The 72,089-nt window shown below is 36.9% G+C and overlaps 1 protein-coding gene and 1 pseudogene across 1 annotated transcript; one reads left to right on the forward strand and one right to left on the reverse strand.

Moving 5' to 3' along the window:
• The first annotated feature begins 8,532 nt into the window (after window positions 1-8,532).
• On the forward strand, window positions 8,533-15,339 carry LOC143624439 (cysteine--tRNA ligase 2, cytoplasmic-like). The gene is made up of 8 exons (XM_077095096.1): window positions 8,533-8,713; window positions 9,824-10,243; window positions 10,992-11,047; window positions 12,202-12,372; window positions 12,983-13,390; window positions 14,000-14,218; window positions 14,406-14,522; window positions 15,007-15,339. The coding sequence occupies exons 1-8, from the start codon at window positions 8,533-8,535 to the stop codon at window positions 15,337-15,339; spliced, it is 1,905 nt and encodes a 634-aa protein (XP_076951211.1).
• Window positions 15,340-20,115: 4,776 nt separating this feature from the next.
• On the reverse strand, window positions 20,116-20,796 carry LOC143624413 (zinc finger protein GIS3 pseudogene; annotated as a pseudogene).
• Between the last annotated feature and the right edge of the window lie 51,293 nt (window positions 20,797-72,089).

A 72,089-nucleotide genomic window follows, 5' to 3' on the forward strand; every position in this document is an offset into this window, starting at 1 on the left:
GAGAATATATATATAGAGTGTCCTTCTATGGAGAATATAAATAGTAGGAGTAATAGTAATAGTTCTTTTAATAGATATTATGTGACGTTCCTCTTTTGGATATTTATACAAAGTTAAGATATGTATGTATGTAGATATGTGTATGTATTGTATGTCGCCTGATTAACTAGAAATCACTCAGCGTAGCTGACTTTTAGTATGCACGCAGGTGATTATGATTAAAGAGCTAGCATGAGGTTGGCACATGGCATGGATCGAACGGCTGGCATTTGAAGATGGAAGAAATGATGTTTTAATATAATGATTTATGTTATGGTTTTAAAGAAAAAATTAAATGTTTTGTAATAAACGGTTAAAGTTTTATATTCCGCGAAAGTTTTAATAAACTCTGATTTGTAGAATTGTGTTTATGAGTAAATCCGACGTTAAAGTGAGGCACCGGGAACGGGGCCTCACAATAGATCAAACTTCACTTCTAAACTCTGGGCGATTCCACTAAATGAGGCACTCGCCACAACATGTTGGGCTTTAGGGGGACGGTGTCCTTATTAGGGAACCCGCTAAGATCAAAATCGGGAAGTGAAGTACGTAAACGATCCATCGCACACCCATAATCAAAGTCCAAACCATTTAACAAAAATAACTTTTTATTATTATTAATTAATATAGAATATTTAATTATTACTATATATAAACAAGAAATTTGGTGCCGCACTTGGCGGCACCGTATTGTTCAATGAATTTTGTTTATTAGTTCAGTTATCATAATAAACGTAATGGAAACTGATCAAAAGTTATTTTTTTTCAGTTTCGGTATCATAACAGACCTGTAAAAAACCAATCGAGTTCGCGCAAACTCGCGACCTTATTTAAAGCCCATGATCGACAACACTCACTCGGGTTTTACCAATGCTCAAGTTTGCCGACACCCCCACCCCCTAGAAAAAATGAAAAAATAAATAAATAAAATTGGACGTTTGTCCACCTCAGTTTTTATATTTTTTTTCGTTTTTTAGTTCCAGTACCATAATGTACTTAATAAAAAACAACCAAATACGTGTCAAGTTACCAACTCAATGCTCGGGACCACAACGCTTGTGTTTTACCACCGATTGGGTTTGCCAACCAAATAAATATCGCCTTAAATATTTTGTTTTCTTATATGTTAATTTGCCGAATTAATTTTTGGGTTTTAACGCTCAAATTTTACGAATGATGTCTATATCGTAATGAATGCAGCCGATGTTGATCTATTCATGTCGACTCATCGTCGTAACGCTCGGGTTTTACCAACGTCTGTGTTTCAACGTTGAGGTTTGGCTAGCTTCTCGGCGCAACGCGCCGGGTAAAAAAACTAGTTTTGATATAATTTTGAAATGGCTATTATTATAAGTCATTATTGTTAACAAAAATAACTTTTTATTATTATTTATTAATATAGAATATTTAATTTTGATATAATTTTGAAATAACATTAATGTGGTACTAAAACCATCGAACATTAATGTACTATTGACCAAGTTTGAATATATTGTGTTATTGGTTATGAGTAAAAAATAATAATTTAATTAATTATGTTATAGTAAAAAGAGTTTAAATATTTATTACTTTACAAACTTGGTCAAAATTAACTAAATTAGTGTTAAGAAAGATATAAATGTGTGATACATGAATATAAGGATTTTAAAATTAATTTTAAAATATCAATCAATCAAAATAGAAAGTTATTTAACTTAATTCAATAAGATTCAAAAAATGATAGTCAAAGTTCTAGAAATTAGGAAAAAAAGTTTAAAATGTTTAACATTAATGCATTATTGACCAACTTATTGTCTTAACGATTATAATTAAAAGTTTAGTAGTTAACTGATTACGCTTTCAAATTACTAAAGTAACAATATTTAAAAAATTATTACTTTTCAAAGTTGGTCAAAATTATCTAAAATAGTGATAATAAAATAGAAATGTGTCATGGATGTAAAACAAGGAACTTGCTTTGAATTTTGAAATTATTAACTAAGAAAAGCAGTAATTTTTTTAAAGTTAATTAAATAAAATTCAAAAAATTACGTCTAAGTAAAATTTAGTGAAAATCTTGAAATCAAGAAAAAATGTTATAAACAAATGGGTTGTTAGTCTATTGACAAAGCCTTTAAATACTTTGGTTTGGAAGAATTTGAAAGGTCTCGAGTTAAAATTCCATAGACGACAAAAATTAAAATAAATTCGTTGTTTGAAAAAAAATGTTAAAAATGCTTAACACTAAATCACTAATTTTTTATTGACCAGGTTTGAATTTTATTTTATCGATTATGAATAAGAAAAACTAAATAAAGTGACAATAATTTAAATAATCATTACTCCGTATTACTTTACAAAGTTGGTCAAAAATATCTAAAATGGTGTTAAAAATTAGAAATATTTTTTAGAGATAAAATAAGGAATTTGTTTTGGATTTTGAAATTATCAATTAATTAAAATAGAAAATTATTTAAAGTTAACTGAATAAAATTCAGAAAATGACGTCGTGTCTAATGAAAATCTTGAAATTAAGAAAAATGTTTAACATTAGGGAAGTTATTATACAAATGAACTTTATAAACTATTCGAACAATCTATTTATTTTAGAAATTATTTATATCGAATGAATTCATAGGATATGTTGTTATGTATATTATTACATTTAGGGAAATTTAGGAAAATTAGATTTTAATAATGCAAACTTAATACAGTTGTGTCACACCCCAACCTAAGGCGGAAATGTCGGAGTGTGATCTGATTGTTACAGCTCACAAGGTTATTATTATGAAATTATAAAACGACAATATCTAATTAATTTATTTATTATCAAACAACATTCATATACAACAAAAATAAACTAAATTACAAATACAAAACCAACTATTCTTGTATATGTTTTATCCTAAAGTCATCTCTATGTGAGCTTCAGTTCGATAAGCAATCCAAATCTATAACCTGCAAATGCGTACAAAATATATGTTTGTCAACAACACATGTTGAGTGAGTATATCACCAGTTTTGACACAAACAAAAATGGTAATAATATATAATGATATAAGTGAATAAAAATAGGCAAAACTGTTATCTGTGAGTATAAACAATTAAACCATAGCACATACATAAACAATCAACCATAAAGAAAGGGCTAAACCGTTGCCATGCGAATGGGCATTGGTTACCAAAAATGAGGTGTCGGTGAAACCATTGCCAATGCGATCGGGCTCCGGCCACTACGACGGTCGTATGATCATACTATAATGAGATTATGTTGGACCTCTCCGAATGCGATTCAAGTAAGCAAATAGCAAGTAACATGCAATCATTCAATTGACACACAGCACAAAGATCACAGTTTGCGTTTGAGAAATAATAAGATAAATAATATGATAAATGGTACGCAAGTGTCCCCAAAACATTTGAAAACAAGTAAAATAGATAAGTGATTACTCACCTAATCGGATGAATGAAATACAAGTGTGAATGATGTGAGAAAGATAAATCCTTCGGGATGTATCGTTAAGAACTCCTAATTAAATAATATAATATTATGAATTACTTAATAATGAGATAACAAGTGTAATAAATTTCGGATTTCGATGTGATTTGAGTTATGATTGTGATTAGGGTTGTTATGGATCGAACGATTGATCTCTAATGTTATCATTATTGTAAAAACATTAATATTGTTTATCACTTAATCATAAGAAGCATTAACTTTATTATTTTTATAAAATCACCTTTAAACTAAAAGCAATAAACATATAATCGAGTTTATAAATAATTAGTTTAGATATAATTCAAGATATAATTAGATAATTTGAATACTTAAATAACTAATGTTAATGATAATAATGCATAACTAAATAGGTATAATATTGTGACACTCGTCAATTTCAGGTTAACTCCGTTAATTCAAACTCCGTCAATTCAAACTTAAGATCACTTGATCTATAACGCACATTTCATTACATTTAAACTAGGGTTTTAAATGACGCTTGACAATCACTACACATGTAGTCTTTCGGGATTGCACCGAAACGCAAACGAGTTGACGCAAACCATTGGTGAATAAACGACAAACATCCAAACAATAAGTATTTGAGAATTATGTGTTAGGTTTATGTGTTATTTGATATTCATATGTAAAACATTAACTCAAGATGCAAAAGTCTATGTTATGCTAGAAATTGATTAATTAGAAGCTTAAGGGGGTTAAGTGTAACATAATTATATATATAAACAACATATTAATAACCTAAACCCTAATCCCCTCTCTCCCTCCCCTCTCACCTGGCGGCAGCCCCCCTCCCCTCTCCTCTCTCGTCAACCGAGCCACAAGGCACACACACACACACGTATACAAGTCGGTTTCAAGCTTGATCGAAGAGTTAAGAAGCTAATTAGGTAATATAAACACCATATCTAATCCATTCTATCATTTAATTGTATGATTAAACCTGTAATCATAAACCCTAAGTGTTAAATATGTTGTTTGTTGATGATTTAGGGTTACATGCATGATTGTTAGTTCATAGGTTAATTGTTTATTGAGTTTTGATGAAAACTGATGCTGGACAGATTATTGAATTCGTGTTTGGACGGCTGTAACTCGATGTTAATGTTACGTTTTGATACGATTGTTGATTTTACAGTATACTAGGTCGAGTCTAGTTTCTGAAAAGTCCGAGTTTGTAATTTTTGGACATATAAAATTCTGTTTTTATTATTTTACAAAACTGTTGTGCAAGGCTGATTTGGGAGACCTGCTGTTAGGCTGTTTTGCGACTAAGATATCTCATAAACTACAAGACCAAATGGGTTGGTTCCACTTCTGGAAGAAAATACATTGAGTTAGGAACCTAACCCAATTGGTCTTGCATTAATTGGATTTTTCATTTATCGGGAATAACAAATAACATTCTTTTGCGCACGATTTTGACTTCTGTGAGTTTACTGTAATGTTTTGGTCTTTGTGAGAAATCTATGTGGAATAAAAATACAATAAAAATAGTTCTGAAAACCTAACTCATGTGTGCTTTTGTGACGAGTTTTGGTGAATTAATTGATATATTATGATCTGTTTAATAGAGTAATCTTTCAAGTAGAAATCTGTCTGGATAAAACTAGCTGCTGAACTATGTGAAAATACATGAAACGTGCTTGTTGTTAGATAATTGCTATGTTTTTTTGACTAAATTGCCCTTGTGGGGAATGATTGCTAGTAATGTACAATGTTAGTACTTGATACTTAAGTAGTTGTATACATATGTAACGTGTCACCAATGTGTTTGTCGAGTCACACATAATTCACAAACGAAACACGAAACGTATCTCATGCATAGGTATTATGTGCCGAGTCTAGAGACTCAATAATAGTTTCAACACTTAGAAAATCTCATTCTTGTTTTAGAGCGCTAGTGAGGATTTGCTGTGACGCGCATCTCTCAGTTGACTTGTTTTTGAATTCTTCGCAAACAGTGAGTTTCACGTTCCCCTTTTACTCTTTTAAACGCTTTTACTTGGGGAAGAATACATACTCCAAAACGCTTTAGATTTTGTTATTTAGTTATATATCACTTGTAAAGGCTAAGTGGCAAACGAAACAACTAAAGTCCTTCATAACATCGAACCATTTAGTATTGGATAATAGCGAGTCACTGTTGAGTAGTACTACTGGGCAAACCCCACCCAACGCTAAACTCGACTGGAGGTCGAGCGGGTGTAATCTTGGCTAACACATTTTCCATGGTCTGGATAGACATGGTGGCAAGGAAATTGATAAACAGTCAGCTTCGGTGTCGAACACTTAGTAATACTTGTTTATAAGCTAGCTACCTATAGATATATAATTGATTTAACATTATCTGGTAACGCAAACGCAAAACGCAAAACGTAAACGCAAACGCAAACGCTTTATTTATATAAACTTGTGAACTCACCAACCCCGTGTTGACACTTTTAGTATGTTATTCTCAGGTAGCCGAGGCGGGCGCGCGGTATAGGATCATGCATTACCTTGAACTCTATCGTTTTTGCAAACTTGTTTTTAAACTGTTACCAATTGGGTTTTAAGTCGTCCTGCGTGACGCAACACTTGGTTTATGATTTTACGCTTCCGCACTTATTTACACTTAAATGTTTTCGTGGTTTGAAAACTTTACTTATGATGTTTGATTATAACTAATGATTCCGATCCTGTTAGTTCACACCCTCTGACGGTAAAACTCCGTTAGTGGATTTTGAGGGTGTGACAGATTGGTATCAGAGCCATTGGTTATAGCGAACTAGAATTGCATGCATACTAGACTATAACCGCAACGACCCATTAGTTATGATCTTACGCACTGCATATAAGTATATAGATATGATATATATTTAGTTACTCATTTTCTTTATCTCTTAACCTCATTCATTCATACGCGCGTAACCCATACACAACTTATCCTATAAGGATGTCGACGCCATCGTCATCATCATCCGACCCGATGTCTCACGCCCCTAGAAAGGAACCGCATCTTCCCAACTCGTCACCACCCCGAGTAGTCCCGGCACTAGCAGCCCCCGCACCGAAGAGGTATCGCCCATCTGGAGACGTGTACGAGGACAATGGTCACTGGAGTTGGTACCCCGAATCTAGTCGAGCGGATCGTTTACTGTGTGCAAGTTCCACCGCTACCTCTCCCAGGTTGTCCTACATCCTTCAAAACGCTACCACCCCTGACACTCCCGATGGAGCGCACTTTCGCAGCCCTCGTTTCTTGTTTAGAGCGTGAGGTTGACATTATGCACTCGACTAGATCAAACGTGAGAGAGTTGAAAGAGAATGGAATCGATGTCCGAGAGAGAGAATTTCCTTCCTGACCGAAGCCATGAAGGAAGTTCAGGATGCTCATGTTCAGCAAATGGAGATAATGAACAAAATGCAAGCAGAGATGATAGATTTGCGTGACCAAATTTTTAGTGCAAGAGCCCTTGCAGCGACAGCTCTAGCCCGCTGCGACACACTAGGGGCGCAGATTGCCCCGGATGCAGAAGAACCTGAGGAAGATACTGAGGAGGATGCACACTCGGACGTGTTCTCAGGCGACGACATCTCAGGATGATAACACCTAGATGTCTGGAAGAAACGCTGGTCATGGTCGCGGTAACATTAACCTAACCGCAGCAGAACTCCAAACCCTATTGAATGACCATGCGGCAGCAGCTCTAGCCGCACATGTTCAGAATCAAGCCGGAGGTCCAGCTGGAACGTGTACTTTCAAGAACTACCTGGATTGCAAACCCACTTCGTTTAAGGGCACTGAGGAAGCCATAGGTTTCCTGTGTTGGGCTGAGAAGGCTGAGTCAGCTTTCGAGATGTGTAACTGTCCACCTGCCAGTAGGGTCAAATTTGCTGCTGGAACACTGGAAGATTCTGCTCTCACTTGGTGGAACTCCAATGTGCAAATTCTTGGATTGGAATTGGCGAACGCTATGAACTGGGAAGAGTTCAAGAATATGATGCGGGAAGAGTATTGTCCTAGAGAGGAAATCGCGAAGTTGGAATCTGAGTTTTGGTCGTTGAAAATGGTGGGTTCCGAGATTGAAGCCTACACCACCCGTTCCCACGAGCTAGCAGTAATGTGTCCACGGATGGTAGACCCGCCGAGTAAGAGAATCGAGATGTATATCGATGGGTTGGTACCACAAATTCAGGGTATGGTGACGTCTTCCAAACCGGCTACAATTCAACAAGCGATCCGGTTAGCTCACAAACTGACGGATCAGGCAGTGACACAAGGTGCGTTACCACCTAGAGGTTCAACCTCTAAAACCCGTGACAACCCGAGCACTGACAACAGCAACAACAACCTGAGTAATGGAAAGAGGAAATTTGACAACGCCAGGTCCTCATCATCAAACCCCCCACAGCAACAACACTACCGTAAGCCCGAACTCGTTCGGAACTTCAACAATTAGGGCTCCAACAATAACAACAACGGTGGCGGACAGGGTTCGAGCGGCTATGCTGGGAAACACCCGAAATGCAACAAATGCAACTATCACCATGCTGGGCCATGCGACCGTATCAAGTGTCTGAGATGCGGAAAAATGGGTCATCAGGCCAAGGAATGTAGGGGAGACCTAGCGGCAAGGGGTGCTCCTAAACAACCTACGGCGACTAAAGGGTGTTTCGAGTGTGGTCAAGAGGGTCATTTCAAGAAGGATTGCCCCAAACTAAAGCAGAATGAGAACAATGGAGGCAGCAGCGGTGGCGGAAGCAGTGGTAAAGGTAGAGCTTTCGTCATTGGGTCGGGCCAGGCCCGCAACGAACCTAATGTGGTTACTGGTAAGTTTACCGGTAAGCTGGTGTTAGTTTTTCGAACCGACGACTTTCGGTTTGCTGTTGTCTGCCGCTGCCAAAATCTGTTTCCAGCCACTACCTGCACTCGTTTTCTGGTTAAACACATTCTTATCTCAGAGTTACTGTACACAATCTGAAGATTACCATTTTCAGTTCGGTGTATTACTATGGGCGACAATAAATACACGTATACATTTACCAAGGAGGAGCATGATCTTATTCAACGGTTTCTTGCCTCGCAACTGCCTCATCCTCAAACTAACTCGGCACATCCAGGTAAATCTTCTAGTCTTGACTCATCATGGGTGATTGATTCTGGAGCCACACATCACATGTCTGGGAATCGGGGTATTTTCTCTAGTCTTCAAAATGTTTCCCATGCACCAGTACGTCTTGCCGATGGATCTTCATGTCCAGTTCTCGGCATAGGATCCATCAGTAACTCGGAAAACCTAAAACTGTCTTCTATCCTATTTGTTCCTAAATTTCCTACCAGTCTTTGTTCAGTGAGTCAGATTACCAAACAAAACAACTGTTTTGTGACCTTTTACCCAACTCACTGTGTTTTTCATGAACTAGGAACAAACCGGGTAATTGGTACTGGTTTTGAATCAGGAGGTCTCTATCGTATATCCCCGTTTTCGCATCCTATAGCAAACTTATGTGATTCCGCTATCAGGGAGGCTCACTGTCGGTTAGGTCATCCCTCTACAGCGGTTCTGAGGCAAATGCGACCAGATTTACCACTTTCGTCTTTTAATTTTCATTGTGAGTCGTGTCAACTTGGTAAACATACCAGGCGTCCCTATCCCCCTAGGGTGCCCAATCAAGTCAGTTCTTGTTTTGAACTGTTGTATTCTGATGTATGGGGTCCTTGCCCTATCAAATCTACGTTGGGTTTTGAATATTTTATTACCTTTATTGATGACTATTCTCGCACTACTTGGGTTTATTTGTTGAAATCTCGTAGTGAGGTATTTTTCATATTTCGAGAATTTAATGCTTATGTTCAAAACCAATTTAACACCACCATTAAAACTTTACGATCTAATAATGCTAAAGAATATTTTTCCACCGACTTTTCTTCATACTTAAAAACCAACGGCATTATTCATGAATCATCGTGTGCTTATACATCTCAACAAAATGGTGTGTCCGAACGCAAAAATCGTCACATATTGGATGTTGCTCGCACAATCATGATCCAATCACGTGTTCCTCATCGTTTTTGGGGAGATGTCGTTCTCACTGCCACATATCTAATTAACCGCATGCCCTCAACCATTCTTCATGGTAAAACACCGTTTTCTGTACTATTTCCCAACGATGATCCATTTCCTCTCGCACCTAAAGTATTTGGTTGTGTCGCCTATGTTCATGACCATCGTCCGAAAACCATCAAACTTGATCCCCGAGCCATTCGTTGTGTCTTTTTTGGTTACTCACGGGTTCAAAAAGGGTATCGATGCTATAGCCCATCACTTCACCGATACTTTACTAGTGCCGATGTCACTTTTCACGAGTCTCCTTACTTTCCCGAGTGTTCCACTCTTGTTTCTGACCCGTTTCCCGACCTCGATATACCCACATCTCCCTTCCTCCCCACCATTCCTGTGTCAATTCCCTCTACCGATCCAATTTCTGTTGATTCTGACCCACCGACAGAACCTCCGCCACTGCTTTTCACATATGCTAGGCGAGGTAAGGGTCAAATTTCAGAGACACTTGATTCACATTCAGGCCACAACCCCGAAATACCCTCAGATCCTCCGTCTGCATCCGAAAAATCTACACCTCTCACTGATACATCCTTACCCGATCCGACACCTTTACCAGAAGCTACCCCTACCCCTGATACACCCGTTTATGATCCTCCTGGTGCACCACTACCCGATATACCTATTTCTTTTCGCAAAGAACCCCGGAAATGCACTCGTTACCCAATTCAGGACTATGTTGCCTACACCCACCTATCTCCTGAATCTCATGCGTACACCACTACTCTTGATTCCTACCCGATTCCCAAAAATGTGACGAGCGCTGTCGCTCACCCAGGATGGCGAAAGGCTATGGAAGACGAAATTGGGGCTCTAAAGTCCAATCATACATGGGATCTTGAAACACTTCCTAAAGGGAAGCGTATTGTTGGTTGTCGTTGGGTGTTTACGGTTAAACTACACCCGGACGGCTCCTTATACCGCTTGAAGGCTCGGTTGGTCGCAAAAGGGTATTCTCAGGCATATGGCATTGATTATGATGAAACCTTCTCGCCAGTTGCTAAAATGCCATCTGTCCGTATTTGTATTGCTCTTGCTGCCATTAATCATTGGCCGCTCCACCAGCTTGATGTCAAGAACGCCTTTCTTAATGGTGTTCTTGAGGAGGAGGTATATATGGAGCAGCCACCAGGGTTCGTTGTTGAGGAGGAGGCCTCAAAAGTTTGCAGACTACGTCGTTCTCTATATGGTCTTAAACAGTCTCCCAGGGGCACGGTTTGGTCGATTCTCTAGTGTTATGGGACAGTTTAGGATGACCCGGAGTGCCTACGATCACTCTGTCTTCTTTAGACACCAGAAAGGAAAGAGGATTATGGTAGTTGTTTATGTGGATGACATTATAATCACAGGTGATGACGAGGTCGGGATCACCGAACTCAAACAGTTTCTTCAGTCTCAGTTTCAGGTCAGCGACTTAGGTCGATTGAGGTATTTCCTTGGCATAGAAGTTTCTCGCTCTCCACAAGGAATACTTCTCTCCCAACGAAAGTATGTCCTTTATATGTTGACTGAATGTGGCTTACTGGGTTGTAAACCTGTTGATACCCCAATGCTTCCTACAAAGAAACTCCTCCCAAAAGAAGGAGATCCAATGAAAGATCCTGAGCGATACAGACGGTTGGTTGGTAAGCTTAATTATTTAACCGTCACACGACCGGATATCTCCTTTACTGTTAGTGTTCTGAGCCAATTTATGGCTACGCCATACACCGGTCACTGGGATGCTGCCATTCGTGTCTTAAGATATCTTAAGACCTCACCTGGTTTGGGCATATTATACTCTGATCAGGGTCATTGTCGTGTGGGTGCCTTCACGGAAGAAGGGGATGGTCGGATATCAGGGTTCTCAGATGCAGATTGGGCAGGTTGTCCGATTTCTCGACGATCTACCACCGGATATTGTGTGTTTGTTGGAGGAAATCTTGTATCATGGAAGAGTAAGAAGCAACACACGGTTTCCCGGTCGAGTGCCGAATCGGAGCATAGAGCCATGGCAGATGTAACATCAGAGATGACATGGGTACGTCGTCTTCTCATAGAACTCGAGGTTGTTTCTAATGACTTGATGCGGTTATACTGTGATAGTCAATCAGCCATTCACATAGCCAAGAATCAAGTATTTCATGAGAGGACAAAACATATTGAGGTCGACTGCCACCTTATCAGAGATCGAGTAGTAGGCACACAAACTGATCCTCCATCTATTCAACCAGTTCATGTGAAGACAAATTTTCAGCTAGCAGACATTCTAACTAAACCGCTCCGGAAAGCTCAGATAGATTTTATTTGTAACAAGTTGGGCATGATTAACATCTATGCTCCAACTTGAGGAGGAGTGTTAGTTGTATTTAGTTATAATTAGGGTTTTAGCCCATGTAGTTGGTTAAAGCCCATGGGCCTTTTATGGGTTGAAAGCTAGGGTTTGTTTATGTATAAATAGATGTAGTTGTCTTTGTATTATTCACACCTTCAAGTAATAAACATTACTTTCATTACAACCATCTTATTCTTTACAGATTATACTACATTTTTACCTTATTTTTTGTTTGTTCTGTGTAGATTATTGACAACAATTGTGCTTACCCTGTTGATGGTGATGTTTATTTTTCCGTTGATAATTTTCCCAATTATGGGCGGCTATCAGGAAGAAAGCTTGAAGACAATCGAGCTGGTGAACGGATTGCTATTGATTCAAGAAAGAAAAATCCTGCTGATTTTGCTTTGTGGAAGGTGTGTTTTTTTTTAAACTTTATTGAATCATAAAGGTTACAAAACAGATATTTTATGAGTATTTGATAAAACTGTTTACAATAATAATCTACTGTTTGTAGGTTTGTAACGAATCGAACTCGTATGTTTAACTTTAATCGAACAAACAATGGGACATGAAATTGAACAAATGTGGTTTTTGAGTTTATGTTCATTCTTTAAGAAATGGAACGTGTTGTTTGTTTGCTAACAATATAAACAAGCAAGCATAAAAAATGTGTTGGGTTTAAAAAGTTAATAAATCTAGGCTGAATTATAGTGAGCTTACAAATTTAAATGAATAATGACGAATGTAAAGTAAAGAACTTAAACAAGCGTAAACTAACAAACTTAGATAGACATAAACGAATTAAATGAACGAACGTAAGCGAATGTAAGAAAACGTTCACCGGCATAGATGAACGAACGAGACATGTGTGCATGTACATTCGTGTAACTAAATGAACAAAAGATTTTTCATTAAATAAACAATTACTGATCGATTGAATGTTCGGTTCGTTTGCATGCCGTTTGACTCGTTTAAGTTTTCATTCATTTATGATAGTGACCCGTTGAATACTTTTCATTTCAGGCTGCAAAACCAGGGGAGATAAGTTGGGACAGCCCGTGGGGCCCAGGAAGGCCAGGCTGGCACATTGAGTGCAGTGCAATGAGTGTAACTTACTTAACCGAAAAATTTGATATTCATGGCGGTGGGATGGATTTAATATTTCCACATCATGAAAACGAAATCGCACAAAGCGGTGCCGCCTGCCCGAACAGCAATATTAATTACTGGATGCACAACGGTTTTGTAACCGCAAATGATGAAAAGATGTCAAAATCAGTTGGAAACTTTTTTACCATCCGCGAGGTCACAAAACTGTATCATCCACTTGCGTTAAGGCACTTTTTAATGGGCACACATTATCGATCACCAGTTAATTACTCGATTGCTCAAATTGAGATTTCTTCAGAAGCTGTTTATTACATTTATCAGGTAGCATTTAATTGATATTTTTAGTTAGAGAAAATTGCACAAATGGTCTATGTGGTTTGAGCATATTGCAAGTTTGGTTTCCTGATTTTAAAAATTGCGAATTTAGTCCAATGTTTCAAACATTTGTGAGAGGGTAACACGTTTTGTCTCCATCATTAATTAAAGTTAGTTTTATTAGATTAGTGATTTCATGTCTCCTAGTATTGTGAGGGAAATTTTGTTATATTATATTTGGAGTCATAATAAATTACTCTTTCAAACTCCATAACTCCTAACATCGACTTCATCATCTTTGATTACGAACTGGGCCTTCGATTTTGCGCTGATGGAAGGTGATGAAGTCTAGGAGTATTTTCTTAGGATTCCAAATTTGAAAGACACAATTATGCAAAGGCACATGACATTTCTTTTTCTTTTGGTAAAAACTAACTGGGATTAACGTTGGGAACTAAACGTGCAACTTTTTTACGAATGTTTGGACTAAGTTTGCAATTTTTGAAGTTAGCATATTAAACTTGCAATATCGTCAAACCATTTGTGCAATTTGTTCATTTAACTGTTTAGAAGATGTGTGTAGACAACATGATATGACATGTTTTTGCTTGGTAGACTTTGGAGGATTGTTCCAGTCCTATTTCACAATTTCAAGAAGAGATAAAAACTAGTGCGAAGAAGTTTCCGGTTACTGATGATGCTAAAAAGTGTGTGAAAAGTCTTAAAAGTCACTTTGAAGAAAAGTTGGCTGATGATTTACATACACCTACTATTCTGAATGCTGCTCTGCAAGATGCTTTGAGACTGATGAATAAAATCTTGACCATGCTCAAGGTCAGAATAGTAATTTTAATTTCTTGAACAAACCGGTTTAGAGCGGTTTTAGGCTTTAAACAGATATTTTTATGTTTTGACCCGTTTGGCCTGTTTTGTTTTTATGGTATGTTTTTTTTAGTTTTATCTTACAAAGGGTAAGATAACCCAGATTAACCCATATTATTTTATTTTGACTGATTTGCAGAAGAAGCTTCAAAAGCCACAGAAGTTGTCAAACGCGGAGTCTCTTATTGAGTTAGAGAAAGAAGTGAGAGACGTTTTGGATGTGTTAGGATTGCTTTCCAGTTCAACTTATTCCGAGGTTAGCAGCATAATATGCCCTCTATAATATATACACATATATATATATGTGTGTGTGTGTGTGTGTGTGTGCGTGTGTTGCATATAACGTTGTGTGATTATGTATAAAGCGGTGTGTGGTTATTCAACATATGCTGCGTTACTATGTATAAAATGTTGCATGGTTACTTACATATGTTGCTTGATACGTTGCCTAATTTTGTGCGTAATTGTTCATATACATTGTGTTATTATAGTACAATACACACACGCACACACTTATATATATGAATATGTGTGCGCGTGTGTGTATATGTATTGCTCAGACCCTACCATAGCATTGCTATTGGTGGGATATACTGAGTACGATGTGTGTGTATATGTATGTATATAGAAATACGTTTAATAGATGATCAATTTTAAGAAGTAAAGAACTACGAGAACTGTACAAGCACACATATCAATTATTGTAACTATGATATATAAGGCATTTACATATTTTACAGGTTTTGAATCAACTGAAAGAGAAAGCACTAAAAAGAGTATCGAATATACAGCAGCGTATCGAAGACCGAGCATTAGCAAGAAAGAACAAAGATTTCAAATTAGGTGATCAAATTAGGAGTGATTTGACTTTGAAAGGGATTGCATTAATGGATGTTGGCAATGAAACCATTTGGCGGCCATGTGTACCGGCTGAACCTGCCAAGTCAACAGATGATCAACTTCCAAACCCACCTGCCAAGTCAACAGGTGATCAACCGCAGGGCCCACCCGCCAAATCATCAGACGGTCAACTGCCAGAACTGTCCAGGTCAGCAGATGTTGCAAAAGCTTAGGTGCTTTTTGTTTTTCCTCAGAAGCACTTCTCCACCTCTTTTGTCTGCACTGAGAAGAGGGCGCGCAGACGTTGGGCTCTGCAGTGTGTTTGTTTTTTCGAAGACGTTTCATTAAAAAACGTCTGCGCGCCCTCTTCTCCCAGAAGTGTTGGTATTATTACTTCTTTAACCTCTTCTCCCAGACCGATCATCCTCCTCCTCCTAACCCTAACCACTCCTCCTCCTCTCCACTGCCGCCGTCCGCTCCACTCACCAAGCCGGCTACCTCCACACCGCCGGCCGCCGTCCGCTCCACTCACCAAGCCGGCATCTTCTTGAAGGTATGCTTTCTTTCTATTCTTTTCATTTTAGCTTAGATCCGATTGATTCAAACAACTTATTATTTATTCTTCTTTCTTTTACCTTTTGTTGGAGCAGCACAAATCATCATCTCATCTTCATAGAAGTTTCTTTTAATTCTACCTGGTAAGTAAGTTACATGGTTCATATTTTAATTTTAATGGTTGTGATGTTAATCATCTATGATCTATGTGCTTAATAACACCAAATTTTTCCGTGGTATGTTCGGTTGTTTGGTTAAGTTTGCTTAATTTGATTTATTAACAATGCTTAATTGATGCCCATCTCAGTCATCATCACCATCATATGCAGTTAACAGATTATGAAAATACATTTTTAGAGCTTCATTTTGAAGAATAGTCTGTTAATTAGACTCAACAATTTATGATTGATAATATTTGACATTTAGGCTTTTCAAGGGTTTCTTGCTTAGAGTTTGTTACTCATAAGAACTAATTACAGAAGGCTAGGGTTTGGGACACTTATGATGTTTGTTAAATTTGCAGTCTGCAGATGTTAAAAAACAAACAGTCTTCTTGTTGCAGACTGCAGAGTTTTGGTCCACCTCTTCTGCTACAGATGTTGGCAGATGTGGTTTCGCAGTCTTCTGACATTTTACCTCTGAAAAACAAACAGCACCTTAGTTATTTTGTCTTTTTGAGAATTCTAACTTATGTTGACTGTTAAGTAGAGAACCATGTGATACTTTTGTTGTGTTTAATATACATACACAAGTGGTGGACTTTATCATATACCTTTCATGTAATCGAGAGTTTTGAGACATTTATTTGATTAAAATCCTTTTTGTCTTGATTGTATATTTATACATAAATAATAACGAGTCTAAAATGCATAACACAAAAGCACTTTATAAGTAGAGAACCGCATAATGCATTGCTTTGATTGTAATGCATTAGGCGGTTGCACGCCATTTTATTTTTAACTTGTGTTGACGATGTTACCACTTTCAATATTGTTTGTTTCAATACCTGAACGACTCAAGGCTTGCCTGAAGGGTAACGTCATCACTACCTTCGACCTTGTTTTTCAATTGCTCATCACCACCACACTACTTTCACCCGGCCTACTCCAATTTGGATATTTTTCCGGCAATTAAACCATGAGAAATAATGCTTTTGTGCACAGTAAATTCCTAAACGTAAACGAGTTGGATTGTGAGAGCGGACCTTGGCACCTTGCCCATGGATAAATATGTATAAAATTACATTTAAACAAAGATGCCATTAAGTCGAAGTTGGTTTCTTGTTAACCCCTTTAAACATGTGTAACTTTTATTATTTACGATTTTGTTACCGTAACAAACTTGAGCATTGAAATAATGAGATCGTTCATTCACTTTCTATACATAGAACTCGTTACGTCCTAATACATATTGCTTTGTTTCGTCCTAATACATATTTCTTGGTACCAAACATCAGGTTCAAATCACGGCGATCATTAGAATTCACGAATTAGAGATGCTATAATATACTATTTCCCATTCTTTCCCATAACGTCTCATACCAGACCACCCCAGTCCACTAAAAAGGTTTAAGTATACAAACCTTTAGGGGGATGACACAATTATAAGTGTTTCAATCCCTATGGTAGAGATTTTTAGTTTGTATCCAACTGTTACGAACCGTGTTCGTTAATCAAATGGTCCAAAGAAAATAGACGGAAACCAGAATAGAATTCATAGATTTTTGGAAGAGACTTTGGTTAATCAAACCATAATATTTTCATTCATACCTTAGAAACAAATATGTTTAGCTTTTTATAGCCTTACAATTGGAAATAAACTACCCATGCACTAAAACACTAACCCACGACCTAACTACATGTAAATGCAAAACCAACAAGTAACTAATTAAAGAAACCAAAGTGAATTCGATTCCCATGTTCATCTTCCACTAAGGCACATAACAATCCAGTTACGGACTGAAACCAATGCAAGGTATGAGACTTGTCCCACATCGGTTGTATGGGCAATTGATGTGGGGTTTATAAACCAAATGAGTTCCCTCACCTATCAGATTAGTCTTTTGGGTTGAGTTCTTCTGTTTGGCTTGTAACATTGGTATCAGAGCCAACCTCGGAGTGGTGGCCCGCGGAGTGGTGGCCTAGAGTGAGCCAGCCGTGACCAACGAGGATTCGGAGTGGTGGCCCACGGAGTGGTGGCCTGGAGTGAGCCAGCCGTGACCAACGAGGACGTTGGCCCTTAAGGAGGGTGCATTGTTACGGACTGAAACCAATGCAAGGTATGAGACTTGTCCCACATCGGTTGTATGGGCAATTGATGTGGGGTTTATAAGCCAAATGGGTTCCCTCACCTATCAGACTAGTCTTTTGGGTTGAGTTCTTCTGTTTGGCTCGTAACATCTGATGTGGCTCCAACAATTAATCGTTGGCCAAAGAAAGAAGACGGGAATCTAGATTAGAAAATAGATATATACTTAGACTAATATTTCATAATTTCATTCATAATCCATGTTACGGTACAAACTAGGCTTTATATAGAGCCTTCAAGAAAATAACTAAACATGTAAATAACTACCCACTACTTAAAAGAAAACTACCTACTAATAATATTATTAAGCAAAAGTAAATGAAACAAATTAGATCGTGGCACACAACACCAACATCCATTTGGTCCGTCTCTTTAACCTATTGAAGACCACTTGTTTGCGAGAATGGGATTGTTCGGGCGTATGATTTTTCCAGCAATGGGTTCTCACTGTTTAAATACTAAAATAGTTTAAAAAAACATACAGTTTTAGCAATTTTTAAACAACCTTAATTATATTGTGTATGTACTTTTATTGTTTATCCTTATTTTGTTACCGAAAGGCAAACAAAGTATTTATATATTAATATGAGCTTAAAAGGTGATGTGAAAGATACAAAGTATTGTTGATATTTTGGATATGGGTATCCAAAATGATCATTTGAGAAGAAGAGAAGTCTTCTTAAAAATGGTAATTGAGTTCATACAAGCTTAATTGTATGTAACAAAATTTCAAACCCTTATTATTTATGTAATCAATTGACAATATGTTACCATTTGATGTAACAAGTAATAATGTATGCGGTGTCGGTATTCATGATGTGTTGAATGACGTTGAAATTTTATTGGGGAAATTTCGTATAAAACCCGGAAACCTGAGAGGCGTGATAGCACTTTCAGATCAAATTATTTCGGTGGTTCACCCGAATAATTTAATCGGATACAACTCAGAGAATTTTGAACAACTAGTATAATTTTGAGTGGATTGATTGAACCAGAAAAAAAAATTCTTATATTAATAATAAATATGACCAAAAACATGAACGAATCTCATATGGGGAAAAACTGCCAATGGCAGTTGAAAACGGTTTCCCAACCGTTTTTGTGAGGGAAAAATAATTTCGAAAGTAAACGTTAATTATTTAAAAATTCAAAATCTAATGAATTTTTAACATAACAATATTAACGAAAATAATTTTTTTCCAAGCTGACCTGGCAGCTCGACCCCAGCCAGGGGCGCTGCCCCTTGGACCCTGCCAGGGGCTGCCGCCCCTTGGACCCTGCTACCGGGGACGCTGCCCCCGGACCCCCGCCAATGGGGCGCTGCCCCCTTGGATCCCCTGTTCGGGATTCCAACCGAACACTCGGAATTATAATAACTCAAACAAGTGTGCCGCCCGCACCTCCTAACTTGTTTGATGTGTATTATAAATCCATTTGGTCACCAAATCAATCCCGATTACACTAAAATATCTAACAAATTTCACACAGAATCAAATGGAAAATGTAGACAGTAATAATGTATACAGTGTCGGTAATCATGATGTGTTGAATGACGTCAAAACCTCACATAGACTCAAATGTACAATACATATAAATTTTTTTAATTTGTTTATCAAATAACAGGAGTTACGATAGCGTAACAACCCGATGTATACATAAAGTTACCTCCAAGGGCCTTTGACCTAGTGGTTTCAACGACTCGGATAAAAGATTTTCCCTTATAAAGGTTGTGAGTTCAAGTCATGTGATTCTCGTGTAATTTAAGAGTTGATTTTTAGAGTGTGTTAATTTAAAAAAAAATATCAAAGTTACTAATTCAAGAAGAACAAAAAAACATTACGAAGTAGATTTAGACAAAAAGACATTTTTGTTTGTTAGTCTTCCTTTGTATTGTTACCATTTTTGACCCATGAGCTTTGAATTTAGTATTAGCCTTAAATAGATCATTTCAACAAAATAAAAAAAATTAATCAGAATTTACAAGATCCGAGAGGATGAAAATTCGACACGGCTTCTCTCAGCCGAGTTTACAGTGAAGCCTAATAGCTATGATCTTTCACATGCTAACCTAAAATCATGACCCGACCTGACCCGATTCAACTAAAACGGCCCAAGGATGTTGCATCCTTGCATAGTTGCATATAATCCGCTATAGACTCAGATGCAAATCAAGCCCAAATGTATCATCAAAGCTAGGCCCACCATCCCCTCTTGAAAACCTACTCAACAAAGGCCCATCTTCATGATGCAATCGGTTATTGGGCTGAGGCCCAATATTATTCAATGATGGTTCTCCTACACTGCTGGTGTAGGATAACGCCCCTGGTCCTCTCCCTCCATGTGACACGTGGAACCCCGGCGTGGCGTGTGGGACGTAGACCCACGTCGGGGACGCCACAGCCGAAGACGGTACAACTATAGGACCGGTTTGTGTAAGGAGATGCGGCGGTGGAGCAAAAGCGGAGATAATAGGGTTTCTACTATACGAAACGGCAGCGTTTCTAGTTGCTTGCATCTGAGCACGCTTTAAATGTTGACGTTCCTTTTTATGGGCGTTTTGATGACCACCTAACGCTTGTGAGTTAGCAAACTCCCTGCAACAGTATTGGCACTCGTATTTTCTACCCTCGGAGTCTGGTGATCCCGAGGGTGTTTTGGTGGAATCAACAACTTCTTCATGATCTTCACATACATTGAAGCCAAAGATCTTTAAATTAGTTGTGTTGTTTGTGGTTTTGGATTGATAGTGATCAATATCTGCCATGTTAAACATTTATATATAATAATATAAATATATAAACACTTGAAGACAAAGATATAGATTAGAAAAGGGTTTGATGTTTTAAGGAGAGAAAGAACATGAGATGTGTGTGTACTAGGAGAGGTGTTGCATGGAAGGTGGTATTTATAAGGTTTTTTTTTTTGTGATGGTTGCGGACATACCAAGAACAGAAAAAAAATATTGTGCAAATTTATGAAAAGGAACAAAAAACAAAAGTTGGTCCCACGTTAGATGCACTTGTCTCTCCCGAATTCACTTGTTTATCTTTTTTACTATATTATAATAATAACTAGTTTTAGAACAAAAGAAATATAAGTTAAATAATTAAATTTAAAAAAAAGACTATATTTTATTAAATAAAATGATTTTATAAGTTCAAATTATATTTCTAAATGGAATATTTATATGAACATGTGGTGTATTTCCATACAATTTTTTCATAATCATAAACAAGATGCACCTATTGTTTTTATAAGTTGTAATTATATATGTTTTTTTAATAAAATAGCAAATTTTACCTGATATCTATGAGGGTTCACCCACCCCAGTTACAACATTCCTTTCTATTGCGTCTAAATCTCTATTTTTGCTAATATTTCACTTCTTTCTATTTATGGTTCTTATAGAGCTACATTGCAATAAAACTTCTTTTTCTGCAACATTGCTTCTATGATCTTAGAAGCGCTGGCCGTCATGGCCCATACGAAAGTCAAAAGATTTCTAGCTCATAGTTTAATTGGAGATGTAGATTATATTCGTATTGGTTTCTCGTGTGGAACCATAGAAGGAATTCAATCACTATTAATTTGTATATTTATTTATGCATCAATGACGATAGATGTGTTCGCCATAATTTCAGCATTACGGCAAAGTTGTGTCAAATATATAGCGGATTTGGGCGCTCTAGCCAAAACGAATCCAATTTCAGCTGCTACCTTCTCCATTACTATGTTCTCCTACGCAGAAATACCCCCATTAGCCGGCTTTGGTAGCAAATTCTATTTGTTCTTCACCGCTAAAAGATGACAAGATGTTTTATTGTGAATAACATAAAAAAAATCAAGAATATTATATATAAAATTAGCATGAGTAAACACGTTTTTGTATTACAGTTTCTAAAGAAATAGATGAAAACTCCATAAAAGCAATGGGGGTTGAATGAATATGTAAGAATAAAATTAATACTAATTCATAATTTTTTCTTGTCTTTATCATCTTAGACCTACAAATATTGTTTATTGAATTCTACCACATTCATCTCCTACACTCAAAAACATATATAAATTGATTTAATAAAAAAGGTAGATATGATTTTATTATATATATATACTAGGTTAGCTACCCGTGTGCTATAATAAATAAAATTATTTAAATAATAACACAATTTAAATACGAAAAATATGTTCAAAAGATATAAAGATATATTATATTGAAGAATAAATTATAAATTACACAATATGAAAATAAAAGTTGTTAGAAAAATGATAAATCTCTAATTATATCTTTGTACACAATATTTGTAGTTTTATATGTAACTTTACTTTTTATATCAAACTTAGTAGTTTCACATCGTTTCTGTTTATAACTCTAGATAATGCAGCACATAACTGCCATGAGTTAAAATAAATTGTCTCAAAAACAAACTAACCTTCTATAATGATTAACATTAGCTTTTATTAATCTTCAATGCAAAATAAAAATAAAGTGAAAATTTCATACTTTGAAATTAATCATTTTATCTAAAGGTATATGATTTTTTTAAGAATAAAAGTGTGAGTTCCAATATTACTTTTGGATATGATTTCGGCTTTTATAACACGGTTATCATATTGTATTTAGACATATAGTTTAGTTTCATTACATAGACCAATTTTCTAATTAATATTATAAGCAACATTACTTCAACGTCGACTTTCATGACTAATCTATAACTTGACAACGATTTTGAGGTCATTTAAAACATCAGGAAATTAATACTTTCTTGTAACGTATCATTTTATGACTGATAGAACATGGATAGCGAACGCTTACTAATTTCTTGAACGACCTTATTTTCCGGTGCAAGTATAACTCGCTCACTAAAGAAATCTGTATTTTTATAATCCTCAATAATAGAAGAATACACAAAGTCAATTTATCATATGATTAATATTTTGCTAATGTCTAACATGTGTATTCCAAAGATAAGTTGTTTTATCCACCTAAAAAACCAAAACATATAGTCTAGTGTTCATATTTTTGTGGTTTTTTAAGATGATTAACTTAACATAAATAATGGGTTAATGAAATAGTTAATTAAAAAAGAAGTTGTAAATGACTCATTTTTTAAACCAACCCGTGGACCGAACTCATTTTAATCGTAAAATTATTTTGACTTGAACAATGTTTGATATTTTAACTGGTTAAAGAAACCTGCTTGTTTAAGTTAACATAAACACTAAGAATATATCAAAAGTGAATTTGTCTTTTCAGGGTTTGAAAGAAAAAAAGTCTTGTAATTTAGTAAATAATCACATATATTTAATAAGTTAAAGTTTATTGACATTTGATTTTAAATTTAATCTTGCCTCTTCATCCAATAATATCATTTTTATAAAACCTTAATTAATATAATATATTTAAAACCTTCATATTTGGAATCATTATTCAATATCAATGTGAAAATTGGTTATTTATAAAAAAACTTAATGTTAATAACTAATATATTTATATAAAACAAAATAACATATTTATGTTGGTATTAAATTGTTTAAATTAGGAAAAAATATATTACTAGAAAAATGAAAGATTAAAAAGTTAAAAATGAAATACAAACTTATTAATAAGAAAAAGAATTGTCAAAGATATTTAATATGAGAGACAGGAGGGAAAATTTTTGTAAGGTTTAATTTGGTGATGACATGTGTCACATAGTAAGTTTTATTTATTATATAGTACTAGGTTAGTTACCCGTGTGCTACACGGGTTAGAATAAGTAATTTTTTTTAAATAATAACATAATGTGAAATTCGAAAAAAATGTATCACATATATAAAGATATATTATACGGTATAAATATTACATATTACGCAATTTGAAAATAAAAAGTTGTTAGAAAATTCATAAATCATAAATTATTTCTTTTTTTCTATATCAAAACTTAGTTGTAAATGGCTACTTTTTTAAACCAACTCGTGGATCAAAATTCATTCTAATATTAAACTGTTTTGACATGAACAATGTTTGATATTTTAACCGGTTAAAGAAACCCACTCGTTTTGTATTGGTTACTTATAAAAATCTAATATTAATAACTAATACAATATATTTTATATTAAACAAATTAACATATTTATGATTGTATTAATTCTTTTAAATTAAGATGGAATTATTAAAAATTGAAAATGAAATATTAAAAAGAGAAATTTAATTAATATGAGAGAGGGGAGGGAAAATTTTGTAAGGATCAACATAGTGATGACATGTAGCATTTTGAAAGCTTTATTTATTAAATAGCATATATATATATATATATATATATATATATATATATATATATATATATATATATATTTAGGGTTGGTATCATTTAAGAACTCTAAAAAGATTAAGAACTCTTAGGAACCTTTAACAACCAAACAATTTTTTAATTTTTTTTATATATTAACATTATTTAAGAGTAGTTTTATCATATTTTATATAAAAAAAATTTGATTACATATATGAATCACAAGTTTACATATATGTAAAATTATGTACTAACAAATTTACATAGATGTAAAACAAAACATAGATATGTATAAAAACTAGTTTTCAAAAGTGTAATCCTAGATATACACTAGACGAGTGCCCGCGCGATGCAGCGGGTGTTTGAACTTGTTAATCACGTAACAAATATAAGTGTTTATGGTTCGGTTAAACCTTGAAATCGTTTAAACCGGTCATTGGTTTGACTTCTTTTTTCCTTTTCTTTTTTTACTTTCGGTTTGTTGGTCAATTTCAAAATTTTCAAAACGTAGTGAATGATTGGTTCGCGGTTTATACTGGCAACCGGCCATATGAAACCAGACTGTAAATGTTGAATGCATTTTAATGTTTTTTATTATTAATTATTAGATATGTTTTGTAATATATATTATATATAGTTAAAATTTAATTGAACATAATCTTTTTATTACAAATACTTGGCTATACAACTTCAAATTAATCTAATTGCAACATGATTCATTTTGTAATCTTTGTTGTTATTATATCACGTCCTAGATCTTCTATTAATATTTACCATTTATCATTTTTTATTTATGATCCTCTCAAGTATTATATTATGTTGGTGTTTAGTTAAAATTGATGGTGCATTTAAATTAATAATTATTTTAAACTAAATTTATTATTAAAGTTTAAACTATGAAACCAAACTGGAACCAGGCCGTTAGTAACGATTCGGTTTCAACTTTCAATGGTTGAGTTTGGTTTTGGACGACAAAAAAATAAGTATTAACGGTTGGACTCACAAGTTTAACTTAATAACCATCAAAACCGACACTGAACACCCCCTACGTAACATATTAATTTATTTAAAATGAAAAAAATTATAACAATATCATATCCAAATTAAATAGAATAAAATGTTCGTTTTAATGGTGTAATTTTTTTATAAAAATATTAACGTTTGAAAAGGCTATAGTCGTTTAAAAATCATGGGTAGGAAGTTAGTTTACAACTTAAATTAAAAAAATAATATGGTTAAAGATGAGGAACCAAATTTGTAAGTTGAATGGATTGTGTTTAAAAGACAAGTTTACCCTTACTAACACATATACCTCATGCTTTAATTGTTGTAAATTACTTAAAAATGAGTATCTTAATTTACCCTTGTTTGATGTATTATATATAGTATAGATAATGATAAAACTACTCTCAAAGAACATTAACATACAAAAAAATTTATAAAAAATGTTAGTTTTTAATGGTTCCTTCAAGTTCTTAAAATTGAACAGTTATGTAATGATACTCATCATATATATATATATAGGGAAATAATCAAGAGAGAACTAGTGAACTAATAATAAAGTATTTTTAATTTAATTAAAAAAATATTTTTAATTTTTTTTTCTTTCATCCTTCTTATATGTTGTTATTATTCACCACAAAAAAATTAAAAAAAAACTCGTTGTAATGTATATATGCAATACATCGACTTTTTCTTAATGCATATGTGCACTAGTGTGTATTTTTCGCATATGTGCAATACGTCGACTCTTTGTAATGCATATATAATAGTGTTGAATAGCATATATGCAATTGTTTGTATTGTATATATGCAATAGTGTTATATTATATATAAAAATAAAAAAAAATCGATATAATGCATATGTGCATTAGTGTTGTATTATATATGCGATATAGTGTGTATTGCATACAAGTATTAGTGTTGTATTGCATACAATTATTAGTGTTGTATTTGCATATATTTAATAGTGTGTATTGTATAATGCAATTGTGTTTAATTATATGCAATAAAACACTATTGTATATATGCAATAGGCATTAGTGAACATATGCACTACACCGACAAGTTGTTTTTTTTAGTATCGATATCATCTTATTAGAATGAGGAAAGGAAAAAAATTACAAATTTTTTTTTTTAAAATAGTTAAAAATAATTCTTTACTAGTTCTCTCTGGATCCCATCCCTATATATATATATATTCCTATTATATTGACATAAAATACATGCATAGTTTTAATCTTATAATTTAGGTAAATAGTTATTTGATTAAAAGATCGATTGATATGTTTTAATTACCCTGAAATACATGTGTTTTCATTAAATAGAAAAATAGTTTAAACGGGAAATTTAGGCTAATTATAAATCTCCAATTAACATGTGTCCCTAGTTATTTTCTTTTATCAGAACAAGTAGAGGTATATATGGTTTGAAAATTATAAAAAGAAATTTCAGAATTAGATTTTAAATTACAACTTTAAAAAATAGATGATATTATATACTATATTAATATCCAAATGTCGGTGCCGCAATTGAGTTGTTTACTTTTTAGGAAACAAGAGTTTGATAATTTATAGAATTACTTTTAGTGAATAAACCAAGTTAGTGCTTTTGCTTGATCCTTTGTTCTACCTTTGCTAGCTACTCTTATATTGCTTGGTATGGAGTTCGACTCCCCTTGGTTGCATGAACTTCCAATTTTTTTTTTTCACTTTACAGACTTATCTTTCAAGTATTCTTTTATTGTCATATTAATGTTTTTTTTCTTTCTTTTTTTCCACTTAATCGAGTCCCTTGGCTACAATGTGACATCCCACATCGGTTGGGAAGGAGAACTAAGCCTTCTTTATAAAGAGGTGGATACCTTCCCCATCATAACGCGTTTTGGGCGTTTAATGGTAGTGGATGAGAGGAGAACTCCACAGTTAAGCGTGCTCAGGTGGGAGAAGTATGAGGATGGGTGACCACCTGGGCAACCAAAAGCAAATCCGCGAGGCGATGGTGGTACGTCCCGGCCAAAGCGGACAATATTATGATGCGGTGGTAGCTGGGTTGTTACAAATGGTATCAGAGCCAGGGCCGGACCGGTGGTGCCAGCGAGGACGCTGGACCCTAAGGGGGGTGGATTGTGACATCCCACATCGGTTGGGAAGGAGAACTAAGCCTTCTTTATAAAGAGGTGGATACCTTCCCCATCATAACCCATTTTGGGCGCTTAATGGTAGTGGATGAGAGGAGAACTCCACAGTTAAGCGTGCTCAGGTGGGAGAAGTATGAGGATGGGTGACCACCTGGGCAACCAAAAGCAAATCCGTGAGGCGATGGTGGTACGTCCCGGCCAAAGCGGACAATATTATGATGCGGTGGTAGCTGGGCTGTTACATACAAGTTTTTTTTAGTTATTCTTTCAATGTGTTGTTTGATTGTGTATTATCGTCTAAGTGTTGTTTAATTGTTATATTAATGCTTCTTTCTCTTAATCAAGTCCCTTGATTACAAGTTTTTTTTTTTATGTTTTTATGTGTTGTTTGATTATCTATTTATGTATAAAAGTTGTTTTTTTGTTTGTTTAAAATATGATAATTATTTTTAGGTTTAGTTCCATATCTGTAACGAACCTAACTAATATCGAAAGAATTCATGCCAATTCGTCGTCGCAACGCCCGTGCTTTCTAAATCTGTTAACTTGACGAAATTAGTTTTTCGGTTTAGTTTTGGTACAGTACAAATGTAGCCTATACGACCCGAATTTTGGGTTCGACTCGCCACTACAATGTCCGTGTATTATCGACCGAATAAATGTCATTTCAAATATGTTGTTTTTTGTATCGAATGTTATACAAGTTTCAATACTATTTTGAGCGTCTATTAGTTATTTTTGTGCATAATGCATATATCGACACGAACCTAATCGATGGCAACCAAATTCGTGTCACTTTGATTATAAGTTATATGTGTCTGTATACTCTTAATTTTGGGCGTTTAGAAACTTAATTTTTATTTAGTCTTGATATTGTAACGTACTTAACAAATACCAACTAAATTCGTGTCACGGCGCCGAAATGCTGCGGATTTATGTTTTTTTTAATAGGTGTCGTAACTCGATAGAGCTTAAATTTTTGTCAACTTGCAGCCGCATTTTGCGAGTTTTACCATAAGTTATGCAACTGTCAATATTATTCTGTGTGTTTACTTTTTTGGGTGTATTATTGTTACTGTTACGAACTTAACCAACACAAACCGAATTCGCGTCATTGCACCACCGCAACGTGATGGGTTGTTACATAGTATAGTATAAAAGAGGATGTTGGTGCCACAAAGTTGTTATTTTTATGAACTTTGGTTTGGTATATTACTATATTAGATAGTTCACTTAGAAAACAACTTGACTTTTGACCCGTTGGTTGTGTGGGAATGTTCTTATATATAATGTGGTTTGCTATCCGGGTTTGACTCTTCTTGCAATAGAAAAGGTAGTTATTCTTTGTTCTATGTTTAAATAGCTTTTTTCACTAAGTTCAATTTGGTGGGACATGTGTGTCGTGTAAAGTTTTTTTTATTTTTTTGTTTTAGTTATGGCAACGTAGCGAACATGACGGAAACCGACCAAATTTGTTTAGACTCACCGCCTCAACGCCCAGGATCTACAGCGCTCGGGTATTGCAAAGCCCGAGTTTTACCGATCGACGCTACCCTCATAATGCACGTAACCAAAATCGACCGAATTCACGTATATTTACCGACTCAACGCCCGAAACTGACAACACTTGAGTTTTACCACCGTTCAAGTTTGCCCAGCGCAATGCGCCGGTATAACACTGGTAAATATTTAAAGTTAAATCTTTCTAGCACAATTCACCATTATTTTCAAAATGTCAACTACTCATTATATATAATTTAAAAGAGAGAAATTACACAACATTAATGAGTATTTCTTTAAAATTTTGATATGTGTATGCTATTGCTATATAAAAACTTAAGATTAATTATGTTTTAACATGATTTTTAGTTAATTGGCTAATGTTCTTTTTTATCTCTTTATATACAATATTATAAATCAATCAACAACCAAACTGTCTTGTTCCCTGTTACATCGTATGAACTTCCTTTATTATCCGTGTGCGCATATGTGTGTGTATGAAAAAATAGAGATGCAAAGGCTTCTTATCATATAAAAATATAAAAAATGATTCTGGGCCATCGATTTCATTTAAAACAAATAAACATTGGCATAATTTTTATTACAGAACCTAAATCACACACAATTTGCGTCTGTTCATTTATATTGTTTGATTAATTCTTTAGTTCGAGTAAACTTAAATGAATGAACATGAGTATGTCATCGTTCGTGTTCATTCGATTCATTTACATGCATAATACAATCTATTGTTTTCTACGAAAGTTAACATATAAGTGGAAAAATAATCAAATTTGTTTATCATTCACTCACGTACTTGTTACTTATTAATTTACTCTTTGAAATTGTAGCGTCAATATGTCAGTTTTGTGTTATTCATCATGTATAGCTACGGGGGAGTTACTGTGGATTCCCGAAGGCAAGCATGATTTTTTTTTACTTTTAAAATTCTGAATGTCTTGCAACAAATCACCGATGAAAATCTATAAAATTTATTTGTCTGTTCTCGCTATCAATGACCATTCGATAATCTTGACATTAGTATAAACTCGGTTTTCTAGTAGTATTCTCGTGATCCATTCCATGTCACCAACAAAAATAACAATGATGAAATGTGGAACAAATTAACACATAAAATTATTAGACCACGTGTAATCATAAAGCCTCACCCCTGGGTGTTACGCGTCACGTGGTGCCCAATCAGAGTTATGATTTTTTACAAAAAACAGGGTGTAGTCATAAAGTGTGACATCCCACATCGGTTGGGAAGGAGAACTAAGCCTTCTTTACAAAGAGGTGGATACCTTCCACATCATAACGCATTTTGGGCGCTTAATGGTAGTGGATGAGAGGAGAACTCCACAGTTAAGCGTGCTCAGGTGGGAGAAGTATGAGGATGGGTGACCACCTGGGCAACCAAAAGCAAATCCGTGAGGCGATGGTGGTACGTCCCGGCCAAAGCGGACAATATTATGATGCGGTGGTAGCTGAGCTGTTACAAATGGTATCAGAGCCAGGGCCGGACCGGTGGTGCCAGCGAGGACGCTGGACCCTAAGGTGGGTGGATTGTGACATCCCACATCGGTTAGGAAGGAGAACTAAGCCTTCTTTATAAAGAGGTGGATACCTTCCCCATCATAACGCGTTTTGGGCGCTTAATGGTAGTGGATGAGAGGAGAACTCCACAGTTAAGCGTGCTCAGGTGGGAGAAGTATGAGGATGAGTGACCACCTGGGAAACCAAAAGCAAATCCGTGAGGCGATGGTGGTACGTCCCGGCCAAAGCGGACAATACTATGATGCGGTGGTAGCTGAGCTGTTACATAAAGCCTCACATCTGGGCGTTATGCGCCACGTGGCGCATAAGGCTTTTACACTTTTGTTTTTTAAAATTTTTTTATTAAGAACAATCAAATAACAATAATATTTTATTAAATAAATATTACATTAAAATAAAAAAAACTACTCGTCGTCGTCGTCTTCATTGTTGCCATCGTTTTGATTCTCGTTTTTACCAGGCAAACGCCGATTCATCCAAAGATTTGGACCAAATCCACATTTAGTGTGTTATGTATCTCTCTTGACCGCACGGAATCCGAGTTTTCGAGTCTTTGCTCCATACTTGCTGGAGTCCGTGGTGGATCCGAGCCCGGTATGAAAGTTAGACATATTGCTCTTCCCTCGTCCTCGATGATCATGTTATGCATTATGATACACGCATACATAGCACATTTCATTCTTTCTAAAGACCATAGACGACAAGGATTTTTAACAAAATGCCATCATTGTTGAAGAACACCAAAACACCTCTCGATATCCTTTCTCGCAGACTCTTGCACTTCCTTAAAATGCTGTCTTTTTTCATCCAACGGGTCATTAAATGTTTTCACGATTATCGCATACTCTGGATATATTCCATCATTCAGATAGTATCCATTATGGTAGAAGTTATCGTTAGCCTAAAACGAAGTGACGGAAACGGTCCCGGATATGTAACTCTCCATCACAGGCGGCTGTTCTAAGACGGTTATGTCATTGTTGGAACCGGGAACACCAAAGAATGCCGACCAAATCCAAAGGTCATATGAAGCAATCACTTGAAGGCTGACCGTTGGTCCCTTTTAGTCACCTCGTGTGTATTGACATCGCCATGCAGTTGGACAATTAGTTCATTCCCAATGCATGAAATCTACACTCCCTATCACGCCGGGTAAACCTAGATAATGTGATCCATATAGTTTCAATATTCCTATATTTTACATAACTTTTATAAAATAATTGATTAAAGTAAACAAGTGATAGAATTATTTAAAAAAAATGAAACGTACCGTAACAAAAATACTCCAAGGTGTCTCGAGTTGTTTTATCGGCCATCTTTAAATACTCGTCGTTGATGTCGGCCGTGTCTCCGTAGGCGAGCACGCGTACGGCTGACGTAACCTTCTGAATAGCCGTGAATCCTAGTGTCCCTCGGTCGTCCAACTTTTGCTTAAAGTAATCAAGCTCACGCTCCAAATAATTGGTGATGCACATAAATAAACTTTTAGACATCCGAAAGCGACGCCCAAAGGTCTTCAGGTTCTTGTATCTCGGCGAGTCGCCGAAGTAATCCGCCATCAACCGGTTGTTGTCTTCGGTACGATCTCGTTCGATATATGTTCTTTTTGAAAAGAGGGGCGGAGGAGAGCTAACAAACTCATATAAGTTGTCGTGAGCACAATCGCACTCGTAACCGCCTCTTCCTTCGCGTTGTCTTCGGCTTGTCGGTCGGGCCCGAAAAACTGATTATATATAGAATGGAGAGAATCCATTTTTAGAGAAGTTGGTGTGAAGAAAATATAGAGTAGAAAGAAAGTTTTATAAATTTGGTGTAATTTGATTGGGGATGAATTTAGTTAATATATAGAAAATAAGTTTTTTTTTAAACGATCATATGACCGTTGGGAGAGAGATGTTGATTTTTTTAGCGTTATGTGTGAAACGCCGGACCCAAAAAATCAACCCGAAACGTTGGAAGGGGAAGGGGGGGGGGGGGTTGTGCCCCCAGCATTATCCACCAAAACACCGGCGTAAAGCCTCCGCTACGGAAGATCTTGCAAGAAAAAAAAAATCTTAACAACTTTACAAATGTAGTAATATGGTGAATAACACATAAAACTCGTACAATTTTGAAATCAATCATTTGACAGTTCAACAACCCTACAATAATTATCACATGCATCACATTCTTAAACCCTTTCTTTCATTCTTCAAATTCAAATTTCCAACATGTCTTTCACTTAATTTCAGAGAATGAACAAATCAGTTATTTATTTTAGACAATAAAATAACATCATCTTAATAAAAGACCATAAACAATAATTTACATTTAAGATAATAAAACCCATCTGTCACCTTCACTTGCTAATACAATTACATTAAATCATAAGACAATCATAAAATAGATGCGTAATGCTTCGTCCATCGAAAAAACTAATCTAGAAATATGTGACGTTTTTGTGAAACAGACATATAATATTTTCAATGTATGGGAAAGCAACATAATCAGTTGCATGAAGAACAACGGATGATTATTAGGCTGAGGGGTGTGGGGGGCTCTAATGGGGGCGCGAGTGGGGGCTTCAGCCAATAATATTATGACGTGTGGCAGAGAGAGAAACTGGATAAGGGGGGTGTTGGAGCCCCCGTTGGAGCCCCTGGCCCTGGTGTGGAGGGGCTCCAGCAGGGGCTCCAGCGGATTTTTTTTTTTTATTTTTTTATAAATATATTCAAAAAACGTATTATTAAAAAAACTCATAAATTATTAAAAAAAAAACACACATTAATGAAAAAACACATTAATATCTAAAAATAAAATAAAAATAAAAGTACTAAAAAAAACATTATTCTTATTCTTCGGCTTGGTCTTCTTCGATCAACCTTTTTCGGATTTTTTAAAAAAAAAGTCTGGAAGATGGGTTGATTTTGGGTTTTTTTTTTGAAGTTGTGGTAATTGTTTTATGTGAAATGGGTTATATATAGGAAGAAAAAACTTTTTTTTTTATTAAATAAGATCCCAACGGCTCATTTTAAATGTCCAACGGCTAGATCACACTTTCCCATGTCTCTTTACGCCCATCCTCACCCGCTAACAGGCTTGCGCCTGCTTTGTTTTTCGTGCTCGCGCCCCGATAGCGCCCCTCTCGCGCCCCGGTGGTGTGGTGCTAGCGCCTGGGGGCGCGAGCGGAGGGGCTCTAGCGCCCCCGTTGAAGCCCCACACCCCTCAGCCTCGTTGATGATAAAGGTTAATGACTGATATGATAGAACAATAGTCTGGGTAAAATAACTGATCGGTAAGTTACTGGTTAGTTGTTTTTCCTATTTTATTTTTCATAAAGACCTTTCAACTCTTTGAACTTCAACACTTCATGATTTATTGTTTTCAAGTACTTTGTTGTGGTTTAATGGTTTTTTCACTTGTAATCTTTTACTTCATTAGATGTTTGTAGTTCTTCGGTTTTTTTTGTCTTTTCTCATAAAGTATATCAGTATTTGTAAATTTAAATAACCCGGAAATCAATTCAAAAAATACTTAAAAGTATTATTTTTAAACAACTTAATTTTGCCATTTTAAAATGATTAGTGACACGACTTATTGGCTGGTCGCCTTCTCCAAAAGAATACATTTATAAACTTTTAAAAGAGTAAAGTTGTGTTCAGGGGTGAAGCTATGTGGGGACCGAGGGTGGCCCCGGCCACTGCCTTTTTCTCAGTTAGTAGGGTAAATTTTGCGATTTTTCTCGAAAATTTTTATAGGTATTAAGCGCGGTCACCCTCGATGTACTTTTCCAAAATGCTACCGGCCATTACTAATTTTTTTTAAATATAATACCCCATCGTTTGTTTTTTTTCTAAAACCTCGCAATATTTATAAACAAAAGTTACAAAATAGTAGTCGAATAGTAAAAGATTTGCTTTTATAAATATTTTAGGTCTTTGCAATTCTTCTTCTAGGTATTCACCCTTAGGGATGAGATCGGTACCGTACTGGTGTCAGTACCGATACCAAAATATCAGTTCGATACCGGTATTGAAGATAAAATTTGAGATATACCGGTACCAAAACTCAAAACTTCTGACGGTACCAAATCTGTACCGATTTTGGTACCGGTACCGGTATCAATACCGAATCCCTACTCACCATTCCTCTCGCATTATCATGAATTTTTTAGGTCTTTGTTGGTTAAAAAATAATTTTGTTTTTTCTATTGTAAGAACAATTGTATGAATAAATGAAGAAAAATTAGATATATAGATGTTTGATCCGACCCGACCCGCATCAAATTACCGACACGAACCGAATCGTCAACCCGAAAATTTTTGCGTTTGTGACTTCGATCACCCGTGACTAAGCCCCCCGTGACTAAGCCCAAGATTTGCCACCGGTTATGGTTCAAAGTTCAAACTAAAAATATGAAGTATTGAAAATATTTAAAAGTAAGGAATAGTGGAACACCTAGTATATGAATTGGTTTTGTTCAGGTGGTGTGGGGCCTACAATAAAATGAAAAAAATTGGGTTGCGTAATTGATGTAGAGACGTAAAGGGGTTTTAATAAGGTTTCCCAAAATCTACCCGAATCTTACCATCTACAACTTCAACATCATACACTTCACATATTTATACTTATGTTTGTTTATTCAACTTAAATTTATTTACTACCTAAAATAGTTCCAAAGTCTACCCGAGACTTTAAACATGAATCTTAATTCTATGTATGAACCAAAACTTCATGCATGACCCACCTTTGTTCTCCCCTATGTTTTGGTAAATATGATAACCGAAATTGTCAAAAAGTGGATTTGATGATACATTTTATAATTATGAGAAAGTTAATATAGATTATATTTATATACTAATTCTTTTAGAAAATATATGATGAAACATGATTCATTTCAAATCAAGATTCTTACTTAAGATTGGCATCATTATGCTGGTTTAACATAAGTTATGGTTTAAAGCATCTTTCTAAGATATGAAAGCACCAAGGAAGCGACACCATCCTTGACATCCATATGGTCTTGGTATGGGGTGATAAATTGAACGAGGGAATAGGTAATTGAATTGACAATGTAATGAAATTGATTATTATCATTCCATTGAGATTTATGGTTACCATGTGAGAATGAAATAAGTAATTATTTTGCATTGTTTGATAGACAGGAAAAGACGAATGAATAAAATAAAAACGGTATTGGCGTGGTGGTGGTGGTTAGCGGTGGCGGGTAGTGACGATGGTGGGTAGCGCTGGATGTTGACAGTGGCAGGCGGTGGTGGTGGATGACAGTGGTAGGTAGTGATGGTGGAAGACAGTGGTGGAGGGCGGTGGCGGGCGATGGCGATGGGAGGTGGTGGTGGTTGGCGGGTGGCGGGCGGTGGCGACGACGACGATAGGTGCATGAAGTGTTTAATATCGTACGTTGTAGTTGTTTATATCTATCGAACACGAGTACTTTGAGTGGTTTTATGTTTACAGGTTCTCGGAGCTTAAGTAACTAATTTGGAGCACTTAGGATGTCAATGAATTGAGTTATGATAAAAAAGGAAGCAATCAAGGGGGTTCAGAAGTGATTTGTGCGCATCTAAAGTAAAACGGACATATCCGGAGCTAGAAAATGAGTTACAGCACCCATAGTATATGAATTTTGGGTTTCTCGACGAGATGAGTATGAAAATGTAATAATGGTCACAGTAAGGAAAAATCTTCCCACCGTAAGCTACGGTGACCAAACCGTAGCTTATGGCCTGGTCTGATGGAAAATCCGTTTTTTCTTGTTTTTCTTTCATATTTAAGCCGGGATAAACCCTAAATCGATTATTCTTCATATCCTAACATCCTTGGTGATTTTGGAGCCGTCATACACCATTTAACACCTACCGATCACCATAATCATCCATGCTTTCATCCTTATACTCCATTATCAAGCTTATCAAGATGAAGATGCAAGGCTAAACCATTTGTAACCATCTCCGGGAGTAAGGTTGTGATTGTGGCTAGAATTTTGATGTTTTAAACCTAGGTATTGGATTTGGATTTGATTATCCATTCAGTTAGTTAACTTTTGATGTTTGTTTGTGCATTTAAACAGTTTTTCGCAATTGAATGCTTTGAAGTTTTATCAGCTAGTTGATTTGTGGTCATCAACTTTTAGGATAGGTTCTTAGAGTCATTGACCTGTTTATCTTTAACCATTAAGCCGATTGCATTTATCAAACCCTAAAACTGGTAATCAATTAGGTTATTATTCATTCAAACCAATTGTTTGGATTAAATTCTGTCAATTACTAAGGTTAAATATTTAGTCTTTTGATTATAGGTGTAATCAAACGGGTTTTTCAAATAAGTTATCAATTGGTTTTGTTGCTTCACAACCAGAAACATGGAGTTTGGTTACTTTTCTCAAACTATTTTACAACCAAATCAATTTTCAAACCGCTTGGCATCGTTTGTCCATTTAGTTTAATAATTAAAAGTCATGAGTTAAGCTTGTACTTTCCACTGATTCCCTATGGATTCGACACCTTACTTGTCCTTGCTAGTAAAGGTATTTTATAAATGTTTTTTTATTGACCTTTCGACATCGATCATTACTCAACGTTTGTTTAGACCTTCGCTGCCACCGCGATACTACTCGATATTTTTCAAACGCCTTCGCTAAATTCTGAATCGACATCGGTAGTCGTCCTTTTTCCCTGTCCCTTCCGAGCGGTCAACATAGGACTTGTGGTTGATCTTCTTGCCCATGCACGTTTAGGTCGATTCCTACATAAGCATCTGAGCTACTATATGAGATGAGGCATATGCACATACCAGACGAAGTAGTTTTCGTACGATTTGACATTCAGACACCCTTGTCCGGTGCAACCAACTCGGCTCATTTCGAACATGACTTTAAGTATTTTCCACAAGTTGTCATCATCTCACGTTTTTACCGTCCCGTACTTATTTTCTACACTTCAGCTTTCCATTCGTTGCAAGTGAATTGGTAGACTTGAAGTTCATCACTCCCGCTCGCATGCATTCGACGATTGTTTATGTTATGTAAATTCGTAGACATATCGACAAATTTGCAAGTTTCGGACCATCTTCCCGATATTATATTGTCATGACATTCTCTACTTTCCACCATCGTGTAGAACAACTCTCACACTTTGATCCAAAATATATACACATTTGATAGTCCGCCACAATAAAAAAAAAAGGTTAAAAAATGTTAAAATAAATTTCGAAAGTTGTATAAGAAACTAAAAGAAAAGGTTACAAATATACCGGTTTGTCGGTCTTGGGATATGATTATATGAGCTAACCCTTTATACTAAAAATTAACGTACAAAATACAAAAGAAGCATTTCTTAATTGAGGTGATCACACGTATATTCAGACTTGGAAGTTTTATCCTGATTTATTTGTTACTAGTTTGAGGCCCGTGTATTACACAGGTAATTAATAAAAATTTTGTACTTTAACCATTAATTAAGTGATATATAGTTAACAACATGATCATATATTTTATATAGTTACAATTTACATTAAAAATTACAAAAATTACATAAATAAGATTACAAAAATATGTTACAAATAAGTAAAACAGTACGTGTACACTGCATTTGTGATTGTATTAGTTGGTATACATTATTTATCACAAATCAAAATCTTTAGTACATGTCTGCTTGCAACTCTTGATAATGTAACATATATGTATGCTTATAACTCTTGATATAGCCACGTATAATTGTCCGTGTGATAAATAAGATTTTTCAAGTACATACAACCCTAAATAAATGATAATATATCCATGACAAAATTTTATTTGATTTTATATTTTACAATTAACAATTGTATAATCAAACAACATATAAAACCGGGAATTAAAATATAACAGAATGATTTTTTTCATTTCATATTAATGGAAAATGGCAAAGACATACTAACTTTAAAACCATGTTTAAATAAAAGTGATTCGTCTGAGTTATCAGAATAATAGAAGATTTAAAGTTGTATAAAGTGAATGTAGTGATTATTATTTATAATAGTTGAAAGTATTAGATAAGGAGTGTTTAAATTTTAAATACTAATCCCATGTTATTAGTTCATATTATGGGAGTTGTCAGAATATTTAATTAATCGATATATATATTTTAAAAACTTATAGAAAAAAAAAGCAAAGATTTCAGATTTGTTGGAAGCATGGTAAATGACTTTTAACCGGATTAACTATTTTTTTTACTTAATGTGAAAATATATGTTTGATCTGAAGCATTTTAGTCTGAATTATAAAAGAAAATAATATTGATTTTTTATTGCTAAAACTCTTTATACTACACAAAAAAATCATATAAATAAATGACATATACTTCATATAATAAATCGGTATACATATAGATTATAATTATAATATTCAACTTCAATAATTTAATGCTAAATACCATGATATATATAATATGTATTCTCTATATTTTCAATATTTATACAAAACGCTTGGAGAAAATTAAGAAAATACACATTTTTCCGAGTTCAAATGCATATGAGAATATTTTAAATCCAAATTTGAAACCAATATTATATAAAAAATTATGCACTGTTGCTCGAATCCCAATTTAAAACACAATTTGTAGTTTACTATACAAATCCAAATTCTTCGACAATGATGCACCTTTATTTGCTTTAAATTGCAATTACTTGTGATTTTTAAATTATATTCTAACAAACCTGCAACGCCAATTTTAATATTTTTTATTTTCTTATTTCACCATTAATGTTAATGAATGAATCGATTAGGATTTACATATAATAAAAACAAACTTGAATTCATATATAGACATGACTTAAAAGATAATGACCATATATTGAAATAAGTGAAAAAAAATGTAAGGAGAGTTATGAAAATGACAAGTGGCAAAAATAGATAATTTTTTTTTTGAACGACAAACAAAATATATTATTATTATAAAAATAGCAAAAACTAGCAAGAAGCTAGAAATGCTAAGTCCACCGAAACAATGAAACAACATGACCACACCAAACCCAATACCTTCTTTTTAACAACATGACCACGCTAAGTCTTTTATTAGAATAGATAGATTTTTAATAAAAAAAAAAAAAACCTTAACTTCTTTTTAAAATAATTATTTAATCAACTTACTGTATTTTTTACATAAAATAAATAATCTATTTAGAGAACCCAAATAATATTTCCTTTCTTCTTCCCTCTTGTGTTATCTAAACACTTATATATCGGTTTCCTACATTCACCTTTCAAAAAGTCAAAATATGGCTACATTTTATGATTTTGTCCACCTTCATTTGAGTAGATTTAGTGGAAACCTTTTATGCTATACATGAAAATGTACCAACTTATCCACTAATTAGTTACACTATTACATACACTAATCAACTGCGTACCAACTTATTTGTTCTAACAAAGTTGCTATGTAATGTGATACATATCTATTATATTACGATGTGAATGTGTAATATGTAATTATGTATTGTATTATTATAGCCGAAATGTACTTATAGAAATTTAAAAGCTATGAACACAATCTTTCTCCTTTTGCCAAAATTATCAACTCAATCATACACTTTTTGGGAATTAATTAGAGGCAAGTGACATTTACCTACTCGCAGTGATGCAAACTGTTGATTGATGTCTACAACTAAAACTAATGGGGAGTGAAAAATTACTGATGCCCTCATATACAACTCACAAGTTAAGGTTTAACAAGAAAAATCAACAATTGTTAGTGTAACGGATATAACTTGTAACAAACTTACATTTAGAAAATCCACATTTTGCAAGCTTAAGGATTTTGAAACTATAATATCACATACAATACAATTAGCGATGATAAAAACGTTTGAACTCAACAAGAAAATCTAAAATGTTTGGGACATGTATTCCGGTATATAACTTGACGGTGCTAGTTATAAACTTTTTTTACATACTTAAGACAGTACGGCGATAAGTGATTGATAATCACCTGATTTCCTGCTTGTTACCCATATATTAATTACCGAATGCATTATTATATTACATAATCATTAAAATATAATAATTAGTATTTCGTAGTTGTTAGAACTTCAAGTTATTTAAATATATATATATATATATATATATATATAACTTTTAGAAATGTAGTTGGGTACTTAATATTTGGTTTACTTTTCGGAGTGAATTATACAAAATCATGTTCGGAAATCCCAACAACATAAGATCATAACATTTACACATGATACCAAGTGACGCCATGAATCCAACGGATAATGAGTAACGCATACCTAGCATGTATAGAACCGGGGCACTTTACACAATTTTACAATCATTTATGAAACTCGAATTACCACAACGCACGCATCTCATTATTTCCAGCTCACTTGATAATTTGTCCTATACCACTTGTTTTTTTCTCTTATTTGCACTCAATAATTCGTCCAATATCACTTGTTTTATGATGAAAACAAACACAATTACTGAAAAATATAAGCCTAATTTCTTTTTGATGCAAATTTCCATAATTATGCTTCGTGGGGCCAAGTAATTAGTTAATGGTGAAAACTTGAGTCCTCTAGCATGGCTCCTAGGGGACCTGAAATCATGGTTGTAGATTTGAAGACATACATTTGGATTCTCCATAACACTTCATTTAGACCTAATTATCACCTTTCTTTAACTTTTAAATTATTCTATTATTGCACATAGATATTGATCCAATGGTTTGTTTTAGGGATTAATTAAACATTGAAAAGGGTTGGACCACCAGACCCACTGTTAGGGTTTCTTTAAAGTTGGTCTTACTTATACAACAAGCTGTTTGAAATGACATTCTCATCTTCCTCAATAAAACTTTGATTTTTAAGCATGGAGTTGTTGGAGAATTCTAACATGGACATACTCCTGACCATGGTTCAGGGTAATACCTTGGATATTTAACTAAAAAAAATGATCCAATTACTACTGTATACAGGCAGGTAAGCGGGTAACAAGCTGCGTCGCCACCCCTTTTTGAATGACAAAACCGATCCTACTGAAAACAAAATTATCGTTTTTCGGCGTCGTTAAGAACTGTGCACGACCCGCATAACTTTTTTTTTAAAACGTTGCAGCATCAGGGGCAAGGGACCCAAATGTATCATAAACAAAAGGAATGAAAACATGTTGATTCTCAACACATGTTTTCTCGTGCTTAGCAATAAGTTGATTCTCAGGGTTAATTTTGGTTAAAATCATACTTATACAATGAATACTAGGATAGAACCCGTATGATACACGAGTGGTTAAAATAATAAAACAAAAAATATAAATTTAATAATATACATAATAACATATCTTATGGATTCATAAAATATAAATAATTTCCTAAAATACATAGATTAGTAAGAATAATTTGTATTTTAAAAGAAGTTAAAATGGAATGTTGTGAATCTATACCAATTAAGAAAAAGAAAAAGATAGCATCAATTCATCATAGTTCAGTTGGTAAGTCATAAACATTTTAAAAGCAATGCAGTGAGTTCGATTCTCACTAACAACATATTTTTCATTTTATCCATCATGAAGGGGTAATTGTAAAAATGAAAACTTGTAGCCTATATATGTGGATTGGTAGATAGGTAGATGCTAATAGATACTTAAAAGTTCCATCTCCATAACCCATTGGGAAAGGTTTGGATTTTGGCCTCCGACTATGAATGCGATTCAATTTCTTATACACGACAAATCTAATACGAAACACACGGGTTTAGGTTCAGTTTAAACGAGTTCACAATCAAAAGATATTTTGTGTTTAGCCGTTTATTTTTATACATTTTTCAGAAGATATTTTTGTTGGAAAAAATCATTAGTAAAAACGGGTTTTTCACTAACTTTGGACTTGAATAATATATTTATATATGTGTTGTATAAATATTGATTTGAGTATCCAAACCGGAGCTTAGATGAATGAATATCAATGCTCGAAGTTGTATGGTTGGAATAACCAAAGAAGAGAAAATTCAATTTATCCTTGACATCGTGTCCCACGTAGGAGCATATGAGTGCCGCGCCTGCATAACGGACTGTTGCGAACAGTTGTTTGGACCTGGTCAAATAGTTTGTTTCAACTCATGTCATGAATAAATATGATGGTTTTGATTCACCACTTAAATCTAATTAAAAGTATTTAACCATGTTAATTACAATAATTAATTTCAAGTTTATTACAAGATTAATTATCTTGTTTATGACTAAATTAATTTTATTGTTTATGACATATTAATTTTGGTTGAGTATTTCTCATTTTGTATAAGTATATAATGAACTTGTTGGTTCATGTTGTAAAAAACACTAAAAAAATTTTTTGGAGTCACTTACACACACTCATGACAAAATTTAGAGATGAGCACTCTCTATACTTATGTCAAACAACTTCAACAAATTTTCCTACATCTTGATAAACACCAATATAGCCGGTGACTTCCTCGGGTTCGTGGCCATCTCCGGCAGTACACATACTGTTCTGGTTGTTATACCCTGGGAGACAGACACGCTTGAGAGTAGGCACGAAATCTGTTTTAAGGGCCCCGTGTCTAACACGATCCTCAACCAAAACCGTTACCCAATTTCAATAAACGAATTGTTGTTTTGAAGAAACATATGTTGAAGACTCAAGTGATGAAGACTCGTGACATGGATGCTAGAAGGAAGCTTATGGAAGCACTCCTAGTAAGATATGGATTGCATCATTTCGGTATATAAATTTGTATTTTATATTCTTTTTATATACTTTTGTAAACGGTATTGTACTAAGTAAATCTCCCACGTTTAACGAGAGTATCGTTATTATATTTTTATTATTATCTTAACTAAAAGTGAACCATTTTCCTACAACTTTAGTCATAAAGTTAGTTAGACTATTTAGGCAAAACTTAAAATTTTAATTAGTACAAAAAAGGGTCTTTTCATGATCATGTCAGCCTGTAAACTCTCAAAGTCATGATCAGGTTCATATCTGATTTAACTATCAACCACAAGCATGGCCAGTACAACGACTTCCATGTGTTGATGCTTTGATCCTTTGCTGTTTAATAAAGTTTATAACCCGATATATAGTCGATAGTAGATTCTTCTAAAAATTTATTATCACCTTGTTTTATCCTAATTACTAGAAAATTGACAAATGAAAATGTAATATCTATATGAAGAAAAACTAATCGACCCCGGGCAGATTACGGATAATCTGGGGGTTAAATAGATGTTTCCCACGAGGGGTTAGGTCCGGCAAAGATGGTTCTTCTGTTGACCTGCAAAACAGACACCGTGAGCTCGTCACTGAGAAGGGGGGGTACCTCCTTGTGACCACCCTCCGGCGTGAGAATCAGACTAGATTGCTCTTGAATATAAGTGTATATTAAGAGATTGCTAGAAAAGATAAGATGATGATAAGGTAATGTAATGTAATGTGATGTCTCCATACCATTCCAAGGTGTTGGAGTATTTATAGCCGAAGGTAGGTTTCCAAGCAGGTACAGCCGGCTGAATAGTATTCCTGTTCTGCCAACTGTGGGCTACGTACGTGCCATGCTGGTAGTTGGTGGGTAGGCAGCGGCTGATAGTGACCAGGCCGGCTGTGTACTATTCCTGTTCCACCAACTGCAGGCTATGCACGTCCTCCGACAGGTTGGTGAGTAGGCAGCGGCTGATAGTGACATACAGTACAAGAGCGTGCTGCTCGTCATACTGTTGTCAGTGAGCTGTCGTATCTTTGGTCAGATCTTTTGTCCATACCTCGTCAGGTACAGTACAAAAGATCCTCCAGTATCGTACGGACTGGCTCATTTGTGCGGGAGTGTCCCCGGCTTTGTGCGGGAGTGTTCCCGGCTTTGTGCGGGAGTGTTCCCGGCTTGTTCACTCCTTCAGGTGACATTACTGAATTATTTAAGAGTTAAGTGCCTTGCGCGTGTAGCCTTGCTGCGCGGGTAGCCTTCCGTGATGGCTAGTATCCGTTGCTGCGGGAAGAGGCGGAGTACGTCGACCATTGGGAGGCTTTTCCTGCGGGAACAGCTTGCGTACTGCGCATAAGGATGTCACGTCTCTGAGCATGGTGGGTCCTGCGGATCCAGTTGGTTTCTGCGCAGACGTCTCTTCAAGGTGAGTCTTGCGAGTTTAGCCTTTGCGCAGACGTCCCTGTTGAAGGTGAGTCTTGTGGGTTCAACTGCGCAGACGTCCCTCTTTGAGGTGAGTCTTGCGGGTCCAACTGGGCTCTGCTGGGACCTACCTCTTCACTATATAATATATATAAACAAAAACATAAAATTCCTACCTGTCGTGATGTGGTCGCTCTCCCTTTTTTTTGGAGTCACCAGATTTGCTTAATTTTTAAATGGAGGCTTCTCATGCATTTGACCCGAATTCATGAGTATGAGTCTTATCAAACCAGATATTTTTAAACGGGTTATAATATCTCAATAAGTTAAAAACTAATCTCACCAAATATATGATATAAAAATCCTATAAAGTAGAGATATACTAAAAATTAATATATGATTTATTTAAGAAAAGATATATATTATTTATAATTAAAAAACCAATTTTATAGTAAAAAAATAAACGGGTATTTGGGAAACCCATATAACTTTTAAACCGTGTTATAACATCTCATTTATTTGTGAAACACTTTATCATCAAATCATAAGTATATTATTAACTTTCATATAATAAAAAAAATCAAAAAAAATACATATTACAAATAATAAAAAACAACCCCCGTAATACGGAGGATAAAAACTAGTGTGTGTGTATATATATATATATATAGGATCAGGATCATGAGAGAACTTTTTTGAATTTGAGAACTATGAGAACCATTTTATACCACTAAAAACCCAAAAATAGAAAAAATCATAAAATAAATAAAAACAAAAAAATCAAAAAAGTAAAAAAACCAAAATTCTTATTTTATCATCTCGGTTTCATAAAAAAAACTCGGTTTAGCTAAATTATATACACATATGTATAATATATACATATATGTACATTTACATGTTTTTTTGTACACATGTGTATAATTTAAGATAAATGATACTGTACATATGTGTATATTACGTAACAAAAAAATTATATAAAATTATACATATGTGTATAATACGACGTTTTTTTATTTTATTTTTATTTTTTTAATGAAACCGGAATGAAATATAAGAATTTGGTTTTTTTTACTTTTTGAAAATTTTTATTATTTTTTGTTTTATGATTTTTTTAAATATTTTTTAAAGGTGTTTTTAATGGTACAGAATGGTTCTCAAAGTTCTCAATTTGCAAATGGTTCTCTTAGGATCCTTATCCTATATATATGTATATATAGAAAAGAGTTCAAATAAAAAGAAGTTGTTTCCTAGGAATGGTAAGAACCAATAGAATTTTGACATTTGGCATTAAAACCTATGGTGAAAGAATAATTCTAGGAAACTATGTCGGTTGTAATGGTGAAAGAGTAATTCTAGGAAACTATGGCGGTTTTTGGTAATTTTAAATCTCAACCATTGATTGATATGATCCAATGGCTATGATTTATTCTTAGTCTTCCTAAGAAACTACTTATTTTTGTGATAACTCTCCCATATATATATATATATATATATATATATATATCTATAATATATATAAACGAAGATCCAAATATCCTAGGTGTCGCGATGTGGTCGCTCCCCCTTTTTTGGAGTCACCAGATTTGTTTGATTTTTAAATGGAGGTTTCTCATGCATTTGACCCGAATTCATGGGTATGGATCTTACCAAACTCAGATATTTCTTAAACGGGTTATAACATCTCATTAAAAAAAATTATTCTCATCAAATTATTGATGTATAAATCCTATAAAATAGGATATACTAAAAATTAATATCTTATTTATTTTAAAAAAGATATATATATATATATATATATATTATTTAAATTAAAAAACCAATTTTATAGTAAAAAAAATAAACAGGTCTTGGGTCTCATCAAACCATAAGTATACTATTAACTTTCATAAATATTATTTATAAATAAAAAAACCAATTTTATAGTAAAAAAATAAACGGGTCTTGGGTCTTATCAAAACCATATAGCTTTTAAACCGGGTTATAACATCTCATTTATTTGTGAAACAATTTATCATCAAACCATAAGTATATTATTAACTTTGATAGAATAAAAAAATATAAATTCAAAAAATAAATAAATATTAGAACAAATAATATAAAACAACCCCCGTAATACGGGAGATAAAAACTAGTATATATATATGTATTTATGAAAATGTAAATTGTCATAACGTAATTACTGACAGATCCTACAAAATTCCAAAAAAATGAAACAATTTTTTAAATTATTGTCACGTAATTACCGGCATATTTCCACGTACGTATCCTTAAAATATGAAAAAGAAGAAGAATAATTTCCTAAATGATTGATCAACAATTTTTAAAACTAGAATTATATATAAAAACTAGATAATTAGGGTTAATACTGATCATTAATATTGTCAATTATGGTAAAATTCTTGTCAGTGATGGTCAGTTAGTGTCAACGATGGTCAGTTACAGCCTGTCGTTTAAGTACTGTCAGTGATCCACATATTCCATCTGTAGCTAACAACGGCAGTGATCTATCGCTAAATAATCTTGATCATCCGTCGCTAAATAATCTCAATAATCCATTGCTAAAATCCATCGTTGATCCTTGAAGAAACGTGGATCGACTCACTGGTAGACGATCTACTTTCCTCGGGTGTGATTATGCTATTTCACCGATGGTTCTCTTGGATCTGGGTTCTTCCACCTACAAAATGAACAGCACCGTCAACTTACCCCTCAGAAAGGGACAGAGGGGTCCTCTTTGGGGTAACCCTCCGGTGTGAGAATAAGTATTTGTGGGAGAAGATAATAATATCAGAGTAAGGAAATCTGGAGAATATTGCTTAATAGCTGAATACTCTGTGATTGGATGTGATTGTGTATGTTACTGGCTGTAACTGTGTATGATTGAGTGTCCTTCCTTGTGGAGTTGATGCTGTATTTATAGTGCTAGGGTTTCCAATGATTGGGCTCAGACCCAATTAGGGCTTTGTTGGCCTCTTCCAGTTGCTTTGCGCCACGTGTCCTTTGGGACACCTGGTGCTTTCTCATTGGTTATAACCACGTGGTAGCACATGGGTTTTGCTGAGTTGTCCACTTTTCATTGGCAGCTGTCAACATCAGCATATTCTTATTCCTTAAAAAGATACCTTCTGGAAGGTTGTCTGACGTGCACAATCAAGGTTGCCCTAATCCTGATTTGGATAAGGACGAGGTTGATCATGTGCATGTGTGATATGCGCCTATCCTGAGGATGCGCGAAATCTTCTCTTTATTCTCACGCGCAGATGTTTCATGCGCAAATGTGATATGCACGAGCATGTGATATGCGCCGCGCGCGGATGCGCCACGCGCATATGTGATGCGTGAGCATATGTGATGCGTGAGCATCTGTGGTGCCTGAGCATATGTGATGCCTGAGCATATGTGATGCGTGAGCATCTGTGGTGCCTGAGCATATGTGATGCCTGAGCATGTGATGCATGAGCATATGTGATATGCGTGAGCATATGTGATATGCGCCATGCGCATAGGTTTTGGCTTTGCGCCTTCATAATGTCTTGATTTCAAGCCTCTTGTCTATATCTTTGTGGGTTGACCCGCCTCGCTCGGTGTTGAGGCGGGTACATACCTCTTCAAGCCCCCCCAGTCTAATGTGTGTCTTGTCTCGCGCGAGCGAGGTAAGATAGATGTTAGACTAAATAGTTTGCTCTTTTAGTAGGGGTTTTGTCTTTTTCTTCTTATTATTCATCGTTGCGCGAAATTCTATCCTTTTAGTTGAAAACGAATCGTCCCTGTACGTGGTTGGTTGTTGCTGACATGCGTCAGTGATGGAGACGTGTCAGACCTTTCGTGTGCTCGAGGTGCTACATTTGCCTTTCGTGTCCCCTCACATAGTGTTAGGTACACGTGTCGCGCTCGCGTTGGTCCGTTCCTGCGAGTGGTGGCGCGTGAACTCTGGCAGCAGCTGTACAGTTTCTTTTCGTGTCCCCTCACACAGTGTCAAGGACACGTGTCGCTCTCGCGTTGGCTTACACCTGCGAGTGGGGGCGCGTGAAGTCCGATCGGCACCAATTTTTCTCTCTCCTGGGCCTATAAAAGCCAGCCCTTAGAGTTTTTATTCTTCATCTTCTTGTTTATTCAGAGCTTTTCTTTCTTTCATTCTATTCCGATTAGCTGTCTTCTGCTTCCAGGTCTCTGTTCTTCAGATCATCCTTTGTTCGTTGTCACAGTTGTATGTCTGATAGCTCAGACAACACAATCTCCCCCATCCATTGCCGTAGAAAATCGTTAGTAATGTCTACATTGAAGAAGACCGGCAATGGGAAGAAGGCTGCTGAGGTCTCATCGGAGGAGGTAGGGAGGACCAAGGCCGTGAAGAGGTGGAATGAAATCCCCTGCAAACTGAGGCAGGCTGATCTTGACAGCCTTATCGCCTCTCAGGGTTTTCTCCCTGTGTTTGGCTGCATGTTGCCTGGGGCCGGGCAAACGGCGGCGGACCCGCCTGCCGGCTATATATCCCTTTATAGCCATTTTTTCACCCACTGCAACCTTCGTCTCCCGATGACAAGGTTTGTGGGTGCGGTGCTTAGGTTTTATGGGATTCATATATCCCAAGTCCATCCGTTTGGACTCGTGCGCATGACTCACTTTGAGTTCATGTGCAAATCTCAGCGCGAGGAGCCCACCCCTCGGCGCTTTCAGTTTTTTTACAAGCCCAAGATCCAAGATTCTTGGTTCTCCTTCATTCCTCGCAGTCAGAAGGTGAAGTGCTGCACTGTTTCATTCAAGAGCCTTCATGACTGGTCTGAGAAATTTTTCTATATAAGGGCTGGTGTGATCCCCATCCGCATGACCATGCGCGCGATTTCTTCTGCGCCTGCGGATGTGGGTGTCCTCAAGAACCCAACTGGCGCCTGGGTTAATAAGTTGACCGCTGAACCATCCCCAGCCAAGAACATTTGTGAGGAGGCGCTGGTGGGGGTTGGTATGAGCAGGAGGTGGGCTTACAGCGCGACTGAGCCCGTTATCCAAGTCGACGGCTTGTGTAAGTTTATCTCATTGCTTTACTTCTGCGCGAATATAATTCGTTTTGCTGATATCATTTGTTTTGTTTTGTGCAGTCACCAAGGAGTATATCCACGCCGCCTATGACGAACATATGGAGGGTGGCTCCGTCGCGCTGGGCGCTGGGGAGGTTGGCTTCCCCGATCGCTTCGATGACATGTTCATCCCTGTTGATCTGGGATTTCTGTTTGACAGCGATGCGCCTGGTAAGCCTTTGTACTTATGCATTTGCCTTTATAATACCAAATTTGGCTAACACTTCTGTTGCACGTATTGTAGATGCGCTCGAAAACTACGAGCTGGAGCTCGCGGAAGAGGAGGAGGAAGAGGAGGCGCCCCAACTAAAGCGTAAAGCTAAGGGGAAAACTGGCGCAGGGGCCAGTAAGAAACAGAAGAAAGATGTTGCCCCTGTTGTTCAGGATCCTCCTACTCAGGCGGGGGGATTTGGGAAAACCCAGGAGTTTACCACCAAGGTTTCCTTGTCTTCCCTGCCTCAAAAAGTGGGCAGACCTCCTGTCCACCTGAGGTATGGTGCCACTTCCTCCTCCCTTCGCGCGGCGGAAATGGGAAGCGGTGTTGCGCCTTCGACAGGTATACTTTGCTTATCCTTTATGTCTCTATGAGCGCGATTCTGATAGAATTACTAATGAATCTTTGCTCACTCAAATGTTTGTAGAGCCGGCGTCAGCGCAACAAGATGCCGAGGCTGCGCCGGAGGTCGCTTCGAAGTCCCCTGTTTTACCCTCCAAGAAGGGTAGAATGGACTTCATGGCGATGTTTGCTTCGCGAACGGAGTTGCGCCAAGGTACGTATTGCGCTCTTATTTTTTTTTTTTCTGACTTTCTTTTAGGTCAAGTCCTGAACCATTTCTTGTTGTTGATTTTTTCATAGAAGCCGTAGCTGGCGTACAAGCTGCTGGCGGCACTCCTGGCGCCGGTGCCAGCGTCGTTGGCTCTGCTCCTGCTCCTGCAAGCGATGAATCTCCCCTCATTGGGATTACTAAGGAGCAGGAGGCCGTTTTGCGCGCCGACCTGGCGGCGTCGAGACCTCCTTCACCTCCTCCTGCGCACAGCCCTCCTCGCGAGACCGATTTTGGCTCTAGGTCGCAGGAGAAAAGGCCTGTTTCCGAGGAGGAAGAGGAGTTTGAAGTTGAAGACTCCGACCGCGGTCGCACCAGTCCTGCAGCGCCACGAGGCTTCGCGGCGGAGCCTTCTCGTGGGGCTGGCGCTGACTTTTCTGCTTCATCCCCGCAGGTATAGGTTCTTTTTTGCTCCGCTACGCGGACTTCCATCTTAATGTTTTGATGACTTAGATAATTACTTTGTTTTTGCAGGAAGCCGATCACATTTACCGCCCGAGATGGAATATTGAAGACAGCACATTTCAGTCCATGGGTGTGTGTGCGGAATTCTGGGCTCATGCTGTGCCTCCATCTGAAAGGAGGTTCCAGGAGGACCGCGCTCGCGACGACTTGCTCAACGATCATCTGTTTGCTGGGTCGGCCTTCTTTGCTGCTTCCCAAGAGCTTCGCTATGATTACGTAAAGGTACGTGATGCTCTTGCGGAAGCCAAGCAAGAGGCTAAAGTGTCTGCTTGGCATCTTTCTGATGCTCGAGAGAGTGCTGAGAAGCTCCAAGCAGAGCTCAGTGAGAACAGAGCAAGTGCGAACAGCGCCTTCGTGAAGCGCGGGCATGAGCTTCAGGCTGCGCGGGAGAAGCTACAGGCGGCGGAGGCGGACGCGACCAAGTACGCTCGCAGAGCGCGCGACTTGGAGCTGGAGGCGGAGGCGCGTGACCAAGCTCTTGTCTAGTCTATAACTGAAAAATCATCACTGGAGAGTGAGGTTGAAGAAGGAGCTGGCGGCCGCGCAGGCCGAGAAGGATGAAGCCTTGGCGATGGCAGCGTCTAGCCAGGAAGCACTTGATTCTGCGCGGGCGGAAAAAGAAGAAGCCTTGGCGGCAGCAGCGTCCGACAAAGAGGAGCTAAAACAGACTAAGGAAACTGTTGAGTTATTAAACTCTCAGATTCCTGCCCTTGAGACGACTGTTTCTTCTCTCGCGCAGGATCGCCAATGGCTAGTCTCACAGGGTATGACTCGTTGCGCTTATGCGATGAAATATTCAGACGAGTTTCAGGCCCTTGTGATGGATTGCAACGCTGCCGCGCGCTTGGTGGGTCAGCTGAAGGGTTTAAGGATGGCTATGAATATGGGATGCTGAAGAAGAACCCATCCGAATACCCTTATCAGAGCGACGTTGCCTGCGCGGACATGGCCGTGATGGGGGAGAAGTATTTGAATACTCCCATTCCCATCCTTGGGCAGGTATTTTAACTTTAATGAGATTACCTTGATTTATTTTCCAAGTATTTTTGTACTCATATTTTTGCTTATGATTTGCAGATATTCGCGCTTGCTGACCAGCCCGACCTCGGCGCGCTAAAGAAATTACTTGACGAGTGCGAAGGGGCTGGTGGCGGCGATGATGGCGCGGGGAATGCTGCTCCTGCTAGCGGCTCTGGCGTGGCCAAAGGATCCGCTCCTGACACTGTTGCGCTCGAAGACTCCATTCAAGATGAACAACTTGACTATGGTCAGTTTGGAGATGACGAGGAGCAGGCTGCGCCAGATGCTGAGGGCGGTGATGAGGATTATGAAGAGGCTGACGTCGACGTGGAGACTTGAGAAGCCCTTCATGTTTTTTATTTTTATTTGTAGTTTGTATCTCATCATCTTGTAAACTTGTAAATTTCAATGGTTTGGAATGAAATTTTGTTTTTCCCTTCTTCGCATCTTGCGCATTCCCATTCATCTCTTCATATTGCATGTTTGCTTGTTGAATATAAGATATGCTTGCACGTTGGAATAAGAACAAGGTTGTAATGAATTTATTATACTTAACCCTTGTCATATTGTAAGTGATTTTGCCATATCTTGATTATGTTGACACGTGCCTTGGCGTTTTCATTTTTCCTCTTTTGCGCAACGTTATCGCGCATGGAATTATGAGTTTTTTAGCCTTTACGTGTCAATATGTGTTACTCAGATATCCATTACAATTTCATGCGCGACCTCGACCTGAGACCTTAACAACTATGTTTTGGCATTCGCTTTGCCTTAGTTGTGCTTAGGTATTTTTATGGTCAGTCTGCGCAGCATGTAGGATGGATGTTGTGAGTGATTTGAGCTAAGGCTCACATTATTGGGCTAAGGCCCTGAGCTAAGGCTCATATTATTGGGCTAAGGCCCTGACGTTTTAGAGTTAAGACTCATTAACGCGTTTGAGCTTGAAGCTCGCGCATGTATGTTTTACTTCGTTTTATTTCGTTTTGATGTCAATACAATGTTATCATATTGCTCAAAATTAATAAAGGGAAGTGTGAAACATGTATGCAAAGGGTAATAGAATCCACAATAAGTAAAGATAGCGCGTATCATTATTCATAATGGCTTAAAAAGCCTTGATTACAAACTTGACATTTTTTACATGAAACATTTTCTAAGCTGTGCCGCGTTCCATGCGCGCGGGATCTTCTTTCCATTCAAATCTTTTAAGGCGTATGCGCCTTTTCCCAATTCTTCCAAGACTTGATAAGGTCCCTCCCAATTGGGGGACATTTTTCCCGGGGGTATCGCGCGGCTAGCTTCATTGTTTCGAAGGACAAAATCATTTTTCTTGAAGTGGCATTCTTTCACGCGCTGGTTGTAATATTTTTCCAGTTTTTTCTTGTATTTGGCTTCACTGATGATAGCCACCTCTCTGCGCCCTTCAAGTAAGTTGAGATCCAACCTTCTTTCGCGCTCGTTATCAATCTTGTTCATCATGAGCACTCTATGGGATGGGCATCCAATTTCTGCTGGAATCATTGCCTCCGTTCCATAGGTTAGGCTGAACGGGGATTCGCCATTGCTGGTTTTGCTTAATGTCCTGTGTGCCCACAGGACATTAGGCTCTTCGACCCAAGAATGGGATTCTCCCTCCAACCTTTTCTTCAGCCCATTTAACAAGCTTTGGTTCGCGCGTTCCACTTGTCCATTCCCCTGAGGGTGATAAACTGAAGTGAAAATTTGGTTGATGCGCAATTCCTTGAGCCAGCTGGATATCTTCTTGTCAGTGAATTGCTTGCCATTATCGCTCACAATTTCCATGGGCAAGCCAAAACGGCATATGATGTGGCTCCAGATAAACTGCTTCATCGCTTCGGCTGTGATTTTTGCTAGTGGCTTGGCTTCAACCCATTTTGTGAAATAGTCTACCGCCACTACCAAAAATTTTACTCGCCCTTGCGCTTGCGGAAGGGGACCCACAATGTCGATTGCCCATTTGTGGAAAGGCCATGCGGAGGTCACTGGAATCAAGTTGTTCTTTGGCCGCATGGTGTTTGGCGCATAGCTCTGACATGCTTTGCATTTTTGGATCTCTTTTAGAGCGTCCAAGTACATGCCTGGCCAATAGTAACCTGCGCTCATTGCCTTGGCAACCACCATGCGCGGGCCAGCATGTATTCCACAGATTCCTTCGTGTATCTCTCTGATCACATAGCTTGCTTCCTCAGCATCTAGGCATTTCATGAGCGGTCCAAGATAAGAGCGTCGATAAAGTGTACCATCAAGCAGTTCATAGTTTTGCGACTTGTGTCTTATCTTCCTCGCCTGTGCGCGATCGTCTGGTACTTTTCCCTCCTTCAAGAATTCCATTATTGGAGTTATCCATGATGAAGGTGTTGTATGAGTTACAAGGACAGACTTCGCTACCACCGACGGGTTGCTCATTACCTCTACCCTGACATCTTTGCCAAAGTGATCGAAGCTGGTTGATGCCATCTTACTCAGCGCGTCTGCAGATTTGTTTTCACTGCGCGGAATATGAATGATTCTGAAGCAGTCAAATTGCTCGATGAGCTTTTTCGCCTGCTCTAGATACAGAGGCATGGTGTTCTCCTTGGCATCATAAAGGCCATTGACCTGTGCTGCTACCAAGTATGAATCAACATGGGCCTCTAGCTTTTTAACCCCGAATTTGTGCGCGATGCGCAGGCCAGCCAGCAGGGCTTCATACTCAGCCTCATTGTTGGTGCTCTTGAAGTCCAACCTGATGGCGTAAGTATATTCATGATTCTCTGGATCCACCAGTTTGAGGCCTGCGCCGGACCCTTCATTGTTTGAAGCTCCGTCAGTGAACAATCTCCAAACATTTTCTTCATCATTGGCTCGCGGAGTGTCTACCTCGCGCTGAGCCTCTTCAATTTTTCCTTCGGGGACTTCTGCAATGAAATCAGCCAAGACTTGTCCCTTTATTGCTGGACGGGGCTTATAGGAGATCGTGTGCTCTCCTAATTCCAGCGCCCACTTTGTCAGCCTTCCTGAGAGCGCGGGACGCCGCAAGACTTGCTGGATGTTGTAACCAGTCAGAACTTCAATGGGATGACCATTGAAATATCTATGAAGCTTGCGCGACGCGTGTGTTAGTGACAAAACTAACTTTTCCATGATGGAGTAGCGCGTCTCAGGATCTGTCAGCACCCGACTCACATAGTATATTGGCGTTTGGATTCCCTTGCGATCCACCAAAAATACTGCGCCGATGGCGCGCTCTCCTGCTGATAGGTATAATGTCAAAGTTTCACCAGGAAGTGGAGCTGTGAGCGTGGGCAGATTTATCAAACATTCTTTTATCTCCCTGAAAGCTTGCTCGGCCTCAGGAGTCCATTTGAATTGGCTTTTCTTTAAGCAATTCCTCAATGTGTTGACAAACGGGGTAGATTTGCTTGCATGGTTCGCTAGGAACCTGTTGATTGAAACCAATCTACCATTCAGCTTCTGGACCTCTTTCATGGTGGATGGCGAGGGCATGTCAAGGATGGCCTCCACCTTCTCAGGGTTCACCTTGAAACCATCGTTGGTGACCATTACACCTAGAAATTTTCCCTCTAGTACGCCGAAAGTGCATTTGCTCGGATTGAGCTTCATGTTAACTTCCTTTAGGCGCCCAAGGGTTTCTTCGATGTCTTTAAGCATTTGCTTTTCCTCCCTACTTTTGATCACCAAATCATCCACATAGACTTCTAGGTTTCTTCCAATTTGCTCGCTGAAAACGGCATCCATAAGTCTTTGGTAGGTGGCGCCCGCATTCTTCAAACCAAAGGGCATCTTTGTGTAGCAAAAAACACCCTTGTCGGTTCTAAATGCGGTCTTGTCCTCGTCTTGTGGTGCCATTTGAATCTGGTGATAGCCCTTGTAGGCATCCAGGAAACATTTGAGTTTGAATGGCGCCACGGAGTCCACCTTTGCGTCGATGTTTGGGAGGGGGTAACAATCTTTTAGGCACGCTTTGTTGAGGTCCTTGAAGTCAATGCACATCCTCCACGACCCGTTACTTTTCTTTACCATCACAGGATTGGCTACCCACGTCTGGTATCGTATTGGGCGGATGATGTTTGCGCGCAGTAAATCCTCAACCTGCTCATTCATGGCCCTCGCTTTCTCATCCCCCATGACTCTCTTCTTTTGAGCAATTGGCTCTACAGACTTGAACGTGTTGAGAGAATGTTGTGCCAGGTCTCGCGGAACCCCAGTCATATCCGAGTGTTGCCACGCGAAGACCGACATATATGCTGTGAGCAATCTTTTCATCCTCAACCTCGTGTCGTCTGATATCGTAGCGCCAATTGTGATTTTTTGCTCCGGGAATTTCGGGTTGAGAATCCATTCCTCTGGCGCGTTTTCTGCCATTGGAATTTTCATTCTCCCCTCCCGCGGAGTACTTGTTACTGCGCACAAATGATCTCGGTATACAAAAGTTACACCTGTTGATGTTGGGAACCCCAACGCGCCGTGCGCTGGCGACGGTATGGCGTTAAATTGGGCAATCGTTCCTCTACCCAAGATCATATTGTGGCAAGAAGTGGTGGGCAGGACCAAGAAGTTGACAACTTCGGCTCGCTTGTGTTTCTCATCCCCCATAGTTAGCTCAAATTGTATTTGACCTAGGGGATGAATGATTTCATTTGAAACACCAGAGATTGGTGCATTCACAATTTCAAGCCTCGCTTGGTCTACCAGATCCAGTTTTCTGAAACATTGCTCATACATGATGTCTGATTCGCTGCCAGTGTCCACCAGGACTTTTGACACTTCGTAATGAGCAATGTGTGTAGTGATAACAAGAGGACTGCTGATGGAAGGGCCTCCCCTGATTCTTGGGAAGATGACTTGTTGCTCGCGCCAATCTCCTTGGATTTGCGCGCTTCTCTTTCTTGATATTTGCCCTTGCCTTCCTCCCTCGGCTACACAGATTCTTTTGTACTTTTTGCTGGCTGAGGCTCCTGATTGTTCATTTTCTGGTCTTGAGTTTTTTACCAGGTGAGCCAGCTTGCCTGATTTTACATCTTTTTCAATTGCATCCTTCAAGTGGTGGCATGCATCAGTGTTGTGTCCTGTGGACTTGTGAAACTCACAGTACTTGCCACTGTCTGATGGTCCCTTGTAGTGTAGTGGCTTGGGGCTTTTGAACTGGACATTCTCAGTGCTTAACACCTGTGAAGGCGTTTTAGTGAGGGGAGTCCATATTCTTGGCAGAGGTCTGCTAGGATCTCTGCCGCCTTCCCTCTTATCACCTTCCCCGCGATTACGAATGTCTTTTTGGGTCTGAGGTGAGCTTGGTTGCGCCTGTTTTTCTGCGGGAGAAAAACTGGTTGGTTGCAACCTGGACCATACAGAGTTCTGTTTGCCCCTTTTTTCTTTGCTGCGCGGTGACTCAGCTTGATGCGCTCTTTCTCTTGCCCTATCTTGGGCAATTTGTTTTTCATTTCTCGCGAAGACTCGCGATGCTTCCATTAGTTTGGCCCAAGTGGTGGGCATGCCATCTCTGCTTACGAGAGCTCGGCGGAGTTGATCACTGCGCGCGCCTTGTATAAAGGCCACGCGCAGGAGTTGCTCAGTTATACCTCCGATTGCCAGAGACTCCTGATTGAAACGTGTTATGTAGTCTTCAATCGTTTCATCATTCCTGCGCACGCAGTGCATGATGTCATCAGGGTCGCGCGTGTGTCTGCGCTGCTGTACAAAGTGGGCTTGGAACTTTTCCAATAGTTCCTCGAACCCATCGATTTGCCCAGTCGGCAAGCTCTCGAACCAGACACGCGCCGCGCCCGTGAGTCAGCGAGCAAACATGTGACACCATGTTGGCATCGTCCAGCTCTCTAGGTTTCCCGTGTTGTAAAAACCTTGCAAGAAATCGTCTGGATCTGTTGTGCCGTCATATTTGCCCAAACCACTTGGCATCTTGGTTTTGTGCTGGATGGGAGCCTTCGCGATGCGCTCAGTGAACTTTGAATGTTTCACCAAGATGGCTGGTCTGTACGGTGTGGTTACGTCCACTTGCCCTCTAACTGGTGGGCTGTACGGTATGTGCAGATCCAGATTGGCTCTGGCTCCAGGCGCCATGTTTACAGGCGCGCGGAGCTGTGAGCCTCCTGCATGAGTATCTCGCGTCTTCCTCATGCTGTGCACTTCTTCATCACTAAACTCAGTGTGTGCAGTGTGAACAGAATGTCCTTCTTCCGGCGCGCGCGCCCTTTTTGTTCCATGAACGTTTTGCTTGTCAAACGCTAGCCTTTGTGTTAAGTCGGCTGACTTTTTGTGTTTGACCATCTCATTGTACTTGTCCATTAGACGCCGTTGCTCGTTTATGAGCCATTCTTTAGGGTCATTTGTTTCATCTTCTGGACACATTGGTCCTTTTTGTTTCGCGCCGGCAATATTTTGTAACGTGAGATCGTCTGGAGGAGTTTCAGTCTGGCCATGAGGAGTTGTGATGAAGGGACGGTTACTGGTGGTGCGCGTAGAATCACGCGGCACCCTCAGAAACTGCTGTCCCTCATTAACATCCTCACGTTCAATATCCTCCAGAACTTGATCAACGTTACGAACGCCAGAAACCATGGTGAAAATTTTTTTTTTATACATCTGATGAGATCTTGTTGCCGTTGTAACAGTGGATGGCGCCAATGAAGAAACGTGGATCGACTCACTGGTAGACGATCTACTTTCCTCGGGTGTGATTATGCTATTTCACCGATGGTTCTCTTGGATCTGGGTTCTTCCACCTACAAAATGAACAGCACCGTCAACTTACCCCTCAGAAAGGGACAGAGGGGTCCTCTTTGGGGTAACCCTCCGGTGTGAGAATAAGTATTTGTGGGAGAAGATAATATTATCAGAGTAAGGAAATCTGGAGAATATTGCTTAATAGCTGAATACTCTGTGATTGGATGTGATTGTGTATGTTACTGGCTGTAACTGTATATGATTGAGTGTCCTTCCTTGTGGAGTTGATGCTGTATTTATAGTGCTAGGGTTTCCAATGATTGGGCTCAGACCCAATTAGGGCTTTGTTGGCCTCTTCCAGTTGCTTTGCGCCACGTGTCCTTTGGGACACCTGGTGCTTTCTCATTGGTTATAACCACGTGGTAGCACATGGGTTTTGCTGAGTTGTCCACCTTTCATTGGCAGCTGTCAACATCAGCATATTCTTATTCCTTAAAAAGATACCTTCTGGAAGGTTGTCTGACGTGCACAATCAAGGTTGCCCTAATCCTGATTTGGATAAGGACGAGGTTGATCATGTGCATGTGTGATATGCGCCTATCCTGAGGATGCGCGAAGTCTTCTCTTTATTCTCACGCGCAGATGTTTCATGCGCAAATGTGATATGCACGAGCATGTGATATGCGCCGCGCGCGGATGCGCCACGCGCATATGTGATGCGTGAGCATATGTGATGCGTGAGCATCTGTGGTGCCTGAGCATATGTGATGCCTGAGCATATGTGATGCGTGAGCATCTGTGGTGCCTAAGCATATGTGATGCCTGAGCATATGTGATGCCTGAGCATGTGATGCATGAGCATATGTGATATGCGTGAGCATATGTGATATGCGCCATGCGCATAGGTTTTGGCTTTGCGCCTTCATAATGTCTTGATTTCAAGCCTCTTGTCTATATCTTTGTGGGTTGACCCGCCTCGCTCGGTGTTGAGGCGGGTACATACCTCTTCAATCCTTCCGTATATAAAATCTGCTAATTGCACCTTTACCGACGAATCCGTATGTGGTAATATCCTTTGTTTTGTGTTTTACCTATGTATAACTCACATGATATATTTGGTTTGTTATAAATCAAATTCACAACGTCCATGTTTTGTTCCTAAGTCTGAAACATAATGTCAAAGTGTAGAAAAGTGGATTGACTCACATATATGCATGGATATTTAATATTACGATTATACCCATAGTTTAAAATAGTCAGTTAATGTATGCTGTTTAGGTGGATATGTGTTGCCTTTTTTGTTTGAATTTTAGAGCCAGATATCTTGAAGTTTAGAGGTCTTTTGAGATTGATTGACACTGACATAAAGGTTGAGAAATAACATTTTAACAACTAGAGTGCATTAGGGTTTTGCATTTTATTATTTTGTCCAGTATCATTTAAGCACATAACTTATTATGCATCGCAGTTCATTTTCTGGTCCAATAGTATGTGAGTGATTGTTAGAGCTTGGAATTATATGGTCTTACATTCGAAATCTGATTCAGGAAGGTTTTCTCACAGTGATGGATTTTCCCTTGATAGTATGTTTGGGCCGGCCGTAAGGGTGGGCAGGGTGGTTGACTGCCTTCAGCCCGACACCCCGCTAGACATGAATTTTTTTTGCTTATATATATTTTTATGTAAACAAATACGGAATTTTAATATTAGCTCAATTATACAACCATTAGTTTGATGTTGTGGCAAATGTGTATCGCTCTCATCCAAAAGGCTGTGGGTTTTAGTCTCACTTAAAACATCATTTGCTTTTTGAACAACTTAAATCATAACCAACTAAGGCTATATAACACTCGGGTATTGGAGATATATAGTTCCAAACACTGTTAAACAAAAACACTAAAGATTTTATTTATATGTTTTTTAAATTATATTATGAATTGATAGGAATCTTATAAAGATTTTCAATGAAACTTCCAGGGATCAATGACAGGGCGGCTTTGAGGACTGGAAAAAAAAATTGGGTTGAAGGTTAAAAATATTTTGGGCCTTAAGTAAAAAAAGGATTGTGTTTGGTTTAAACAATTTTTTTTAAAATTAGCTTCCTTGGTTATGATTTATGATTTGGGTTGTATAAAAAACTAATGTATAAAAAATAGACTTAAACATGTCTCAAATAAGACTACAACTCATAACCTTTTGGTTGGAAGTCATACACCTATTTGTCACTAGACCAAGTTAGTTGTTATGTAATTTAGTTTAACCATTAAATATACATATCGTTTTTCATAAAAATACATATAATTTAAAAAAAAAATCAGGCCTAGCAGGTAGTCGGGCCTATGGCCATCGACCACTCTGCCATAGGCCATGACCGGCCCTGATCAATGATTTGAAAAGAAGAAAGATAATTTTTCTCAACTGCAATCACGTAGCCATTACATGATGAATGATAACTGCAAAAATACATGTTATTATCAATGACATTACTGGTTGGTGGTAGATCGGTAAGGAGGCACAATGAGCAATGAATATGAGTGACTAATGATGGTTAGGTATAAATCGTGTATAATATTGTGTTAATTTGTTATTTTTATTAAGGTTTTGGTGTGAAGTGTGGTACTTCAAGATTGCTTTTGTATTTAAAGTGTGTGAGCATTAAAGATACCAATTGGAGTCTTTTACATGCTTGCTTTGAAGTTTGGGGGAGTTCGAAAGTGATTCGCGGACGTTTAGAAGTAAACGGACATATCTCGGCCTAAAAATAAGTTATGGGACCCATAGTATATGAATTTTCGGTTTCGATGAGACAAATATTTATATGATGTTATCTTGGTTTGCGCTATGCGAACTGAGGGTCAAAAACCATTCGCGCTACGCGAAGTGATTTAAAAACGGTGTCACACCCTCAAAATCCACTAACGGAGTTTTACCGTCAGAGGGTGTGAACTAACAGGATCGGAATCATTAGTTATAATCAAACCATAAAAACATTAAATGAAAATAAGTGCGGAAGCGTAAATATATAAACCGAGTGTTGCGCTACGCAGGACGACTTAAAAAAACCCACATAGTAACAGTTTTAAACAAGTTTGCATAATCAATAGTGTTCAAAACAATGCATGATCCTATACCGCGCGCCCGCCTCGGCTACCTGAGAATAACATACTAAAAGTGTCAACACGAGGTTTGTGAGTTCACAAGTTTATATAAAATAAAGCGTTTAGCGTTTTGCGTTACGAGATAGTGTTAAATCAATTATATATCGATAGGTAGCTAGCTTATACAACAAGTATTACTAAGTGTTCTACACCGAAGCTGACTGTTTATCATGTGCCTTGCCACCAGGTCTATCCCGACCATGGTAATGTGTTTAGCCAAGATTACACCCACTCGACCTCCAGTCGAGCTTAGCGTTGGGTGGGGTTTGTCAAACCCAGTAGTACTACTTAACAATGACTCGCTATTTTACAATACTAAACGGTTCGATGTGTGAAGGACTTCAATTATTTCGTTTGCCACTTAGCCTTTACAAGTGATATATAATTTACTAACAAAATCTAAAAGCGTTTTCGGAGTATGTTATCTCCCCCAAGTGAAAAGCGTTTAAAGAGTTTAAAAAGGGGTAAGTGAAACTCACTGTTTGCGAAGAATTCCCAAAAACAAGTCACCCAAGTGATGCGCGTCACAGAAAACTCTCACTAGCGTTCTATAACAACAAGGAGATTTTCTAAGAGTCGGAACTATTATCGAGTCTCTAGACTCGGCACATAATACTTAAGCACAAGATACGTTTCGTGTTCGTTTGTGAATCGTGTGTGACTTAACATGCACATTTGTGATACGTTACATGCTGTGAACAACTATCTACGTGTCAAGCATTAATAGTGTACATATCTAGCAAATATTCCCCGCAAGGGCAATTTGGTCAAAACAAAACAATTATCTAGTAACAAGCACGTTTCATGTATTTTCACAAAGTTCAGCAACTAGTTTCATCAAGACAGAATTCTACTTGAGAGATTACTCTATTCAACAGATCATAGCATCTCAATTAATTCACCAAAAATCGTCACAAAAGCATACATGAATTAGGTTTCCAGAACATATTTTATTGTATTTTTATTCTACATATATTTCTCACAATGATCAAAACATTACAGCAAGCTCACAGTAATCAAAATCATGCGCAACAGAATGTTATTTGTTATTTCCGTTAAATGAAAAATCCAACTAATGCAAGACCAATTGGGTTAGGTTCTTAACTCAACAAGTTAACTTCCATAAGTGGAACCAACCATTTGGTCTCGTAGTTCATGAGATATGCTAATTACAAAACAACTTAACAGCAGGTCTCACAACTCATATTTGCACTTCAGTTTTGTAAAATCATAAAGATTAACTTTTACTCGTCCAAAAATTACAAACTTGGACTTTATAGAAACTAGACTCAAAATAGCACCCTGTAGTGTTAACAACCTCAACAAATTTCCACATTAACAATTAGTTACAATTGTCTAAACATAACTTACAATCTGTCCAGTACCAGTTTTGACCTTTAATCATATTTAAATCGTTTGAGTAACCAAAACACCTCCAAATTAGGCGTGGTTGGACTTTCTGAAAACTAGACTCAGAGTACTACCTTTTAGACTCATAATTAGCTTAGTTTGCTTATATATTCAACAAGTTACACATCGTTCAAGTTTAACAATCACTGCTGTCAAAATTCAGCAAGCACAAACAATCGTCTAACATGCATCTTAAGCATACGACATATCTCAAAACATGTAACGAGCATGATTAATCACAAAAATCAGTAACAACCATCTAGGGTTTACAAACAATCAATGATCCAATAATCTTTCACCGTTCAAAATCACATTCGATCATCAACTGTAACATCCTAAAATTTTAATGTTGAATAAAGAAAGTTATGTTTAGTGATTTCGCGTTAATTATTGGATATCGAGTAAGGAGCGGATCATGGACTTGGATTAATTGAGATGGATTAAATGAGAATGGGCCTTGGGTCCATGGGATTTAAGGGATATAAATATCCCCTAAACTCTAAAATATCTTTCATTTCACCATATTCTCTTACACTCCAAAACACACACACCTCACACCAACACCGCCGCCGGCCGAGGGAAGAACCGAGCCAGATCCGAGAGAGAGAGCGATTAGTTGTGATAACAAGTTAAACAAGATCCAAACAAGCTCAGAAATGTATGATTCTTGATCTTTGAAGTTTAAAGATCCAAGTTTTATAGTGTAGATACGACCGAAAATGGTCGGGAAGCGTAGTGGGTGATGTCGAACCTTAACAAGGGTGTTAAAATCGCCAAAATGCTTAATAAAAACCAAAACAGCGGCTGATCTGGGCAACTTCGCCTGCAACTGGGCAACTTCGCCTTCAAAGCGATAACTTCGCTTTCAAAGCGATAACTTCGCCTGAGGCCAAGTTCGCCTAATTGATAACTTCGCTTACGGCTAAGTTCGCCTAATTGATAACTTCGCTTACGGCCAAGTTCGCCTAACTGATAACTTCGCCTAAAGCTAAGTTCGCCTGATGACAACTTCGCCTAAAGTTAAGTTCGCCTGAGGCTTAACTTTGCCTAAAGCCAAGTTCGCCTGATGACAACTTCGCCTAAAGTTAAGTTCGCCTGAGGCTTAACTTCGCCTAAAGCCAAGTTCGCCTGATGACAACTTCGCCTAAAGCTAAGTTCGCCTAAGGTTTAACTTCGCCTAAAGTCAAGTTCGATTAGAAAATAAATTAAAAACCTAATGAAAAATGTGTTAAGACAGTTAATGTAAATAAAATAAATTAAAAACCTGGCAGCTCGACCCCAGCCAGGGGCTCTGCCCCTTGGACCCTGCTAGGGGCTGTCGCCCCTAGACCCCGCTGCCAGGGGCGCTGCCCCCGGACCCCCGTTCGTTGTGGGTAGTAATTAAGACTAGAAAGATGATATAAGTAGTGATAGTTAATTGATATGTATACTTGTTATACAGTCAGCCGTGCACAACTGAGGAAAGGGATTACGATTAACGGTGAACGTAACCGTGTTCAGGTGAGTTTCTAGCCCCATTTATGTGTTATGTTTTCGGGGCTGTGTGCATACTCGATATGTTTGTTAATACGCTTATCCTAAGAGATAAGTGTACGCCTTATGTGAATGATGTAATATGTATGAATGATTGCTTGATGGTACGTGAACGATCTTCGGATATTGCACGTACTGTCAGGTTGTAACGCTAAGTATAAGGTAAGTATGATATGTATGCTTATGTGTATGAATGTGATAGAGTTAATAAAAGAAGGAAAGGATGGTTGTATGGTAACGAAGAGGGAATCGAACCCTACTAATATTCGAGAACTAGGGAACCGAACCCTACTAATATTCGAGGAAAGTGGGACCGAGCCCTAATAATACTCGAGGAAAGAGGGTACCGAGCCCTAATAATACTCGAGGAAGGAGGGTACCGAGCCCTAATAATACTCGAGGAAGGTAGGGCGTAATGCTCTTTATAACGTAAGATATGAAAGTAAGTTAATACAAAAGAAAGTATGAAAGTATGAAAGTATGAATGTAAGAATATAAGTTTATGTGTATTGTATAGTGTATGATTAACTAGAACTCACTCAGCGTAGCTGACTTTTAGTATGCACGCAGGTGAGTAGGATGAGGCAGCTCGCTTGAGGAGACACGTGGCACTGAATAAGAGTCTGGCATCTGAAGACTTATGATGTTTTAATTTTAATGCTTTAATGTTGAAAGACAAATGATGTTTTGAGACAAGTTATGAATTATGTAATGTTTTATGAAAGTTTTATATTCCGCGTAAATGTTTTAATTAACTCTGATATTTAGAACTGCGTTTATGAGTAAATCCAACACGAAAGTAGGGCTACCGGCAACGGGGCCTTACATCAACATCAATAGCTAACACATAATCAATCATCCTCTAGCAACAATCAATCATAAGAACACTTATTCATAATTTTTGTGACCTAGGGTTTTAGATTAACCAATTCAAGATCAAAATTAAACATGTAAAATACATATGATAGTTGTTTATACCTTCCTAGCACCTTAATCTTCAACCAAACTTGAAAAATCTTGTGTATATGTGTGTGTAATGTTGACGGCAGCCAAGGGAGGGAGAAGAGAGAGGCCGATCGGTGTGAGGGAGGAAGAAAGAGATTAGGGTTTAATATTAATATTATTATTAATAATAACATGTTACATCTAGGTCCCTCAACTTCTAATTTGTACTTTTCTAACTTATTTTAATTAGTTTGCATATTGAGTTAACGTTCCATACAATGTTATCACATAACACATAAGTCTAACACATAATTATCACATAATTATTGTTTTGATGTTTTTCGTTTATTCACCAATGGTTTGCGTCAATTCGTTTGCGTTTCGGTGCAATTCCCGAAAGACTACACATGTAGTAATTGTCAAACGTCATTTAAAACCTTAGTTTAAATGTAATGAGATGTGCGTTATAGATCCAGTGATCTTAAGTTTGAATTGACGGAGTTTGAGTTAACGGAGTTAACCTGAAATTGACGAGTGTCACAAACGGGGAAAAAACCCTAATCGATATTATCAGTTTTCAGCCCCCATTTGAGATATCTTCCATTCCGGATTCCAGAAGCTAGAGAAGAACCCTAGAACGATTTTGCATCATCCCAAATCCATCGGTTCGTCGAATCATTACATGCTTCCATCCTTTCATCAGATAAGCGAATCATTTGTGACACCGATGTCAGGCTAAAACCATTATGTTCACTTTAGGCTAGGGTTTTGTGTAAACTCACTTTTGATCAGATTCTCTATGCTTTAATGATTAAGAACTTGATTGAGTTTGTTATTTGATCTTGTTTTACTTTATCAATTGATTGTTTAAACAGTTTATGTTTTTGATTATCAAATTGTCCATCAACTACTTGGTTGCGTTAATCAACATTTAGAACCAGGTTCTTGTGTCATTGATCCAAAACCGTTAGTCATTGCATATCAATTGGTTTTCATAATATAAATAAATCGCATTCCATTGTGTCAACAATTCGGATAGGGTTTCGTTTGTCATCACAACCAAACTATTAGGTCTAGTAATTACGGCACAATCAATTTAATTGAATCCTTGGTTAGTTTACTATCGCATTACCTGAACCTGAAGTTAATCACCTTTTCTCATAATTGTTTATAAATCTTAAAAGTAATCATATGCTCTTAAAACATCTTTCAAAACCGTTTGACATCGTTTGTCCTCTTAATATAATAATTAATAAGTCATGATTTTTACTTGCACTTTCCTTTGATTCCCTGAGAAGACGACCTTATTTACCCGTACTAGTTATAGGTATTTAAGTCTTATAAATACTTGTTTTTTATTAGAGCACGACATCTACATTAATTAACATGATTTCAGAGTCAATAATATATGTTTATAACTGTGAAACGGTAATTTATATTAAAACCGAAAAAATAGATCCTCGATGAGGGTAGGGTTAGTGCAACCCAAGGGCATCATGCATGCCAAGATCTGTTTGCAAATGAAGTTTATAACAAAGTGCATAAGCATCTTATCTTTATGAAATCCCCAAAACAAATTATAATATCAATATATGCATATATTGGGATTCTGGTTTAATGGTATGGGTGGGATGGTGGTTTTTTAAAACTTGAGATCATTAAGGTCTTAAGTTCAAAACCCGACTCGAGGGGTTTTTCTTATCGTGACGGGTTTCCTCCATTAAGGTGTTCTTGCGTGAGTCAGTTCTAGAGCATGAAAATCAGCATGGACGATTGACATCCTATCTTAAAAAGGTAACTCGAGTATTGGGGTCGTTTCAAATATTGTTGAAAAAAATATATCAATCTATCAATCATGTGAATTAAAGATGTATTGCCGTATTGGCTTATGTGGTCATATGTTTATATGTGTCTGTTTTGTGGGTGTGTATAGGAAGGCACTAACTTTTTATAAAAGTATGTTGTGTAGGAATAATTGTATCCAACTCTTAAACCCAAAACTATAGCATTAAGCTAGATTAATTAAATATTAAATACTTAGTATGGTTCGCGAAATTATAATATGTGCACGGGTCAAAGTGTTAAATTATAGTTTAGTTAATGTAAGGTTCAATAAATCAATAGGTTATATGAGTCTCTATCCAAGTGTTGAGTTGGTTGAACATGTACACCGATTCGTAGGGTATAAACGTATGTATTTATATCTAAACTAGTTTGATTCTTTCGTGTTACGGGAGTTTATTTAAAATGTTGTTTTTAATCGTTTTGCTATTTTATGATGATTTATTTTATTTTTTAACGTAGTTTTGTTTTAATTTAATACATATATATTATTTTGTTATTATATTTTTTAGCGTTTGGGTTTTATCAGATGAGATGTTTAGGTTTTTTAGATTTTTAACGAACACGAGCATGTTGATTTTTTTAAATGTACAAACATGAACACAAATATTTGTCTAATGAAAAGAGGGGCGTTGATGTAGTTGACGATGGTGGGTAGTTTCGAAGTTAACCGACGATGGAGATGATTGACCAGCAACAGAGTACATGTAAAGCAGATAAATTAAATTAGGGTTTGATGATGAAAGTGTTTATCAATAAGTGGGATCTTATAACCCATTTGAGGGCTATTAGAGTTTGGTAAGACCCATAACCCGTTAAAATTATTCTTTGATGATTAAAGGGTTATTTCACAAATAAATGAGATGTTATAACTCGTTTAAGGGTTATCCGGGTTTGGTGAGACCCATGACCCGTGAAAATTATTGTTTGATTATGAAATAGTTTTACAAATAAATGAGATAACCCATTTAAAGACTATCTCGGTTTGGTGAGACCTATATCCGCGAATTCGGAGTAAATGCATGAGAAGCCTCCATTTATAAATCAAGCAATCTGGTGGCTCTAGAGAATGAGGGGAACAACCTGAGAGTGTCACCTAGGATTTTATGGTAGACAATTATATAGATAGTTAGATCGTATCCAATGAACATATTGAAAACAATCATTTTAAATTGATGTTTATCTCAGATCAAACATCAACCGTTTTCTTTTAATTGGCAACAAGATCATCAAATTATTTCTCATATATATATGAATGAATGTATTCACAAAGTTTGTGTCAGGGCCGGCCTTTAGGGAGGGCTGGGTGGTTGACGGCCCCCGGCCCGATACCTCGTTAGGCCTGAATTTTTTTTTAAAAAAATTATATGTTTTTTTTATGAAAAACAATATGTATATTTAATGTTTAAACTTAATTAAATAACAACTAGTTTGCCATAATGGCAACGAGTATGACTCTCAACCAAAAGGTTGTGGGTTTTAGTTTCATTTGAGACATGTTTAAGCTTATTTTTACACAAAAGTTTTTTACACAATCCATATTATAAACAAGTATGTGCTAATTTAAAAGTTAAATTGTTTAAAGCCAACAAAATACTTATTTTACTTGAATTTCAAAATATTTTCCGCTTTTGGCTCAAATATATATATATGATCCTGATCCTCTCTCTCTCTCTCTCTATATATATATATATATATATATATATATATATATATATATATATATATATATTGCTTTCTTGGAGCCGGGCCTGGTTTGTGTGTAGTCCTACAAAGCATATAGTTTTCCTTAACACAAAGTGCCCATAAAAATGGTATATGCGAAGCTTGTGTCAATATATTTTTAGACAGAAAACATATGTGAAAATAAAATTAATGCATTTGCAAAGCCTATGTGTATAAATAAAAGTATATAATTTTTCATACACGAAACATATGGAAAAAAAATGAATGCATTTGTAAAGTTTGCGTGTAATCATACGCAACACATAATGTCTGCTACACAAAACATGTGTAAATGTGATGTTTGGTTAGCTTTTTCTGACCATCATCTTTTAATATAGTATTTCGTTGTTAAGAAAACATTTGTAAAAAGATAACATTTTACAAACTCTATGTATCGTCTTGTATGGTAGATGACTTTTCGTAAACAAAATGATTGATTTTCAAGAACAAACGATTTAGTTATATCGATCCATTAAAAAAATCAATCTTCTTGATTGTTCTTCAAAATAATTGAATTGATAGTTTATCTCATAAATTGATTTAATTCTAATGTCAAGTAAAATGTTAAGTTATTCTGCAGCGTCTACTAAATCTAAGAAAGATACAAAGACAAAATAAATTGCAAAAGAGTTTGTTTGATACCCTTCATACGACTTTCTTGTTTGAGAAAAGTTACCAAACCCGTCAAATAAATGTTAGCATTTTTAAATGATAATCTGATCAATAGATTTTAGTTAAAGAACTAAAACAATAAACAAAAACACACATACATTAGCATTTGAGCCGGGGGTCTCACCGGAAGCAGTCTCTCTATCCCTATGGGACAGAGGTAAGGCTGTCTACATTTTACCCTACTCAGACCCTACAATAGCATTGCTATTGATGGGATATATTGAGTACGATGATGATGACACATACATTGAAAACGTTTAAAGAAGGAAACCATATTAAACCTATTTTGTGAAGGCCAAAAGAAAATGACGACTTGAAGCCATTAAATAAAAAGTGAAATCAACTACACATCTCGATTGTGGGAGGGAGGCCAAATGAAGCACATGATTCCATCCCATTGATGAAGGAGAAAACATGTGAATGGTGGCATCATCCTACCATAGTAGGCTCCACATGTAGCATATTGGTCATCTACGGGACCCACAAATGGTATTGGGACCCACATGAACTAACCTAATATTATGGATTTTAAGTAGGGAGGTGATTAATTAGCATTTTGTCTTGTCAAAGTGTCCCAATTCATCAAGAATTGTCTATAAACAATTGATTGTAATGGCTTCCACCTCATTTTATTAAAGAAATTAATCAAATACTATAAAACACTTTTAAGGGCCATTAATCATGCTTACTTTGTGGATGTGATTGAAATTGATGCCTATATTATCATCTTAAGATTTCCTAAATCTCTAGGTGCCCCCACCAAGTTGTGCTTTGTCAAGTCAAATATCAACCGATCAAAATCCTAATTGAACTCCATTTAAACTTTTAATATTCTTTTATTACAAAATAGACTATATTCTCCTATACATAAGTCGAGAAACAACTTAAATGAATCGTATGTACTATCCATTGGTGGAACAATCCGAATCACTCGACACTAAATAGTCCACTAGTGATATTGTAATATCGGCCAGTGTGTGTTGTGTTTCTGAAGTCTTTACTCACTTTTGGTTTCACCAGCTGATAACCGATAGTTCATGCTTTCATCGACTGATATTCAATGAAATCGTATTCAATGAAAGTCTTCTGACTTGTAGCGACAATTCAAGAAATAACTTTAATTATTAATCAAATACGTGAATTACATTGTAGAAAACTTAATTCAAGAATCTTATAGAAGAAATTAAAAATCAAATGAAAACAATTATATGAACCTTCATTTGATTGATAAGAAAACATAAAAAAGGATGGTGTAATATTAAAACACAAATGGGTGTAGATTAATAAAAACTTTATGTTTGACTAAAAATTAAAATCAAAAACTCATTATGCATCATGGCTTGATTGTGATATTATATTTAATAAATTGATATGATATCCCACATCATGATACAACTCCATTAACTTTCTAACCAATCTTTCTTATAACCAATTACTTTGAAAGAGTCCAAAAGGGATAAACCATCCGAATATGTGACTTAGTTTTGAAGTCGTAATCTCCCTTTTTTTGGATATGACTAAAGCATTATTTTTTCCAAACAATGTGGGTGTGACTCAACAAGTCCTTACATGTGTTCCAAGTGACACCACCTACTTCTCTCCTTTTTTGAAAAATGAATATATAATAAAAAAAGATGGAGGAAGATGTGGAGGTAACTTTAAGTCATGTGATCTTTGAAACCCTCTTCTCTTGTCCTTTTGTGTATGTGAAAATAATCAAAACTTTATGATCAAAATAGTGAAAGTATAAAGAATATATACAAGAACAGAAAAGGTAGGCATGGTATGTGTTCCCCTTTCTACCATCTACTAGGGTTTAACTTCAATTTCTAAAAACACATATTGGTGGGGGGGAGGGGGGGGGGGTGGGGGGTGTGGGGTTTGAAGCAGAAGAACAACGGAAAGACTCCCACAATCAGAAGGTCGATCGACCCTTAATTCTGATCATGGCATCAAACTGAGACATGTGACAAGTTTGCATCTTTAAAGGGCAACATATGTGTATAAATTGTATTATCAATCTAAGAAACCTAATAATAACTTAGCAATATTTGACATTATTAACTAGGTTTGTCATCCAATTACCTGGAATGTGAACTATTATTCTACAAGAAACCGTACTAGCTTCGTTACAGATATGATACTGGACAATTCACCATCTGAACATTAGCTAGCTAGTAACACA

The sequence above is a fragment of the Bidens hawaiensis genome, unplaced genomic scaffold, assembly GCF_021521415.1.
Source record: "Bidens hawaiensis isolate Kalapana, Puna unplaced genomic scaffold, B.hawaiensis_p1.1 tig00003781_1, whole genome shotgun sequence".
In the NCBI taxonomy this organism is placed as follows: domain Eukaryota; kingdom Viridiplantae; phylum Streptophyta; class Magnoliopsida; order Asterales; family Asteraceae; genus Bidens; species Bidens hawaiensis.

Coding starts and splice junctions, on each gene's coding strand:
- LOC143624439 (XM_077095096.1), top strand. CDS start 8,533: ATGGGCGACAATAAATACACGTATACATTTACCAAGGAGGAGCATGAT. Junction 8,714..9,823: donor TCACATGTCTGGGAATCGGG/GTATTTTCTCTA, acceptor GGGTTCAAAAAG/GGTATCGATGCTATAGCCCA. Junction 12,373..12,982: donor CTGATTTTGCTTTGTGGAAG/GTGTGTTTTTTT, acceptor TTTTCATTTCAG/GCTGCAAAACCAGGGGAGAT.